The sequence below is a fragment of the Calonectris borealis genome, chromosome 8, assembly GCF_964195595.1.
Source record: "Calonectris borealis chromosome 8, bCalBor7.hap1.2, whole genome shotgun sequence".
NCBI classification, from domain to species: Eukaryota; Metazoa; Chordata; class Aves; order Procellariiformes; family Procellariidae; genus Calonectris; species Calonectris borealis.
Window position 1 is genome coordinate 14,367,585 of NC_134319.1, and position 67,903 is coordinate 14,435,487.

Below are 67,903 nucleotides of genomic sequence, written 5' to 3' on the forward strand. Positions count from 1 at the left end.
TGCTGCATCCAGCCCAATCCAGAATGGCAGGAGTTTATCCACCCAGCTGAGAATTCCCCTAGAGGGGAGAAAATCTTGTTCATACAGTTTCAGGGAATCACCTTCTACAGCACTCACTCTTCTTTTTTTTTTTTTTTTTTTTTTTTTTTTTATTCTCGTGTCTAAGTAGGGAAAGAAGAAGGGAAGGAACCGAGGTGTGCTGGCTAAGCAGCTGATGTGCTGTCTCATCCCCTAATACTTGCACACTGCTGGCTTAACTACGAACAGTTCCTCGGTGCTCCTCTTAAGAATCCATAGGGGCACTGGTGAAATCTGTCCAGAGATTTACTTCCCTGGCCCACCAAAGCACATTTTTTATGCTTAGTGAATACAAGTCAGGAGGGAATAAGTTACAAAGGCAAAAAAAATTCCTTTAACCATAAAGGCTTGGTTCTCCTTCTTTTTTCCCTCTATGAACATTCACAAAGTTTTTGTAAAAACACACATTAGGACTCTGTACATACCTTGTGTAGGTGTAAAAATAACACAGAAAAAAAGGATATAAAGGATCAGATGTCATAATCCTAAAGTACATCATTAGCTAGTTGCATCTGTAGACCTGCTCTTGGGCTAATACAACGTAATGAATTAGTCATATTGGCTGGATACAGCTCTGAAGTGACCATCTGCAGTGGGATGTGAAAAATGAACCTGAGAAACCAGCTATGAAAGGTGGTGACGCTCACACCTGGCTGACATGACTTCCCTTTACCTGTGGGAAGGGCTCCTGGAAGCTAGGGCTCTTGCAGCAGAGTTGAGGCTTTTGGTCACACTACTGCTTGTGTTTGATATATGCTTTGAGCAGGAAGAAAGACTAGCAGGGAAAAGATGATAGTCTGTGTTGACAGGAATGAATTAATTTGCCTCTTGCACCCACGTGGACGTTGGCTTCAGGAAGCAGTGTCTGTTCCCACTGCCACGGCATGTCCCTTGATGGCCGTGTCAGGGGACTGCCGGCATACTCGATACATTATACTGGTTAAGCTGAAACACCTTGAAAGCGTCCAGCTTTCTCTTAATGTGCTTGTATTTCTGTGCTCTCCCTTCCTATGTTTGAAGGGTCCCTGGCTAAGAAAGGGTGTAGAGATAGAGAGTCATTTCAATTCACATTGCGTCATCCCAAACACTTTTTCTGAAGATAATAGGCTCTAGTAGTAGATGAATAGTTCTGGTGGCATTAGCCCACTTCTGAGCAGTCCCTTTCCTGAAAGCCATCGTGTGTCATGGTGTCTGGGTGCTGACAGAAGGCTGGAACTCATGGGGGAAGGGTCACCAGACCCGCAGGAGAGGTGGTGGCTGAGAGCAAACTGGCATTGGCCAAACTGCACCTGCGTGGCACTATTGCTGGTGTGAGGGCATGGGGGAACAGCTAAAACTTACAATCTCCTCAAACAATGCCTTTGAAAATATTTTCCTAAGATTTTTACTTTGCTTCTGTCACAAAAAGCAAGACCGGAAAATAGTTTGAGAGCTCTTTAAGACAAATCCTTTTATGCCTTTCCTACAGATGCAGGTAATTGCAGAGAGATTTGGGATCTGTCTAAGTCAGATCCTGCCCATTAAAAAATATATCTCAGGGCTGGATTTGACATGCAGTGTTGACATCCTTCTTTCTATAGTAAGGCAGATGATATGTTTAGCAGACAGCTCCTTTGACAACTTCCCTTCTGAGGAGCTGAAGGAAAATGCTGAAAATTTCCTGTAGCTTGTGATATTTTATGTGCTTGCTGGGCTAATCTTTACAAAATCCTGATGCTGGGCGGTCACTTACTGCTACCAGAGGCAGATGCAACTCCAGAGACATCAGTGTAATTGCATCTCATTGCAGTTATGAAGCTGGACCTCCCTTTGAAGAAAAATATTGCCTTGCTTACATTAAGGGGAGAACAGACTTGCCAGCTTCTGAGCTTTGATACCAATTCTGCAGGTTTGTATGAATGCAGGATCTTTTCAAATCTATCATTTCTTTCCATTAGGCAAATCACCTGCACAAGCCTTTCAAGAAATTATAAAAAAAATATTATTTCCTCCTCGTAGTTTAAATTATATCTTGAGTTATTCCCTACGCATTGTGTGTGTTCTTTACTTTCTTCCTTTCACTTTGCTACACTAGAAGCTATCTTCTGTATCCTAACATTGAATAGCTAAATGCCCATATTATGTGATAATGGCTAACTCCAGAAACAGACCCTGACGCTATTATAAAGAGCTATTGAATGAGACTTGAACTGCCAATGTGCTCATTCAGAATGAGATCACAGCTAGGCAAGTGCCTTGTAGAGGGAGTCAGCCTAGATGTTTCATTGTATCACCTCCTCCTTTAATAGGAGATTCCCAGCACAGGATCTCAATAGTTTTCGGAAACCTTCCAACTGGTTACTGTGAATATATTTTTCGAAGTAATTCTTTTCCACAAGGTGAAATGTGTCTAGCTTGTTTTCACTTGTATTGGTTTGAATCATACCAAGATTTATACCAGATTTTTACTTGAATATTTGAGAAGAGTGTTTGCCTTGCATATTTATAAAATTTTTAGGGCCACATGTAGTGAAGTGGCAATGTGTTTTGGCACAGTTGCAACTGTGAATACTTTTCCTGTGTCTGATAGTGGTGTGTCTGGTAAAAGATACCATTACTGTATCTTTTCTGAAGGTACAGTTAGACAAAGAGGCTTCTTCTCACACAAGAAGCCATAATTAAAATTGATTATATATGAACGTAGAGATGTTTCTTTTGTTACATGGCTTGGTCACGTTTGCCCTCTAGTGGCAGCGAGTTTGCAAACGACAGACCCCCAGGAGCCAGGCAAGAAGGGCCCTCTGCAGAGAACATGGCTAATGGATTTTATTTAACTCTGTCGTTTGATTTATGGTTCGGTCTATTTATCAGCCTCTACTGTGAGCATGTAACTGTACAGGGAAGGCTTCTTCTCACCTAGAGGTCAGGGGGAGTGTGAGTAAGCCTGCTTTCCCACTGCTCATTGCCTCAAAGGCAAGGCCATGGAGGAGATCACCAAGCCTCTGATCTAGAAGATGAGCGCAGGAGCAGCTGGTAGGAGCGGCGGGGGCTGCAGTTGGGTTTCCTGGGGGTTTGCTGTAGGACTCTGTTCAGCTTGTTGAGACGCACTTGAATATGTAGCGCTTTCATTAGGACCCTGCTTTCTGCCTGACAAGGGAAAAATAAGCCCTACAAAGAGCATAATGAAGAATTCAGGCAAAGAGAAGTACATAAAGTAGGAAAGGTCCTTTCATATGAAGGAAATCTTTTGGGGAGGGAAGGGGGTAATGAAACCAGTAGCTGTGAAATTGCTGTGTGATAACCAAGTAAGCAACCTCTCTGTCTGTCATTCAGAAAAATTATTGCAGTTTTCAGACCTGGGTCATTGAAATAGTATGGCAGACCATGCCACGTATTTTATTTCTCATACAGTGTTTTAAAAGATCTACCAACATTTTTGCAGCAGAAGAAACTTTTTTTTTTCCTAGAGTGCATGTCGATGTGGAGGCAAACGGTGAGGTTCAATAATTTCAGTGCTGTTAGTGCAACTATTGGGGAAATGATTGAAATTCAAAGATGATGTAATGTGGAAATTATCAGGTACCTTCCTGAGGGGGCCGACCTGGGTGATCCCACTTCATCTGTATTCCAAACACCCACTGACTTGAGGCCGTTGGTTTTAAAAAAGTACTATTTTTTACATCTTGATTGCCTTAAAATGAAGTGCTTGTAGAACGGTGAAAGTGTAATGAGAGCCTTATTGGATGAAGGACTTCCCGAGCTAAAATATGAATTTTGGCAGCTTGGCTGAACAAATGCATTTACAGCTAGCAGTGGTGAAAATCTCACATTGTCTACAGCGCAGAGGTTATCGGAGGTTATGCAAATGTAAACTGTTGTGGCAGTGCCGTGCTTGTCTCTTGTGCTCGATATGGGGGGACTTGATGACTAGGACAATGGTGAAGGAGTGGACACAATTACAGAAAATATTTAGATTGCCATTATATATGGGGCAGTTCAGGCGTACAGTCCTGATCACCTAATCTCAAAACAAATCAGTTGCATATATAAATCACTGAAAAAAACCCTTTAAAATAAGACTTTTAAGGAAGGAATGTTGTCCAAAAGGGTGCTAATGATAAGGCAAGAGTTCAGGAGGAATAAAAACTTGTGCATTTCAACCTGCAGCAGGTGAGTGAAGGTGACATTCAAATGTTTGTACCATAAAGGATTTAGCCTTAGAATTGGTGGTAGAAGCTTTGAAAGAAATGAGAAATCCTTCTTAATTATATTTATATTGACATGATATAAATCAATACTATAGTCTGAGCTATGACTCTGCCTTGGCCAGGCCAGGATTCTCTCTGTAGGTGTTTGTTCATGTAAAGCTGCAGATTTGGTAGGACTGCGTAGCACACAGAGCACAGAGCTTTGCCTGTGCCGTTAACCTAAACCTTGACCTTTAGTTCAGCTAGTCTGTGCCTACCCAGCAAGAGAAAGCTGGAACAGGATGCCGAAGGATATACAAAAAATTAGTGCTTTGGGCTTCAGATCCTTTCGAAAATATAAATGAAATAGCTTCATCACACCACACCTGAAAAGCTCCTCCGTCCCCTGCAGGAGTGAAGCAAGCTAGGCAGAGAGCAGCCCATGCGCGCTGCAAAAAGGAATTGCGTCTCAGGGGAGTTCCGGGCTGTCACATTGCATCTCACTCTGCGCAGGAGGGAGATGTCGGCATCCCAGCATTTCTCATGAGTGGAGCAATCCATTTTGTCGATCCACCAGCTGGCCAGAAGGTGGGGGGAGTGCCAGGTTCCCTGTCTGCCTGGTGCTAACCAGCTGGCCCTGGGCATGCTCAGGAGCCTGCAGAGCCAAGCTGAAGGCAGGAGGCAGCGCCGGGGAGCTGGCTGGTTGCTGGACTCGGAGCTGGCAACCTCGCCCGGCCCAGGAAGCTGTGTAATCTGTACGGCTGCAGCTGGGGAGCTGAGCACTTGGCAAAGGGGGCAACCTGCCTGCCAGATTTATTTTGGTCTGTCAGGCAAGGTCACCAATTAATTCCTCTGGAGTATTGCAGTTTGGTTGCATCAGGATTTTCCAATGTGAAGCTGTAGCGTTGTAGAGACTGATGCGCAGCTTCACAGAGGAAAGTAAAAGACTTAGATACAATGTAGGCGCTTGTACTCAAGACTGAAATCCTTAATGCTCCCTTCTATACCTTTAAATAGCAAAGTCTATCGGTGCCTAATTTTCACAAGCTGTCAGCTCTCCAGTGCCCTAAAGAACAGCCTTGCCTCTGCTCAGAAGTGCTGGAAAAGCTGTGGGGCTCAGCCCCTTTTCACATGTAAGACATAAAAAGCCTCACACAAGATGTTCTTCCCTCTACACCCCTTAATCTCTATCAGTGAGCCCCACAAAGGCACAGCATCTGTGATTATGCTCATTCAATGATACAACTGTGGTTCCCAGCTATTTTCCTACAATGATTTAATGGGTTGAACAGTCACCTGAGATGTGAGACTTCTCCCCCTCCCCACCATCCCCCAGCTGTGTTTCAGAAGGGGCAATGTAGCTGACAGAACCTAGATGATTTCACGTATGGAAACCTGTTCCCAGGGAGCCCGGGGCCCTGGGAAATGGGATGTGTATGATGACCTCTTCAGCGTTTCCTATTGAATAGTCTAGGTAGCTATCAGCTGGAGGGGGAAGATAGTTTAGATCCCACCTAAAGTACTTAACTCTCCCTAATATATGGAATTTAGTACATCACTCTGGGGAGAAGATTGTACTCTGGCTTCAGACACATGAAAGTCAGGTCTTGCAATAGAGTGAATCGTAATATCAGAGGCAATGGAGGCACTATGGCTCATGGGGTAGAGATGTCCAAGTTGGGATGAAATGGAAGTGATATAGCCACATTTCACAAAGGTGAAACACCATTCAGATACCAAGTTATGTAGACAGGTTAGTGTCACGGTGAGATAAACATTTGACTGCCATTTCTAGCCCCAGCCTGAGCCTGCATCAATCTCTTACGCCCATAGTGAATCTAATCTGTATATCATACCTCAAGTTTCATGGTCATGAACAGAACTTGAATATTATGAGTTTTATTTTGACCACATAAGCAGGAATCTAAGTAGAATTCTAGCGTGTTAGCTTATTCAGCCCAAATTCTTGGCTTTATTTCTTTTGCTGTAATTATCTTTTTATCAGCTGGCAAGAAAACAAAGCACCAAAGCAGCTCTAGCTATGGTAAATTCTCAATTGCATGAGAGACAGATATGACCACTGTTAAAAAAGCACTTAAATATTATTTCATATAATGCCTATAAAGAATGTTGAGTTACTTCTACTTGCGAAGGTTAAGACGATACATGGAGGAAATAATGTAAAAAAATAATGAAAATAGGTTTGAGGGGAGCCAGTGACAACATTTCATGCATTTGTCACAACTTACTATATTTTGAAATTCATTTCATTACCCAGAAGAAGATTTTAAGAGTCATGAAAGTGCCCTGAAGCTTCAGAACGAAAAGAGACGGATCCATTTTCCCAGTGACCAAAAGCAGGAGGATTATTATTTCAGCACCCTAGTTTAGCACTATATTTGTTATAGTGACCCTTACAGACTTCATGCAGGACTTGCGGTTTGATCGTGCAAGTCTCCAATTAGTATTTTTCTCCAAAGCACTCACAATTTACCTAAAAGGCAAAATGCATCAATATGTTGATAGAGAACATGGCTATCCAGTAACAGGACTCAAGTTTACTTGGACTAACAGTGTGCACAACCTGATGAATCCCAGTTAGCTGCTACTGTACAGATTTTGATTTAATTTTGCCTCTGTTATGCAGATGGCAATTAGAGTACTCCAGGATAATCCATGGAGGTCTTGGATGTTCAAGGTCCTTCTGGGCCCTGAACTCCAACCTTGCCTAACATCAACCCACCTTTACAGCCACTACCGTCACACTTGTCCCTGGCCCTTAGCCTGTTTGTAATCATAGATGGGTGAAAGATGCTGCAGAAGGAAAGCACAGAGAGGAGAGAGAGCTCCAAAAGCTACAGCAGGCGGGTGTTTTAACATGGGGTGCAATGTGAATTTTGAAGCTGCCTGAATAGCTTCTAGGTGGGCCACGGTGCACAGCTGCAGGGCTGCCTGCTCCCCCCGGAGCTGGGTGAAGGTGTGCTGAGGTGCCCACATTTGACCTGCTGAGAGAAGCTGAACAGGCCAGTGGACACAGATAAATAGGGGAGGGAAACTGGGATGTCAGGAAGAAACAGGCTACAGATAATGAAGGGAAGTGCTGTGATCAGATCTATCTATATATAATTCCTGCTTTCCAAAAACCATCTGAAAGTAAACTTAATAATATTACAACATACAAGTGTTCACTGTGAATTACAGCTAAGTGAACTGCAAGGGGAAAAACAGGGAAAACCAGATATTTTTTGGTACATTAAAGCATTTTCAGGTACCAAAATAACAACCATCTCACACTGATTGAGGAAGAACTGTAAGTGCTGTTTTCAAACAGCTTTGGATTTTCTTAGTAAACTGTTCTCCCAGCTCTGCTTGCAATGTAATTACTGCCTATCCAGCAATAACAGAAATGAGAATGTCTTAGGCAATGTCTTTTTCCTCCAGAGACAATGTGAAATGTTGTTCAGAAAGGTACAGAATTGTAATGTACTTACAGGAAAAAAACCACATAGTAATCTAGTGTGGAGGTTAGAGGGAAAAAACCCACCCCAAACCTTGATTAGAATTTATATAAAACTGCCTGGAATGTATCTGACCTATAAATAAACCTGGAGGAAAAAGATTGAAGCCATTGTTAGTAAACAAAAAAGCCAGTAGATGGCATGAGAGACTTTGAAATTCAACATAAAGCTCAGATGGCCACTAATAGCTACTCTCTTCTGCAACCTTCTGTGCTGTCTCTGGTTTTAGCCCTAACTACTGTATTTGCTAGATTCCCGAAGTTTCTTATTCATCAGCTGCACTTAGATCCACACAGTACATTTATTTTTAGGGACAACTAAAGTTCGTTTAATAACTCATTCAAACATGCTGAGTAAAAGCCTAGCTCTGTTGAGTTTAACCATTGACTTTAGTGGGGTTAGAATTGTACACGTTATTTTTTTTTTTTAATGCTCATGCTGCGGAGCAGGCATTTCATTTCCAGGAGGGGTCTGATATTAACGGTTTTGTCCTTTCTTATCACGCTGCAGTTCCTTTCTCTGGAGCAGAATGACCACGCTTTCCTGAGAGTCACTGTGTCATTTAAAATTAGTGAATCAAAAAAGCCAGGTCTGGTGGACAAAAGGTTTGTTTTCTTTGTCCAGGATACAAAAGACTGTGTCTCCAATAGCCTTTTGCCTATCCCACTGTAATAGCAGGATCCAATTCTAGGCTTTTATGAATAATCCACTAAGGTTTAACCAAAGCTGACCGTGAACAAATTAAGTACATTGTTTTGATTTTTTCCAAATGTATAGTTATTTTACAGTTGGATGAATCTGAAAATGAAAACCTTCAACTTAGCAATAAAATATACACATGTGGTTAGGAGATCTAGTGGAAAAATTTACTTTTCATCTCTAGAATCACTGAAGAACTTTCAAAAGACATATGGGACTATAAATTCATAAGCATTTCTGACTCCATCAAGTAGGTAAGTAGTCATATCCTTCTGATGCAGAAAATGAGGCACAGAAATCCCCAGCCTCATGCAAAACTGCATGACAGAGCTGCAAAGGCAGGATTAGGACTCAAGCCTGGCCAATGCTTAGGCTTGTATCTTTTTTCTGACACTTATTTTTTTAAACAATACTGGAGTACTATAATTGCAAGGTCGTATTCTTTGATTACTACAGTAAAGTCCAGAGTTCATTAATTCATATCATGGAGAAACACTAGGAATGAAAAGTAGAGTGCATAAAAGCTCAGGCTGTGAAGTACACATTTTAATACTTGGTAGGCTATATAACTTTGGTTTGCTTTATAAGATAGGACAGGCATGATTTCCAAATGAGGTTTAAATCTGGACTGCAGTTATCCTCCCAGATGGGTTGGAAATGTCTACGTGGAACATTAGAAACTCCAGAAGGGCTTTTTCACACTTGTACTGCTAATACTCTTAATTCCTTTGGCAAAATGAGCTGGTTCTAAGTGTTTTGCTTTGCCGTGCCCACTGCCAACCTCAGGCTTTACTAACTTTCATTATATTTGGATTTTACAGCTGCAACGTCAGTGGAGTCTTTCAGTCAGTCAAAGGCATTCAGCTGTCTCAGCAAGAGGGCACTAACGAACAGGAACTGGACAGAAATGAAAGCTGCCCCTTCGAAATGGAAATAATAAGAGCTGTGTCTCACCCGTGCCCCGCACAGACCAGTGAACGGAGTGTGCCTGGGTTTGCTGGTGGCTGATTTCCCCTCTGGCTGAGCCTGCACCTGAGCCTGGGCTGCGTTACTGGTAGGGTGATGGTGAGTGAATTCCTTGGCCGTGCTCTGGCATCGTGGGGCATTTTCACCTTTCTTTCCTTGTGTCTGGGACAGTGCGTGAGCTGGGAGTTTCTTTAGGACTTTTGGGCTCAAGCTGTTGCACGCAGCATCCTGCTGTTGGGAGCTTTATTGCCCGTGAGCACCACAGCCAGTGGAAAGTGCTAACAGGGTAGCTTCTGCTAGGGGAAGGCATACGTGTGTAGTTTTAGCACGGGCAGGATACCTTTTTCCAGGCATGACGATTTAGCAGAAAGAGACGTGTAGCTGTTCTGGTGGCTCCCTTTAGTCGAGGCGCCGGAGGTGCCTTCTCGTTGGTGCAGGATATCAAGTGGGGCTTCAGCAGGGACAGGCCTGACCTGGTACGCTGATTGTTTTTTAACGCTGTACAGTATGTATTATGTATTATTATTATATATCATCATTGTAGAATAAACTAATTTAGGACTGCTGATCAGTCTCTGCCTTCAAGTTTTCTCCAATGACTTTATCAGTCTGTAAATGGTTTCTGGGAGAAGGCACCTGCCTTTATGAGCTGCTTGTATTTTTTGTAGTGTACATCCCAGCTTGGTCATTGTTAAGTAGTGTCATGCTTCTCTGTAGATGGCTGTGTTTTACTGCGAGCGGAATTATTTCTCTTACTAATGGCTCTTTGCTGTTGTAACAGGCAAATTTCTGTTCTAGTAGTTGAGCATGAAAGTTCATTTTTCTTCTCTCACTACATCTCTTCACTACTTTTGTCTTATCAGAAGTGGTTGGCTGGCAAAAGTTTCTCTTTTGTAAACAAGCAGATTAAAGAGAAAGGTGTTGGATTAAAGACAACAGTCTGATCCCATGAAAGTCAATGGCAAATCTCCCATAAGCCACAGTGAAAACAATACCGTGAAGAAAAGCGCTCTCCAGGTGTAATATTAGTGTGATTTTAAAGGAAAGTGGAATGCGATATTCTTCATCTCCCCTCTTGGCTGGGGCTACCTTTTTTGCAGTATAGCACTTCTGATGAGTTAGCAAAACACAGCTTTTTTACAGGGGATTTGTGAATACTTTATTACAAACAAAAACACAGTGCAAGAACTCATGTTACCGGTCTTAGTTTGAACATACTTGCACGAAAAAAAGCTGTTGGATAGCGCGCTGGCTATCTGCATATAGACCCCGTACACATGAAGGTTCTCAAATACAACATATAGTCTAAATTAAGGCTGGGGGAAGGGAAAGAGCCAGGTAACCCCCTTTTGCCCTCTGCCCTCAGGAGAGAGGCTTAGGGGCAGAGGCAAACATGCTTGCCACAGGGTACGCACCAGGCATCGGGGCTCAGCCCATGAGCCCTGGTTTGAACAAACTCATAATGGCTTACTTTCTTCTGGAAGTAATGAAGCGCATGCAGTACACTGAGAAAAACTGGGTCTTTTCTAATTTCAAGTTGGTTGCAAGCTGCAACTTGAGAGAGAGTAAGAGGAGTACTATACATTACTCATGTTTCTGCTCTTGAAAGAAAAGCACTGAGGAATGTTATTCTGTAATTGTTCAGCTATTTAGTCTTCAATCATCTTTCTGATAGCTCAGTTCTTAGTTAGAAAGAAAAGTGTTTTCTTTAATGACTGTTTCCTGACAGGATTTGGGTTCAGCAGTACCTTGCCCATGCTAAGGCTTCTCGGAATAGCATGCTGGCTGCTATTGCCTGTTATGGAAAACGTATCTCGGCTCACTACATGGCTGATTCATGTACAAGGTGAAGAGATATTGTGCTGTTGCTTGGTGTTTGAAGGTGCCACCTATTCCTGGTCCCCTGGGGTGGGAGGGAATTGCCTTTCTGCATAGGCCTAGTGAAAGCTAGGAGATTGACACTTCACTGGTTAAACACAGTCTAACTGTCCTGCTTGTACTTTATTTTAGCTTTATGATGCTATTGATCTTACATATTTTTCTATATATTACTTCTTTGGAGTATTGGAATGCTACCTAAGTATTATTGTTCCCTGAATTTTTTGAAGGCATCATTTTCATAGATATACAATAGGAGATGGTAAACCAAAAAAAAAGGTCCTATTCATACTTTTAGCTCATGAAGCAACAGCACATCCATTGAAATTTAAATGAAAATGGGGACTGTGTCACACACTATAGCTCTCTGGAAAGCTACAGTGGGAGTCTAGCAGTCCAATTCATTCCTTTGTAGAATGTACTAGGGCTAATGGTCTTGCTGGGAGTAAAATGTATTTTTTTGCAAAACGGTTCCAAGAACAGACTTTGCTCTTTACCAGAAAGCATAAAAGAAAACAAATGCTTACTGTGTCTTTAGTATGCTAAATATGAAATTCTTTGCACAATGGAATGTTAGCAGTAGCCGTAATCATGTTTTCCTTTCATCACCTAGTGAACATAATTTTAAGAGAGGACTGCTGTAATTACATTTCAAATAAAAGGAAGCAGAATTTCTGGATAATATTACAGTTGGTCTGATTGTTTTCTTGATAGGGAAAAATAAAGAGAGAGACCACATGAATACTTATTTAATGAACAACATATTTATTAAGCAGTGCAGACTGTACATAACGCATTTGACTTTGTATGCAATGCAGTAGGGTTTTTTTCTTCAAGCACATTTCTTAATATTTTACTACAGCTATTACGTTCCCTTCTTATCTGTCCAGCTATTCAATTATTTGTATAGTATGTCTATAGCACAAGACTAAAGTGTTTAGCTTAACTACAGTCGCCAGTGCAGGTACAATCAATGTCAGCATCCACAGACTCCACAACATCCTCAGATGCAGATTTCTTATCGCTGCTTCTCTGCCATTCCAGCAGGCTTACAGCAGTATCTGTCAGGAGAGTGAAGCCATTGTTAACTAGCATCAAGCAAATTAACACATTTCAAGGAAATACTGTTTTGATGGCTGCCAACTCCCTCATCAAGTAAAGAATGAAATCCTGCCCCCACAACTGACATGTAACTGACTCATTGACTTGGAGCAGGATTTTCATCCATGATATAATTACTATAATACTTCCCTAAAAACAAAATGAATAACATTTCATGAAGCACAAAGACAACAGGCAGGAGCCTGTAAAAGTGCTGGAGGTAGCCACCTTCAAAGTGAGACCACCACGTACCAATACACATCAGCAATCTCTTTTTATGTTAGAGCTGCATATCACTGCGTATTTCAGCTGACTATTTGTCGAAGTTCATTCTGAAGGATAAGCCCTTTGGAGAATTTTCAGAGGTTCATAAACTTCTAATTAAAGTTTCCCATATATTGTGAAGTCTGGCAGAGCATTGTCAGTTGCAGTATTAACCTTACCACACTGCTTTATCAACAGCAGCTTGAATAAGCCATATCCCTTAATGCTGAAATAATCTAAATGGAATAATGATATTCATCCTCCCAATAAATATTCTTAGCTAGTTGGAGGTTTATCATTGCATCTGGAAGAATATTAGGACATCCATTTAGATTAAGTTCATATAATGAGAATGGGTAAAGCTTTCATAATTTTGCCTCGATTTGTTTTTCCCTTAGTTGGACAATACGTTTATAACATGCCATCTCTCATCACAGGGAAATCTGGAGACCGCTGGATGGGTTCAGGTTGTATCAGTCACTTATCTCCTGAAGTGCCAACACTCTCCTTGTCTAAATTACTGTCCAACCTGAAGCAGAGGTTTTGCATAACAAACTGGGTAATAAATATTTCCCAGAAAGGTGCTGGAGGTGCTTTTTAAAAATATGTAATATTTTCAAGATGTGAAATGAGAAATGTTATGAAATGTCTGGGTTCTGTTTTTTATATACGTTAATTCTTGTTATGCCTCTTACTCTTGGGCACACTGTGGGTCTGATCACATTCATATCCATGTAGGAAATAGTTCCCTCGGCAAACTGGCTCATAGCTGAGTAACTACGATCCCTATGGGGAGGTCTTGTGGCATGTTTGAAATGTAAAACAATATGTGGACTTAAACTTGGAGTGATGTCTGCCTCAGTCAAGATCCTAAGACTACAGTCTCACTGATTTGAGGACAACAGGGGAAATTCTGCATTCTTGTACTTCATTTTATCCTTGCTCCACCAGTGACAGTGATGGTGTCCCTCTCTTTTAAAACAGCAGACTATCAGATCTGAGTTCTCGTGTATGCAAATAAATGTCCTCAGCTTGAGAAAGGTGGGGATTTTGTTTCTGCTGCTTCTCCAAGTCATCGAACAAAGAAAGAAAAAGAACAGTTTTTAAGGGCTGGCCTTGTATTCCTATTGATCCTTAGCCTGAGAAAAAGCAATCATCTCGCTAAAAAACCAAAAATGGCATCTTTTCCCTTCCTCCTCCTCCTCTTTCTCCCCTTCTTCCCCCTCCTCCTCCCCCTCCTTCTCTTCAGGATGGACAAATAAAAAAAGCCCTTGACTAGGAGTGCTGCTAGCAGACTTCCCAGTCTCCGGTTCAGTAAATGAACCAGAGAAGCCCGCGGTTGCTGTAAAAGCAGCACTGGCTGCGACAACTAACATATCTTTTTTTGGATTTTCCTCTTTTCTCACACATTTTTGTGAGAGAATGAGACAGCTTTATTATAGCCTAATATTCTGAGGCAGTGAGTGGCCTGGGGTGATGACATTTCAGAGACACAGACTTGGACACACAAAAGAAATCTGTGAAACATGGATATGACAAGATTTTGGAAGTTTTTTTGTTGAGGGTGGGTTTTTCTTTTCATAAAAGGATGCATCTATTCACATCTCAGGGAGCCGTTAGAAAACTATTAGCACTCTCTCTGTGCTACTTGTTGAATAGGCAGTTGTAGATGGTTGACTATTATAAAAAGATACCCATTGCTTTTATGGGCTGATTCAGCACATTAATAACAGGAGCAAAGTGCAAAGTTCTGCATAGATGTTGTTTAAAATCAGACAGAAAATACTCTGTTCCTCTCCAGTATTACTCAACACAGGAATCTATTGGCTTCAGTGAAACTACACTGGATTATCCCAGCTAACAATGGATTTGGCCAGCAATGGTTAACACAGAGAACAGACCACTTCAGTAGATACTCCCTAATGGTAGGTTTCCCTCTAAGGTATATATGTACCGTGTAATTCATGAAAAGATTTAGAAAGGAATGCACCAGAAATATCTGTATGTTCCAGGCTGGATTCTCCTCTCATGCTTGTATAACTTTAGCATGAACCTGTGTTTGACAGTGCATCGCGTCCGTGAAAAATTGGTGTAAGTGAAAGGAGAAAAAGGCCCAGTACTTTTAAAAATCTGGGGTATGAGTGTGTGTGTATAAAATACCTTCAAAACCAAACCATTTTTGGAACAATCTAGAGAACATTTCAGCAATGTGTTTTTTGCTGATGTATTGCACAGTGACATAGCATGGCAGCCTAATCACAGCAGTCATGTCACACTACTTGACTGACTTTCAATTGCCTTGCTTGCCCTGGTCTACACAAAATTGCAGGCTGTAATGTGCATAAAAGGACTCAGTGTTGCTTATCTCAACTTTATGGAGATCCTGAAAATGTGAAAAAAATTGTATCGATCTCTGCTGCCCCTTTTACCACCGCAAATGTTTTTCTCAGATGATGCTACCTGCCATCGTCTAAACTAGCTTTTAGCTGGCCAGTACTGTCAGTGGTTATAGCAAATACTAATGGAATTAAAAACAGCAGCTCAGAGAGGAGCCGCAGCAATACAGGTGTGTGTGTGGCTGTGCTGTGTTTAGTTCTTTCGAGTGCTCTGACAGAGCTCCTAGAGTATGTGACACAGAGAGAGAAAAATATCGTACCTTTTGTGAAACAGTGGAAGCCAACCTTAACTGAAGTTTTTTCGATTGGAGTACAGGCTTTCATACATTTCAGTACTGGGTCAACAGAGTAGCACGTAGATTCCTCTCCATCAATAGTAGGATTTCGATTCAGCTTCACATAACTGCGCTGCAGCTTGCACCCTAAGAGGAAAAGGAAGGGTAGTTAAAATTGTAGAAATAAATCCCAATCGATCCCTGCAATAATAAAGGTCCATATTTTCTCTTCAGCTTTTATTAAAACACAGGTGCCTGACAAACCATTTTCACAGTAGTGAGGTTATCGAGATAGGATGATAATAAGTTGGGGGATAGAAGAAAGAGTCTGAAAAGGGAGCTATTTTTAAAATCTAATTGCACAATATAACCCAAATGGAATCATGTATACCCAGTTTTTTAGAACTACATAATACACAGAAAATAACCTCTCATGTCTGAAAGCTATTAAGAACAGATACTGCAAGCACAATGGCTACTTCATTGCATTAGGAAAAATGTCAACTGTAGTGAATGGATAAAAAAAAAAGGCAGCATTTATGTAATAACATCAAGGATAATTTTTGTATTGGATGATTTTTATAATGCTGCAATTATCTCACTAGAAAGGTATAATGTAACTTAACAGGATCCCAGCTATGACTCCGTTTCCTGACACAGAGCTAAGTACAATTCTGCTGCCACTGAAGTCAAGGAGAAAACAACCATTAACTTCAACAAAGTTATCATCTCAGGTCCAAGGTAAATGGAGACCTACAGAACAAAACTGTATTGATGTTATGGGAGACCATCATTATTTTTCCAGCTACATGTGAGAGGAAGCTTTTTTATTTTAGGAGTATTTCTAAATATTTCCCTGAGATTGCACCCTCAGATGATGCAGAACAAAAATGAAATTTTGTGCCCTCTGAAAATTTACGTAAACTTAAGATCTGACACTGCATTCATAGCCTGCAACTTGTTTGATTAAATTAAGTCTGCAGACAACAGCTGAAACTGCTTTGATTCAGTGGTAAAAATCACACTTACTTCCGCCGGAGCAAGATTAGGCCTGATTTTGCCTCTCCAAAAAAAAGCTACTCAGTGTAAGAAATTGAACTGCACATGAGACAAAGACTTTTGCTGTAGTATATATTCTCTGTATTCACAGGCAGTGGTTTAAACAGTCAGTGGTTAATGACATTAAAATGGATATATATTGCTATTGTCTTTTCTAAGTAAAAGATATCTGCTGCTTTAAAAAAAAAAACATTCTAGCTATTGGCAGAGGAAAAGTGAAATCATATTCTCTCCAAGCATAAATTGTTTTCAGATCTACTCACCACCAGAGCAGGTTTCTTCTAGCAATACCCATGAATGAACAAAAGCAGAACAGCTGTGTGCCAGCTTATGATTTGGCATGAGGAGTTCATTGTGCTTTTCTCTGTCATTATTTCCACAAACTCCACAGGTCTTTCCTCTCATCCATGAAGCAACCGTAACCTATAAAATAGGACATCTTTGTAGAGAATACTGAAGTGTTGGTCTGTTACATTGCCAAGGTATTAAACAGAAAGAAAGTAGTAACCTTGAAAGTAAGCCCAATACCTTAAGGATCACACCATCAAAAGTCACATTCTTCAGTCCGTGTGTTGGAGCTTCCACAATAACTGTTGTTCCATTTTTATAAATTTTAACATTGTCTGTAAAAAGATAGTGAATCATAAGGTGATTTGCTTAATTTCAAATCAATGGAGAAACTGAGTAGCACAAAATACACCATAATGCATTTTCCTTCACAATGATAATTTTGCTGCTACAGTTGGTGTTTTTTTTTGTTTGTTTGTTTGTTTTTTTGTGGAGAGAGAAAGCAAAAATAGAAGAAGTTATCTCTTTATTTGTAAAAATATTCTACTGCTGTTCCTTATAATTGGAACAGACTTTTGTATCCAGTCTGCTAAGTCTCGAAATGATAATGGCATTGGTGGTGCTCCAGCTAAATATCTGAACCAAAGCATCTAACTGTGACTATAACAAGCACTTTTTTTCTAAACAATCACCAACCTAGACATACCATATATATAAGAAAAGGCTTAATTTACCTTTAAAGAAAAGACAGCATGGGGGCATAATGAGCAGGTTATCAGATAATGATGGCTGTGAAATTGAAGAGAAGCAACTAAACCAAAGAGTCTCAGATGAGGATTCCTTCTGGAAATCCCATATAGTTATGCTGGGGGAAAGTAAGAGTGTATATACTATAGGAAACAGGAATGCAAGTCAATACAAATCTTAAGAAAATAAAGTCTCTAGTCTTTCTTTGAATTAATCCCACTTGTGTTTTCTTTAAATTGAGATTTTTCTGTGGAATTTATAAAAACATCTTGAAGATATTTAGTTTCCAGGTTAGTCCTGGAAAAGTGTATCACAGCTTACCTTTTTCATACTCAGAAACTCCACTGTGTGATAGAACTGGTTCTTCATTGCATGCCACAAGGAGAGAGGAATTTGGGGCAGGACAGATTGTGATGTTTCTTTAGAAAAGGAAAAAAAAAAAAAGAAGAAACTAGTGGTTAATTTAAAATGTGACAAGTAAAGATATTTGTGACCAAAGCTAGGAGAGAACCAATTTGAATATCTGAATTTTGAATGAATGAATGAGCTGTTTTCTTTCCAAAGTGCAAAATTCATTGGGATGTTGGGTTTTGAGATTCAACCTTTAAAGAAAAGACAGCATGGGGGCATAATGAGCAGGTTATCAGATAATGATGGCTGTGAAATTGAAGAGAAGCAACTAAACCAAAGAGTCTCAGATGAGGATTCCTTCTGGAAATCCCATCTTTCCCCAAATATCTGACTGCAAACCAGTTTCACCTAGGAGCTAGACATCTCCCATCCCCATACTAACTCCCTGAAACTTTATACCTAATTCCCGAGCCCTCAGGAATTAACACTTACGCTGAGGTTGTATTTATGTGAACCTCTCTTGAGAAAGACTGAGAATCAACCTTTCTTGTAGTAATGATGAATTTCGGGTGTTCAGTACAGTCTTGGGCCACTATCAGGTTGCAGCTTTTATTGAAAGAATATGTACGGCTCATGTGATCGAATGTTTTGAAATTTCCCTCAGTGACTTCACATGTGGCTGCAAAACAAAACCAGAAAAGAAATGACAGATGTGACAATGGCATGTGTGCTGCTGCAAAGTATTGAAGGCCACCTCTGTGAGATTGAACTACCCAGCAAACAGGAAAGAAACTTCCACATCTCCTTGGCAGAAGCTTTCAATGCTGCCAGAGTCTGTAAGGACAGGATAGCACTATAGAATAACTGCCAGATATAGACTATACTAGTATTGATTTTGATTACATGCTAAACACAAAACTCAAGCTAACAGGGACTAACATGTATCAAATTCTTGAGAAACTAAAACTAGTAACCATGATAAAAAGTAGTTCACATTTCCCACAGAAGTGCTAGGCACCAACCGGCTAAGACTCACATGACTCCTTTTTGAAGAAAATAAACAGGGTAGAAAATACAAGATCTGTCTTGTACCCATCATCTGATGGCTCTCAATGCAGAGATGGCACCTTCTTAGAAGGGGCAAAAGACAACCTCTAGGACTTGCAGACAGGAGTGATTCCTGAACTCTGAATATTTACATCAGTTTGAAGTCTCTTCATTCACCTGCCAACAAACATGCTTCTAAGTGAAGGAATGAGCTGTTGAGAAAGCAGGTTTAGAGACACTATACTTCCCTATAAGACCACTACACAGAAAGGCAAGGCCCAGTCATGCCAGAGGACGGATCTGCAAACATTGCTTATTCATGAGACAAGCATGTAAATAATATTTACATTGATCTTCTTGTGCTATTTGTGAAGCTATTTCAGGAAATAAATTCCAGGCAGTGATATCTCGAGTCTCGTAAGTTGGAGATGGGCCTAAGGGCAGAGTGAATGGCATTCGGAGTGCCTGATAGTAAAGTGTTACCTGAAAAAGCAGAAATGAAAATACATTAAGATAAATCGAACCATATTGCTCAAGATATGACTGAAAACAAAAAAAAAGACCCTTATCTTAAAAAAAAATCTTGAAGATGCATTTATACAATTGCAGATGTGTTAGTCTCTCCAAGATGCACCCAACCCTTAAGCTTTTGTCAGGAATCATTGTCTTCTCTTCTAGTCACACTTCTTGACTTTTTGAGAAATTGTTAAGGACATTGGAAAGTAACTGACATAGATGAAGTTTAAGTGATAATTAAGTGACTCCTTTAAAAAATAAGGTAACAAGTTAAGTAACGGAGTAAGTCAATGGATGTGTCTGGAAAAGTGAACAGCATCCATTACAGGCTGAAAACTGGCATGATGAGCATTGGGGTAAGATCCCTCACTGTAGCTACAAATTACATTTACGAAGAGAATCAAATTAATGCCTAGTGTGCCTACTTCTTCATTATCATATATTAAAGATCCTGCAATACTGAAGCACAATGGAAGGTTAAAGACACACTAATTTCTCTGTGTATGAATAGCTGGCTGCTATTAATTTGCCAGAGATCCATAGGGGAAATTTTTCAAAGCGGTGCATTGGGATTTGGTGGACAAGGACCAATTAATCAGTGGGATTCTGCAGATCCAGCCTGTGCAAGCTGCTCTGAGAGTGTAACTAACTGCTCCAGTTTGGTTAGCGCAGAGTTGTATTTGTGGCTGTCATAACTTGCTCGGACCTGTCTCATCAAGCATGGTTACTGCAGATGTGGGACTTGCATGCCAACACAGATAGATGCTGTATATGGTTGTAACAGAGTGCAAGGTGTTCTCAAGGCCTCCCTTATCTGCTCTGAGACCCCTATACATCCCACAGAACTAGTCCCACTGGGTGAAACGAATAAAGGTGTGAGTGCAGAGCAGTCAAACTTGAGACAATTTGGGCCTAACTGCTGTTCTCAGCACGGAAATAAGATATTTGACTAGAGAGTCTGATTTTCAACTTATTGCTACATTGCACCAAAGCAGCACGAAATCAAGAGTACTCTTGTATGTATTTCAAGACCCATGTAATGTAGTCAGGTATATAGCAGCTTCTCTAAAAAGGAATGCTTTGCTTTTTTTTTCTTTACATTAAATATCAAAACGTTATTAGTTGAAAATCCATTCAAGGTAACGAAAAGGAAAATAAAAATTGGCACATACCCCAGGAGCTTTAATTACTGTATCAATTGTTCGTGGCGACGTTGCAGCTGCCCTTACTATAATTTCATGAGATGGATTTTTTTGATGTGCTTCTGAGAAGCCCAACATGAGTGCTGCACCAGGAACATATTGCATGAATCTAGAGATAAACAAGATGTGACAAACTCAGGTACATGAGCAAAAGCAGACATGAGAGGATGAGGATTACTGGCAGTTCTGAAAAGTCAGGGAAACAATGGAAGGACTGAAAAGTCAAAGAAATAATACTCTGGGTCAAATTAAATGGTTGATTTTATCCAGGGGAAACACCTTGTTTTTATTTCGCTCATTTTAACTGGGTATTTTTTGAGACTGAATAGAAGAACATTTCAAAACAAAAAGGCATTTTGAACTGAAATATCAAATCACTTCATATGAAAAAAGAAATTAAGCAAGTTTTTAAATATTTGGGGCATATCTTTTAATATGAAACGTATGGAGAAATTAGAACACAATACTTTTGTGCCATTGAACTTGTGTTTTCCATCCAAAAAAACCCCCAAACCTGTTTGGGTTGAAAAGTTTCATCCAATTTTTCAGTTTTTTTATAAAGCCAAACAGCATAAGAAAGGCAAAATAACAACTTAGGAAAGAGAGAATTACATACGCTGTGCTTGTCTTTTTTATCCAGGATGGAAGGTTTCCCCATTGCACCTTCAGCTGCACGGCCGGCTTCCTCGCCAGTTGGCCTGTGGTAGCCATGGCTGCTATCCTGTAGTCCCGGCACTCCTTGCCCCATCTCAGTCTGGCCTTTACAAACAGGAGACAGTCACCCAAATTTCAGAAAAAAATCACGGAACCACCCTTGACCATTTCAAAATGCAAATTTTTCTTCTTTCCTGAAACTTCACATTGATCCCTAATGTTTCCAAGTCTTTCTTTTGCTCTAAATAGGGTCACAGAGAAATTTTAACTACATCTGGAAAAATCTGAGGCATAGTAGAAAAAAAGTTTGCTAGGCTGTGCAGAACTACATGTACATGTTCCTGTCTCAAAGCAGCCCCTGAAACATCAGGTTTGTTGTAATTTCCAGAGATTTCCTTAGACTTGGTAACTTCACAATCAATATGTATTTTTTTTCTAGAAGACGACTGCACTATAATTTCTATTAACCTTCCCCAATACCTCTTGTCCTGAACCCCATCCCACTTTTTTCAATACTGAAATATCATGCTGAATTTGTTAACTCCAGCTGTGAAAAGCAGAGGTTTGTAAATAGTTACGCAAAGACCTCTTACATTAAAAGGCACATGGGAAGTGCAGCACAGGGAGATGCAAAAAAAGAAAGGGGAAGACTTGTTCCTTCATTTATGATGCTCTCTTGGACATCAACCCATTACCTAACTTTACTTTTTCCATCTTTTCATATAAATCCTAAGAAATACAACATTTCAAATGCATTTGAGTTATGAGTCTTCTGAAATGAATTATATAGAGAAAATCAGCCAGTTTCCCAGACAAGCAAACTCATAGGAGAGCAAATAATAAATAGGTAGTAATGAAGCAGTCAATTTTTCAAACATTTTTTATACTTCTACTGGTCATATTTTGGTGTATCTTGAAAGTCAATATCTTTTTTTGATTTTGAAGTGGCTGATTTTTTAAAATTTTTTATTTTTAATTCAAAAGAAGAGTGAAAGATAGGGACATTTTCTGAAATTTCACAAACTTTGTGCAAACTTTCAAATATGTATGTTTTTCCTTTTTGGTTCTCCTACTCAGCAGGTGCTCTGTGCTTATTTAAAAAACTCTGGGCTTTTTAGATGTCTCTCTGGGCGAAGCTGCCTGTGTGCTTACCTGTGCTTTCAGAGGCAGTATTACAGCGTCAGCACACACTTTCCAATTGGTTTCAGCCAGCTGAACCACAACTAGTTGCACATCAACTTTGGCAGCATCAGAACGAACATATGTTGTAGCTTGATAACCTTGATTTCTGTTGTCACTTCTTACTGCCTGTGCCACAATCGTAATGCCAGGTGGAATTACGTCTCCCAGGAAGTTGCGCTGAAAAACAACCCCCAACCATCTGTGCTTAAGTATTCCTGGGTATTCACTGGAGAGCCTACAGACCAGTTCATGTGCGCTGATAGCAGGAAGCAGCCCTCGCCCTCCATCAGTTTAGTTTATGGTACGTATTGCTATATCCCCAATATTTAAGAATAAATTTGGTTAGAATCTTGATTATTTAATTACCACTAGGAATTTTCAAAGACGTGATTGTTTTGATGCAGATCCAAGGCTCTTCCAAACTATCTTTATGCACTTAGTAAGATTTTGTGCGTTATTTTAATATTTCAGATAGCTGCCTACAATATGTACTATATATCTTCATAGCAGTATACACATTCAGAACATATTTTGCTATACTACAACTCCTTCAAGACAATTGATTATTTTGAAATCCTTCTTAGTAGCAGAGTTCCCATAGACATTGCCTGCAATTGCAGAGCTATTTGTTCTGTTATTATGTAGATACTTTTACTTCGTACAATTATAGAATACTAAGTGTGTAATAAAGATAAAGGTGATCTGTGCTTAATGGGACTTTACATTTACCAATCAGTAATGACCATGGAGAGTCTGATTTTAGTTATACTCTGCATGTACTCATGACCTCAGGTCTACATCTAAAAATAATTAGGCAGGTTTAAGCTAAAAAACCACTTTAAATAAAACCTATTTATTTCCTCCCCATTTTTACCTTAATGCAATTTATTTTGCATTTTGGGCTTTCATAGGAGAAAGAAAATTCTTTCCCCCCTAACTTACAATCCTATTCCCTTCAATTTGTATAAATTCCAAATACAGGCTTTCACATACTGCAAACACCTTTAGAAACGAAGGAAAATATACCCAAGAAACCAGCAAACAAAACCCTAAAACCAAGGGAATTTGGAAAAAATGTTTTCATGGGGGGGAGAATATCTCAACGGACTTTGACTTTCCATTTACAAACTTGACTCGCAGCGTACTTCCCAAGCCTAAGCCCCTCAGCTGGTCAGAGTGCCACCACTTCTACAGTTCCTGCTCAGCAGCCGGCAAAGCCCGGCTGCTCGGTTGTCCCACACCAGTAGGAGTACCTCGCACGTCAGGCTGGAGCCATGGCTGTGGTGAACACTGACTCCCCTGCTCATGTGGCTCCGCCTTGAGCTGTGGCCAGCGTTTCCTCCGTGGCGGTGGCTGCTGCTGCTGCTGCTGCTGCTGCTGCTGCTGTGCGGGTGACTGCTCCTGCTGCTGCTGCCGCTGCTGCTGCTGTTGCTGTGACTGCTTCCTGACTCAGAGGAAGATGACGATGAGCTGCTTGATATCTTCCGATCCGGATGCTATGAAACAAAAATAGGTTAAAAAGCTATGGCATGGCCTCTAGTTTTACGGTGTAGACATCAAAACCAGAGCTATCAACCTCCCTCTAGAGGGAACAGACAGACTTAGACATGTCTAGAATGTTATTTTTATTATCATAATGCAGACACGAAATATCTTGGGTAGCAATGTGCCTCAGATCCACCTGGACTTCTCTGCTGATAGGAAGGCCATGTAGACAGTGATTGCAAATGGCAACATCACATTGTCCAGGTCTAACGTTAGGGAAAATAAAACCTAACACTTAATAAGTGGTCAAACATATCCATATTTTTTTAGAAACAGAAAAAAGATTACCATTTAATTAAAAACACTGTAAATCATCTTCCTCTTTCATAAGGAGGATACATAATAACTTTACAGGTAACACCTGCAAAAACCACTACATTATCATCCTTCTATTAGGTACTTAAAATACCTCTGTGCCATAACGCATACTGAACCTGGTTTCTGATACAATCCACATACATGGTGATTTTACGATGATTGCCTAAAAACTGTGGACACAGCCATTCCTATGGGAAGATCCTGCTGTTTTATAATTCCCCCATGGTCTTTGTTAACTTAGCTTTGGCTGCATTGTACAGCATCTAGCCCAAAGGTGTCCTGACCGAAATTTGAGGATTGCAAGTGCTGCAACAACAGAAGGATGTAGTGTAATAGTCGGTATTTTAGCAATAAATATGCTTATTTTGGCCATTGTCAATGCTGATATTGGACAGTATGGAATGCTCAAGTGAAATGAACAAAAGAAAGTCCTTCAGTAATATGCTTGGTCATACCAGCTGTAGCCACCATGGGAATGTGCACTTGAATTAGGGACCTACCCAATGGATGTGAGCAGACCTGAAATGGAGCCGGTATACTTTTGGAAGGTGATATTCCTGCAAAATTCCAAAAGAAGTTATTACCTATAGCTCACTAAGGATCACCTCCTAGCAGAAGTCAAAGCATTAGAAAATTTTACCCATTCTGTAGAAACGTCGTAACTACTGTGACTGTTAAATTGGGACTTGACATGTTTCAGCTCAGCTTGTCTGTCATATTTGCTGTGGTGATGGGAAACACCAATGCTTTCACTGCTGCTGCTGGTGCCACTGCTGGTGCTTCTGCTGCTACTGCTGCTACTCTGTGTATTATGCTTCTGCTCACGGACACTTCTCTCTCCTTCAGCAGCACTGGCATGTGGAAATGATGTGGTCTTGGACTGCTTCTTAGCCTTATGCTTTATACCAGATGCTTTGCTACTGCTGCTGCTGCTGTTGCTGCTACCTGTGCTGCTACGGCTGCTGCCTTTGCTGCTACTGCTGCTACTACTACTGCTGCCCTTGCTGCTGCTACTGCTGCTGCTGCCCTTGCTGCTACTACTACTGCTACTGCTTTTGCTGCTACTGCTGCTGTTACTACTACTGCTTTTGCTACTACTACTGCTGCTTTTGCTGCTACTACTGCTGCTTTTGCTGCTACTGCTACCACTACTACTGCTACTGCTGCTACTACTACTACTGCTTTTGCTGCTGCTACTGCTACTGCTACTGCTGCTACCACTGCTGCTGCTGCTGCTACTGCCGCTGTCCCCAAAGGGGTAGAATTTCTTTCCTTTGGCTTTGGACCGTCTTGCTTTCAGATTTATCCGGGTGCCTCCCTGTGATGCTCTGTTGTCAGAGTCGCTGCTGGAGGGGCTGCCCGTTGTACTCTCAGCACTTCCACTGGTGCTGCTGGCACTGGATGATGAGCTTCTGGATTTTCTTTTCCCCTAGTCAATGGTACCATTGGAAAAACAAAATTATTTTTCTGTGTTCCTGCAGAAGGCTGTAAGTAAAATCAGATACAGAGAGCTATGAATCTCTCTGCTGCCTTAGAAGACAAAACGTGTGCCTGGTAGCATTCTTGCAATACATCACAATAAGGCAAATTTATGATAATGTGTTAAAGCCATACATAAGTATAACAATACCCCAAACCCTTTTGTGATAATGAACAGGTGTAGAAATTGTTGGTCATACAATTACATGTAACTAATGTTGGTAATGACAGTGCTGTAGCTGTGACTATCTCAGGGCATTGCGTAGGTAGGTGTCACCTTTTTGCTACAGTTGCAGTAGCTGGAAAGAACAGACTACCTTTTGGGCACACAACAGCTATTTTGTGTCTTACAAGAGATTTTCAGAAAAAGCTACAAAACCAGCCTGCTCTTTTTAATGTCCTTCACTTGCAGAAGAGATGAATGCAAAAAAAAAGACTTGCAGAGAGACTTGTGTACCCAAAAACCTGTCTTTATTTTCCAATTTTTGTATACTATCTAAACAAAGGAGGCTACTTAGTAAAAGAACCATAAATAACTAAGCTTTGTGTAATGTCTCCCACAAATCTAGGAGTAGATTTTTACAGCAGTACCTGGTCAGCAGTATCATCAAGGATTTTCTTCACTCTTTTAATCGCTTCTTTGCTGGAAGATACTTGTGCCTTTGGCTCTTCAAATGTTACTAAACGTACCATTTTTGTAGGAGCTTGGTCTCCTGCTTGAATTGTGACTTGTATTTTTTCAATAGGTGCTTCTGTGTAAACTGAAATTGCACAACAATTACTCTTACTGTTAGTATTAGCAACTGAATAATAAAATAAGCCAATTTTTGCTGTAATTTTTAGCCATTCTGCCACAAATGAAAATATAAATGTTCATTGATTATTTTTGGTATTGAGCAACTTTGTTAAAAAATTTCTGTAATAGCTAAAGCACATACCGGCAACAACTAAATTTTAAAATATTAGTATGATACTAGATTCTTTTCAAGTCAATAAACAGAATGATCAGCAGATTTAAGTCGAGTGAATTGGACTGCTTAACTAGATAACACTATGGAATAGCAAATTAGGCATCAGAGAGGAATTGAGGCTCAACTCTTGAATTGTAAAGAATGGCCCAATGGTTAGGCCATTAGTTTGATACTTAGGAGACCTAGATTCAGTGGCCTGCTGTGCTTTTACTTCTTATGACCATGGATTAAGACATTAAGGACTAGATCCTGGCAGGGTTAATCCATAATTCCCTTTAAAAGCCTGGGTTTTTAGAGTGTAGCTACAGGACACTGCATCAGATCTATTGCCCATGTCCAATTGCTCTGTGCTTGCATCCCAAATCCAATGATTCAGGATGCATCAGACACGCTCTGCAGGCACAGATCAGCTCTGCTTGACGCTGGCCATGCTGAGTGGCATTGCTGGGAGAGCTGGGAAATTGTTGCTCAGACGAGTCGGGGAGAAATGGATTCCTGCTACAAGCGTAGTCTTTGCCAATATTGGCAAGGCTGGTAGGTCTAATGGTAGTTTTAGTGGTACTTAAGATACAAAAGATGTATATGTACATATACAAATATATATGCATATATACACAGACCCCTACTCACCCACCTGTTACTTTCTTACATGGTTGTACTTACCTGGCTTGAAGCTCATTCTAAGGGCGTGCTCTCCAACTAGGTAATAAAGAGGCACATTTTTGATAAATGCTGCATGTACGCTTTTCCTCTCAATGCACACTTGAAACCCAAATGTACTTGCATTGGAGCACATAGACTGAACAAATGGCTTTTTTCGGGAAGAAGAGTGTCCAAAGGAAAAGGAATTTCCCAATGAAACATCTTCTGCAGACTGTCTGTCCTATTAGATAATACACATTTCAAGTTAAACTGCAATACTTGCATGTTATGAGTCCTGTTTTGGTAATAGTTACATGTATTCTGCAGGAGGAATTAACCAGTTTATTTGAGGTAGCAAGGCTGTGATATAGGACAACTTGGTTTTTCAATTGGACAAAATTATCAACTGAAAGGCTTGATTAGACTGTCTAGTGTAAAAAGAGCTTCAGGCTATAAGAATGGAAAATTATATCACAAATTAATTCTAAATATTTAATTTTGTTTTCCTGGAGTATTAGACATTGTTAACAGGTTCTTGATGAATCTGAGTGTGCTCTAGACTGACTAGAGTTCTTTCCTTTGATTTACGATTGGGTCAAACAACAGAACCTTCATCTATGTCCATGAAAATTCTGTCTCAGTTGAGGTCTGACATGAATGTGAGATTGTATCAACTAAATGGTCAAAGCATATCAGATGTTAGAAATTTCCACTCAAAACTATGTAATTTACATGTGCTAAGCAATGCTTGCAGAAGAACAAATTAAAATTAATTAAAATTAGAATCAAACCCATGAAATGAAAACTATGATTTCCTGGCGCAACAAAGCAAATGGCTAAAGACACATAATCATAAGCTTTCATTTCACATGTAATACAGGTCTGCAATTAATTTTTTACTCAGTTTATCATGTCTCACAAGATTCCAAACTTGTATGAACCCCACTGAAAAACTGGAATTTTAATGCTAGTATTTTCTTTCCAAAGGAAATTCTAATGATACTGGGAAATGCTCCAGATAGTGCCATTTTTCAATTTATGTTCATTTAAGAATAACTGTGGAGTGCTGAGTTTTCAGGAAGGGCAGCACAGAGGCACAAAGCAGAAGAACTTGGCTTGTTCCAGGATATTGGAAACTGCTCTCACTGACAATATGTTTGCCTGTTGACTTCTCCATAGGAAAGTGCTGTACTCATCCTCTGTTCATCTCTTATTTTATCTGAAAACCTTTCAGAGTTCAGGACAACAATGAAACCAGAACACGACAGTGTATTCCTCACCTCTGTCAGTCTTTCACTGAATGAATTGTCATGGTGATGCCTTCACAACGCTGCCCATCATAGAAAGCCTGTGCTGGCTTTTACAGAAAACTGTAGCTCAGGAAGTCATTTGACTTGACACACAAGCTGCCATCTATCCTTGAATCAGGATGCTTATAAGCATTAAATTTGGCTCTAGAAGTTGAGCAATGGAGTGTCTTGTGGAACGTTTGTGGCTTCCCAGGAATGTGATGCTTGCATAATGGTTGCAAAGTATTTTAAAGATTGTGGGCCTATCCTGTAGATGGCAGTGTAAAATTAATTACCAAAGAAAATGCTTTTGCTTTTGAAAAAGTGTTGCAAGTCTGATGTATTACACTCCAGATTTTAAAATAATGTTACTATAGGGCTATTTGTGTTATTAGATTGAAGCTGACTTATTTTGAACGAAGCAGCATTGGTCAGAGATTAATTGTACATTTTCCTATGGAGAAAAGAAATGGTCTCCCATTGATTAAAAGCCCAAAAAAGAATAGTCAGACACTACATCATTTACCCTGATGTTATCAGTCTCGCCTGATGCAGAATCTGAATCGAAGGACATCTTCATTATGTCAGGCACTGCTTCAGGTAGAAGAACTGGAGTCATCTTACTAGCAGCTAAATCCCCAATATTTCGTGTAACAGCAAATGTCTTAGACCTGCAGAATAAACATTAGAGGAAACCTGTATCGATAAAGCACTGCTGAGGAAAAGACCTGAATAATGCCTTGTAGCACGTACTCAGCAACAAGTATCATACCTTGCAAATTGCTTTATAGATATTTACAGCATCTTTCCTGTTAGTTGTATTTTCAAGGGCTGCTAAGAGTGCATAAAGACATGGACCAATCTCAGAGGCGGATAGCTCAGTTAGGCTTTTAGAATCACGTGTACAGGTTGAAAGCATTGCAGTTGATGGGATCTCCGTATGCTTAATACCTTGAAGAACAGCCCACTTAGAAGCCTGGCTGTGGATTACATAATTAAATTTTTAAGTCTCCTATTTTGGTCTTCTGGACTTTTAAATTTTTAAACTCATCTTCTCTGTGTTCACTGCTAAACTTAGTTCTCATTTCCTTTGACATTATATTTGGGAAAATACTGCCATAACTTCAAAAAACAACCTGGGAACCGGTGGCTACTGAATGCTGTTTCCTGTGCAACTTTTGTTAAAGCAGAATTAAAGAAAGGAACCTGAAATCATCAAAGTAAGTGTCTCCAGCTTGATCTAAATTCACTGGTACTCATGGCTTGGCCATGGCTTGGCAAGACATCACAGAGAGATGCATAGGAAGGTTAAGAGCCTATTTACGTAAATGTGTTCAGTACGTTGTTTCCAGTGTTGTAGACTCTAGGAGTATTAGTCAGGATCCAGTATGAGTGATATAAGGTGCAGCATGAGACTGAGATTCTCATGGCTAAATATCCTGACCCCCTGGCTCCATACCCCATGTTCTTCATGGAATTTGTTGCAGTGCTGTGATAACTATGAGTTTTGTTTTGGGTCAGAGAAACATCTTGAATACTGAACACTTTTGAGAGATGAAACCCTATTTCCCTCAGCTATTAACATTGTGCTAACTCTACCTCATCAGCTGTTTATCAGCGCTAACATCCAGCTCAAAATTCCCCATGTGCTGTTTCTCAAGTATGAAGTTCATCTGCTTGCCCTGGGGCTTTTGTGGTCTGCCAATGGAGTGGCCTTTGTGACAGTGAATGGAAAGATGGCCTGCAAAATGGTCTCTATTTTAATATGGCCCACACTGTACTAGCCTGAGCAATTCCAATCTAACCTATTTGAAAGATGAATTTGTATTCATATGATAGCCCTCTCTTCCTCTTGAAAGCTCCTACCGTGCTGTGTGCACTGTAAAGCACACAATTGCACTACATGTGGAACACCTCAATAAAACGTGTGTCACCTGTGGGCTTTGTTTTCTTTCCCATCTCTCTTTTTTTAGATGAGGACATGACAGCAACACTCCACGCTGGGTGATAGGAGAACCTTGAAGAATGGAATCTGAAATAAAATATTCTCCCTAACAAGCTGAGGGGATAAAAGAAAATACAAATCAACTTGCATTTCAGATGGCTCATCTAGGTAAAGGGACAAAAAGGGAAATGGCTTTTATTTTAATCCCATTCAATAATTCAAATGACCACTGAACTGCAGGCTGGGTCTCCAAGCAGAAAGTCCTGGGGTTTCTTTTCCAATTTTTTTTAGTATTTTTTATGCCAATAGTCTACTCCTGCCACCTAATGAAAGTGGAGGATCGATTCCTCCCTGTCGAGCACAGAGAGCCGACAAATGTAACTGCATCACAGGTGACACATGTCAATGTCTGCAGAATCACACGGCACAGTAAAAATAGGCTACAAGAGCCAGCTCTGGTGCTTTAACAAGAAAAACAGTCACAAAGAAGGCCTAAAGCTATGGTATGAAAGAATCTGTTCTCTCTGATCCCACACAAGGGAGGAAAAATAAAAGGGAGATTCTCCAATATGTATTAGTGTATTTTTTGGATGAGAGAAGAAGCTGTGCTATAGTATAAGTCAAATTCACTGCAGGGGTAAGGGACAAGCAATTCAGCTGTGTTGGGTCCACTGATGTTTCAGTGAGTGTGGCCTTACATACATCCCTAACGTGGGGACAGAAGAGCTCAATGTCTGTCTAAAACAAAGAAAATCAACGAAAACCTGTTTTCCCAGGTTTTAAAGCACAGCATGACATCATATCTCAATAAATGAGAAGCAAGAGACAATCCTCCAACCAGATCTTTAGCTCTCTTTCTGCTGTGGCGAAATGAAAATTTCTGCCTTTCCTACGCATCATCCTTCTGAGCTTGGTGCAAATGTGTTATAAAAACAGAGACTTGGAGCTCCAGTCATTTCCCTTCTCTGTCCCCAAACACACCGCGCTGCCTTGCGAGCTCACGGAGTACACTGGCTCTTCTGCATTTTCCGTTACATGTGCTGTATATATGTTGTATACAGAGTTGTAATTTCATAATTCATCTTACAAATAAGATGTCCATCTTATGTGAAGCATAAGATGTGAAGCAATTTCTGCTTATCCTACAGTTAAAACAAGCGAAAAAGCCCTATGATAGAAGCTCTATTCAAGATTATGTATATATTTCAGTAGCCTGTCATTATGAATATGTGATATATTTGCAAAGTGCATTCTCTGGCACCTCTCCATATTTATACTTTAATCATAGGGCTCTAATCTTTCCCTGAAATTTATTTGATTTTTACTTCTTCCTGTAAATTTTGTTTAAAAGTATGTTTAAGTAGCCATCTGTATATACCAAATATTATGCTAAAAGAGTCTTAAAAATAACTATTATTTTTAATTAAATTTAACTTTGATAAGATTGAATTGAAACACATGCTATATATTCTCTCCATGGTATGATTAATTATTTTGCTCTGATTTTTGCTATAAAGAAAGTTGAGTCTGTAATGTGCTGATTTGTCTTGGGAATTCAATCTCTCTATCACCAAAGTTTTCATTTTTTTTTTGCTTTAGAGTCTGCAATTGCTCACCTGAGTTTCTCTTTGGATCCTGAAAATTTAGATAAATCCCACAGCTGTGACAGGTTATAACCTGTATAGTGTGTAGGATATAACTGAACTTAATGCTATTGAAGACTGTTTGCTTCCTGCATCTGGGTGTGAGAGATGAAGGGGAAAATAATAACACATCCTGACTAGCTTTAACGACATGGTACTATAGAAAGTAACCCACAGACCATCAAGACAAAGTGCCCAATACTAAAATATTTTGAGCAGAGCTCACAAACAAATGAAAGAAACCATTTCTTTAAATGGGGAATTGAAAGCTAACAAGGGAAGGTGTCAGAATATCTCTCAAATATTGAATTCAATAGGTTCTTTATTCTTTGGTGGATCTATGCAAAAGGAAGAAAAAGTCTATGTTAAACTAAAATTTTTGACTCGTTTTATATAGAATATATATATATCCTTTCACTCCCTATCATGCCTGCTTGTTTCTCTTCATACCTTTAAGATTTTACTTTGCTTGGTCTTTGACCTCCTCAGTGGTGTGGTTCAATGTTATATTCTCTAGTTATTGCTTTGCCTTCACTTGTACTCTTTGCTGTTTCATTGTTCTGTGTGGTTTCTACTGACCATTTGTTTTGTAACAGCGAACAGGAATGCTTTTTGGAGAAAAATTGATGGTGCTAAAAGTTAGCTAGTGAGTATTAGCTTTCTCATATACTTGGCATTATAGAGCTATTTCCGACTGACTACTTCACTTTATAAATGATAATGCTGCAGGGTCTAGAGCAGGGCTTGGGCTGGAACTCATGAACTCCTCTGCTGTAATCCCCTGCCTCTGATACTGACTTGCTTTATGCTTTCTGGCAATGCATTTAACCCTTTTTGTGTCTGATTTGATTTTCCCATAAGTCAAAGGAGGAAAATATTTTTTATTTTGCTTTGCAGGGAGGATCCTTCTGCTAACATTTGTAGCTCTGCTTGAGACTCTAAACTCTATATCAGTGTCCAATATTCTCATTTCAGTTCAGCATCCTTACTGAGTTCATTAATATCCACCTCACCCTCGCCAACCTGAGAGCTAGTGAGAGCAGGTGCCTGCTGTCCCTGATGACCTTGGGAGCAGACTATCCTGTCTTCTCAAGAAACTGAGCGAAACTTTTGGGCTGGGGTGCCCCAGCAGCTTACGCACAGCTAAGTGATGCTCTAGGAACTGCCGAAACCCTCCCTCCTCTGCACGGAGAACCTGATTACAATCGCATTTGATGGAGTGGAGGAATCATCTTAGGGAGGAGGATGTGATGTTAAATGCCTACTAGGATGGTCTGTGACCATTGAAGGGCAAGGGCAAATAATGATTAGCCTAACTGGGGGCTAAACTGAGGAGACCTGCAGAGCTTCTCTGGGCCAGCAGCCATGAATGCTAATTGCAGCTGGATCAAGCAACTGAGCTCTTTTGTTACGGCTGTATTCCTAGAGCAGAAACTTATTAACATTTCTGCAGATTGTATAATAACTGATTTCTGTTGTCAGTGATGCTTTTTCCTTTGTGATGGATTTTCAGCTTGTCTTTCTCAGTATTTCTTTGTGTGTGCGTGTGTGTGAAGGTTTTCTAAGCTTTGGTCTACTGCTTTGATTCCTTGGACATACTTTTTCTGTTTCCTCCCTCTCTTTGTGCTTGTATTTCCATCTGTTTTCATTTGTTTGGCATCTGGCTACAACAGTTTTCCAGAGTGTATTGTAATTGCATGCACTGATAATAAATCAAGTAAACCTAACAGGCAAGAAAACCACATGGCAGCCACAAAGAAACAAGGTAAAAACACAAGAAACACCAAATCCTCTACGCTTCAAGGCATCAAATGCAAATATATATGGGTTATCTGTTATAACTGATAGGATTCAGCTGGCTTATATCTTACCTAGTGTCTCCAGTCCAAATATATGTATTGGGATAGAAATTTTATGCCATTTGTGTTTCAAAAAGCTTATGGGCCTCAACAACTGAGAAATGGTCCTAAAGAGGATTTTCAGGTGAAGTAATGCATATTTTCAAGCAAAGTTTTGGTACATGTCACTTCATTTAAAATAAATAAACTACACCAATCATTGCCAGTTACTCAAGCTGTCAGTCAAAGACAAGATCCCTAAGCAAATGTTCTGTTTTATTTGGAAAGACTCTGCATTGCTACATTGAAAGAAAAGTGCTATGTCTTACCTTACAGTAATTATGTTAGTCTCATCTTTACATGGTGGAATTTCAATTTTGATATTTTTTTCCTTCATATGGATGGTGGCAACAACATTCACAGGCACATGAGCATTCATTTTGGTGTGTGCTTCCAGCCCTGCCTGGATTATGTGTGTGTTGATCCCCATTACAAAGGTCATCTCCTTAGTCATGCTGAAAAGGTAGAATCAGGGTAAAATTACATTCAGACAGCAAACAGCTGTTGAATTTTTACAGCCTCTGTCACTTGGAAATATAATTCTTTTATTTTATACTGAATATTTACCTTAGACTCATTTTGGATCGCAGCCTAATGTTGGCATTTAGTAACTCAGTCAATCTGAAATCAGGCTTTGGAGAAGGTGTAATCTGTGTTTGAACTATTACAAAGAAAGCAAAAAAAGTGTTAAAAATCCCCCCCCAATCCTGACAAGCATGTTTGTATTGCTCAAGTTTTGAAATACATTACCATTTCCTGCCACTTTTGTGACAGAAGAGTAGTAGAAGCTGGTCTCCGTCGGGAACCCAGTGCAGGTGGGCACGATACGACGGATCTCAGAGGACAGTAAAGCCTTGGTCCACTGCCTCCCTACACCACTTTGAAGGCTACTGATCATTCTCCTTATCGAAGGGATTTTTTCATCAGGTCCGTACCATGCCTGCAATTAGAGTTCAACTTGTCTAAATAAGCAGAACTTGAATATCACGATCTGTGTCATTAACTGTGCCTCAAGGGAAAGTCTGCCAGCAACGGTTATAGCTAATCCTGATCAAAGCTTGACCTTACTTGCCTTGATTAATACTTGAATAATAAGACAAAACCCCTCTTGAATTAAAAAGCTAAAAAAAGCAAGAGAATGTGTAAAGAAACAGTATTTTAAAGTTTTTGATGGTTGGGTGGTGGTGTTTTCGAAATGATACCTGCAGTGCATTTTGGATGGCGTTTTTATCAAGTCCACCAAAAAACAGCTCTTGGCCAAACATTTTCAAGTAGCCCGACACAAAAGGTTTGTCACTGGAGAATGCCTTCCAGTCAGAGAGCTGCATGAAAAGAGGAAGAAACTCTGATTCTTCAGAACATTTGGGGAAGCAATACCTTAGAGATTTTCTTTTCCCCAACAATTTACCGTTTTCAGGATTTCCTTGAAGTCATAGTCAGTCTCCCAGTCCCCATCAGGAGAGTAACCTTTAGCAAACATCTCCTGCAGTCCTTCCACTGTTATTCCCACCTGTGGGAAGAAGTAAAGTGTAAATGCCAGTTGGATGATGGTCATAAGAAGGGATGAGAGGGCAAACTGCGGGTAGACCCAATTACCTCCAAGGGATCAGCCACCTTTCCAAGGAAATGTGTCCGCAGCTGGGACATTGCCATTGTCGGAATTAAGCTGCCCGCATTATTCAATACCAAATATTTAGCTGCCAGTCCACTCATAAGGAACTCTGAAGAGAAATAGGCGGTAAAACATAGCACAGTTAGCTTTTAAAGCCACAGTGTGCAGACTGTATCAATTTACTAATTGCATGATTTAACAGATACAGCATGAAAGGAGGTTGTAGCGAGGTGGGGGTTGGTCTCTTCTGCCAAGTAACTAGCAATAGGACAAGAGGAAATGGCTTCAAGTTGCACCAAGGGAGGTTTAGTTTGGACATTAGGAAAAATTTCTTTACTGAAAGAGTGGTCAGGCCTTGGAAGAGGCTGCCCAGGGAAGTGGTTGAGTCACCATCCCTGGAAGTATTTAAAAGACGTGTAGATGTGGTGCTTAGGGACATGGTTTAGAGGGCATGGTGGTGTTGGGCTGACAGTTGGACTCGATGATCTTAGAGGTCTTTTCCAACCTTAATGATTCTATGATTCTATGATTCTATGATATGAGAAAGGCCAGAAAACCCAGCTATAAAAATGATGTTATAAAAGAGTCAAACAGAATATTCTGCATTTTTGAACTATTAATGGGCAAAATTACAATTCCCCTGCTCATTGTGTGGCGGTTATGTTATTTTTCCAATTGCTTCTTCTATATAATTTCTATCCGGTCAGATTCTGTAACATCAGCTTATGAAATGCTTTTATGAGACATCATTTAGGGCAACTTGATGAAGGGGATCAGAAATGAAAACAGATTTGCCATCCTTTGCTAATAGTTTAGGGAAAGTGATATAGATGTCCTACAAGGACAGATGGTGAGGTGTAGATTTGTCTCTCAAATGACTCAGAGGCAATTTAATACATCTAGTTCCAAATGCTGTAACTCCTTACATGAAATGCACTAATTGTTAAGTAATTGTTAACTACTGAGTGAACTTCGAGCAAACATAATTTGTGTCTATTTATTTTCTCTACTTTAGATTTATTATCTAGAATGTTCTTAGATACAGATAATCAGTGCAGAGCACAGTCATGTATTCTTCCCGATCTTGGCAGAGGTCTACACAGTCCTGTTTTCTGAGTTAAAGTAATCCCAAGGCTTTTCTAAGTTTCCTTAGGTTTTAAGAGGAACAAGGCTGACATGATATGTCGTGCTTCTTTTCTTCCAGCCCTCCTCTCTCTTCTCTTCCTACACTAGTTGGAGGACAGGGAAGTATTTTAGGAGAGCCTATGCTAATCTTCTGCTATCCTCATGTTAGACATAGGCACCACATATTGATTAATTTCCAGCACCACCAGAAATCAGCTTTGGAAATCCAGTACAGCCAGGATAATTGCAGAGCCCTGGAAGATCCAGACCAATAATTTCAGTACCTATACAGAAATTATTGATGAATTGTAGGAAATACATTTTCAAACATTATGAGAGGGAATGAGTCTTTGACCTCTTTCCAGAAAAGGAGTGCCTAAATTCTCATAAATTATTTAGCCAAAAGTTAAAGAAAAGATTATGACTCAGTTCATAAATGTGGAACGTTATGAATACTCATGCCCATATTACTTCTCTAGTGCCACTCTCTGTGTTTCAGATAACATCTCACTTATGAGTCAACACTTTCCCATTCTCTTCTGAATCCGTCCATGCAGACAGGGGTCTAGATGGTCCTTTACCCTTGTTTACTCCTCATGCTAAGTTGTTTCGTATCAGATTGCTGGAACTAACTTTGATTTCTAATTTCTCAGGACAGATTCCAACTTTTCATATATTTGAGAAACAGTCTGTTGGAAAAGCAATCCACTTAGTCTACTAAATCCGTACGAACTGGCATTTCACTACATCACTTTCACTGTTTTGCTGTATGAAGCTCCTGTTCTACCCAAAGTACTAGGCACTATCTACCTACAACACATGTGGTCCAGTAACAGCTCCTACAATCAAAATACAGGTATGTATGCCACCCCACTGATGGCAGAGGAATCAGTGGAGAACCTTCAACAGACAGCAAGGAGAGATGAGAAAAGTTCACATTTTAATGCTGATCCTATAGAAAATAAAAAGCAAAGTGATGCCACACTGGGACATTACTAATAAGCTGACTTGAGACTTGGAAATGTGAAGACTAGTTTTTCTCTGAATGAGCTTAGCCAGAACAGTCCCAGGTGTTATATGGACTGGACACTAGAACAAGGCATGGTACTTTTAGTGAATTTGTTAAGGCTCTTTTTTTTTTGTGTTCTAACCCACAAAAACTTAGTTTAAAAAACCCATGGTACTTACTAATACTTAATAAGAAGTGTTGCTCATAAATGATTATGTAGAATTCATTGACTTGAAGAGAACAGGGATATTTTCCATACTTTAGGCATTACACAGCGCTAATGCTCCAGGAAAGTATTTACTAAAGAAAAATCCTACTGACACAGTCAGATGATGCACTGTGGCCACTTCACTGTGAGAGTGTGATGGCACTGGCATATACCTGACTAAATGTCTCGCCCCAAGGAAGAAGGAAAGAAAAATCAATGATCAGTCTTTGGTACCTATGAACATTAGTACACATATTTAATTATACAAATCTGTGCATATTGAAAGTCAGATTCTGTCAGTCCTCATTGAGCAGAACCTGGGTCATCCCTTTGATTTCAGTAGCAGAGTGTAGAGCATGAAGCACTATTTGTGGTGGCCATGTGTGACAGATTCCAGATTACAGATGGATTCAGCTGACATTATTGCCTGTCATTAAAAATTCAGCATCTAGCACCACAAAGATCTGTGATGCTGAGGGCACATTTTTGTTTTTAGCAAGGAAATAGGTACTGCATTACAGCCGTCACTATGGTAACTCCTCCAGAACGGACTCACTGAAACACATTTCACCTGTGGCTAGTGGTGACAAATCAAATCAGAAAGCTGGAGGATGGATCCTCCTCCCACACCAGTGTAATAGAGGATTGACTTCATTTAGCTAACTGAGTTGTCCAAGTCTAAGATTAGCATGTGTGAGAAAAGGACCTTGTTCCTTATCCTTCAGGATGCGAGGTTTAAATATTACATATGCACGGTAACAAAATTTCTGACACTGGTCTTCACCAAGAAGTAACAGCAATTCACTGATGTGCTGTGTTTCCAGGCTACAGCCAGAACAAAGTAATCCATTTCACATAGCCCTCTGCCAGCTACCCTCATGCGTACTGCACCCTTCTTTCTCACTGTGCGAAAATTCAGATAGCTTCACTTTAAAAGCAAAAATAAGAGGAGAAAATGAATACCAAAACTAGAAACACATATCTGCGTATTACTGGAAAATTTATCTATCCCTGAATGCATTTTAAATGGTACAAAAGTTCACACAGTGCATGTTAGTGACTGTATTTCTTTGGGCACTCTCTGTCTCCATCTCTGAGGCAGCAAGCATCTGTATCGTATATTACTGTGGTTGTTGTGGTATGTATTATATTTATTTTTATTATAGAGCAGATTAAATGGTCATGTAAAAACCATGAAACAGGGGCAGGACAACAATAAAATCTACAAAAGTCTTTCAAAATATTCCCCCGCTCCAAAAAGAGGACAAAAGTACTTGTACACTTAGCACTGTGGATTTCAGATGTTTCAGAGTCTCTTTTTCTATTGATTACTTTGAAAATAATGTTCACATGTACCAGTGAATAACAAAAGCATTAAAAACATCCAAGTCCTCCTAGATAAACAGCATGTGTAAGGAGACTGTGTTTGTAGATATAATCTCTGTAGTCTCCCAGCTACATATGCCAAATCACTGAGGCTGTCATGGTCATTTACATAAGGGAGTTGCTTAAAAAATCTCTACTGAGAAAAATAACATACATGGCAACTAGAAATAGCTACAATTTGGCCCAGCAAGAGCTGTCTTCTAATCTGGTCCTCCCTGCTCTGACTACATTTTTTATGTGCAACTCCCATTGAGGTAACTGGTCAGCCTCCAGACCCCACGCATGGATCTGCTCATTCCAGTAAAGAATCCTGCTAGGAAGGTGCAACAAAAATCTTTAGACAATAAGCCTGAGTTAGCTGGTCATGGGTGCAATGATTTGTCACCTCTGAGTGTTTTCAGAGTTTGCTGGCTCACTGGGCACTACTGTTGGGGTGAAGAGTATTTAGCATCACATTTGAATTCAGCAAGAGTCGTAGGTGTTCAGCACCAGCAGAAATTAATCCACTTCAGCAGTAATTTAGGTCCCTTCTGTTTGTTTGGTGCTGAACAATGGTATGAAATTGTTAAGCACCACTGAGACTACGGCATTTGATACAGGAGCATGTGCCTCACCGGCTAATGAAAATGGAGGGTTAGAACCCCACAAGCCCTCTGGTAATTTCATGCTGGCAGTGTACAATGCAAAACACACAGGGACCTAAACACTCACCAAATAGAGAGCCTGAGATTATTTTTCTTTTTTTCACTGAACATAGAAGAATATGGAGGAACAACATGCAGCTCACCAGCTGGCTAGGAGAATTGGGTTCTCATACTGTATGATTTTTTTCACACATCGACCTGTATATATTTCTCTACAAAATCTTCTGAATCTTACCTTTAAACATACTGAAGCGGAAAACCTTGCTGAACTGATATCCAGATCTGTCAAATTTGGGACTTAATACTCTGATAGCCATTCTGCAGGCAGAAGCCCTGAAAAAATTCAGTGAGCACATTAACACCTCAATTAGTTTGCAACAAGTTTTTCATCTAGGGAAGGGATCCAGGTTTTCCTTACATCGCTTGAAGATCTGGAGCTGTGCTTCTACCCAGGGCCCTCAGGTGAGAATAGATGAAACTTGCCACTTGCATGCTAGGTTCCTTCAGCACAGCATCAACTAATGTCATCAGTATTGGAAGACCTGGCTTGGTTTCAAGCAAAACCACTGCAGCTAACATTCGGATGCGAGGATGAATTTTGTGATTCAGGAAAATCTCAAGAGTAATAGCCTGGACCTGAAAATAGTACATACATTCAAATTTACAGTATGTTTGAACATTTTGCTGATTACTATTCACCACCGGTGAATGAGGGCTGGAAGGGGCATTATAGTAATGTAGTCTGACTTCCTACGCAATCAAAGCCAAGGAACTTCACTGGATAACTTCTACAACAAAGATATTATCCCTTTTTGAGCTATAGCAAAATATATCTGTAGCATAACCACTCTAGGTAAAAGAGATTTCATGGATTCATCACATACCTGAGAAGTGGTTTCAGTGATCATTTATCCCTACCCATAAAGGGATGTCTTATTTCTAATCATTTGATTTCCTGGAGCCCTTTCTGCTAGAATAAAAACCAGTTTACTATCAGAAATCTCTGTGTCATGTAGGCAGTTTAAAGCTGAAAGTTTATGCAACAAATATAATTTCCACAGTACTACTTGTGACCAATGTGTTTGACCCCGGCAATATTCAGTATCAAGACTCATTTTGTACTGGAACTTTTCCAGTTTCCATGAGCTGCACTGAAGCCTTTGACCCTAACTTCAAAATGGATGTAGATGGTGTAACACCGTTCTGGCAGCCCCTCTGCGCAGTCCCGTCGTGCCTGGGACAGCTCATGTCCACGCTCTCTAATGAAAAGTCGGATCCAGAAAACTTCAACAAACTCTGGAAATACCCTGATTGCTTTTATTAATTTGCGTATATTAATTACCAAATACCAAGGTAAAAGTGGTGACAAGGATGCAGTAGCCTCTTTCTAAATGTAATTACCTTTTCAAATTAAACAAAAAGACAGACCATGTATTAAGTTTGTTTAATGCAAATAGGGGTGTGTAACTAGCTGCAAATCAAGCATTAAACTGGTTTTTGAACAATGAAAAATCCGGCCACAGACATTAACTTGCTCCAGATCAATTTTCTCCAAAGAAAATGCACAGAAAATGGGTGTCTGCTTCACATGTGGAAAGCCGGGCCAAAGGGCAATCAGGGACACAGCATTGTTGTCAAACACCAAAATGGCTTTTTTCTTCCCCACCAAATAACCTAACTCCTACCCTTGCTATTGTCTCCTCCCCCTCTGCTTTTCCCCATCTAGTCCTGCACTCTAGTAAATTGTTTCTTTATTCTTTTGCTTAAAAGCATACCCTGGCACACTATTGTCTGTGGATCAATATGTGCACTCAGACTGGGAGTCATATGCAAAAAATGAGTATAATGGAAAAACTGATACAGATTAGTAGGAGAATAGTTAATGAAAGCTTTTATTTTACTTTTTTATATTAAGAATAGTCTTATATAAACAAAAAAATTTCAATATCAGAAAAAAAATCTTGAAAATGTAAGGTTTCCTTTTAGAAGCAGATGGCTTTAAGGTGAAAATGATTGTAAAGTGATGTCTGTGGTGGATGAGAGTATGCCTATGTAACTGTTGTATGGGATATCTAATCATTATCTTGTTCAGGGACAAAAGTCACATTTATTAAATGTTCTGTTTATGACTTAAACCCACACAATGTCTGTAAATTTGTAATTAGGATGCAAACCTCTAGTATCTATTTACAATAAGATCTGGTCTTGAATTACAATTAGATGTGACACTCAGTATTAAATGTCAATTCTCTGAAAACCTTGTTTTGTGGTTCCCTCACATACCAAAATTGAAGTAGCAGTAAACACATTTTGGTCAATAATTTAGCTTTCTGTCTAATGTCCTTGGAAAATAAATGTTTGCAATGGAAACAGTGATTTGTCTTCAACAACAGGGTAATGAATGTATTCTTTTAATGGGATTGTTGCAGTCTGAAATACTAGATGTTAATGTCAAAAGGAATAAGACATGCCAACTAAGGAATGGTTAAGTATTTTAAAAAAAAAACATATTACAGCTATATTTGAAAAAAAGGTGTGCTTTCCACTCATTGTTGTGTTGGGTTATCATAAGTGCAAAGCAGGCAGCTTTGTTTCCTTACCATTTTGGGGTCTTTCATGCCTATGTTTTTCAGGGCCATCACAGCAGTCGCATGGACCTTCAGTGGCAGATCTGAGGCACTGGTTGCATATCCTGGCAAAAATTTCTTGATGTGCTTGATGCTGGCTGGATGTCCTACATTCCCAAGGGCTTTCAAAGCCAGGGAAATTTCTTCTGTGTTAGACTTGCTCAATGCCTCTCCTGCAAAGCCATGAAGTAGCTGAAAAAAGAAAACAAATCTTCTGTTGAGTTCAATTCCGCTCTTATATCCCATCCCATATCCCATATCCCCAGCCTATTCTGAGGTTTGACTTTGATAATTTCAGTTTGTTCAATTCACTTATTTTAAATATTTTCAAATTCTTTTTGTCCTCATGAATAGGACATTTTATTCATAGAACAAGCATAGCCAAGAAAGCTGCAATGAACAGCTTCTTCATCACTATGCCTTAAAGTTATCAAGTAAGATTTTTAAAGGAAAAAGTAATGGCTAGGAGCTAGTTCCCACTGCCTTTCAGGGTGAGTTGAGAACCCTGCAATAATGCTGTTTGAATATCTCTGTCTAATGGTTGAAGACAGGTGCAAAAATACAGATACAGTTAAATACTTCAGACACTTAAATAAGATTCCTGAAGATATGGCTAGAGGTGGTGCCCTTAACTTCAGCTGACAGCCACTTTTTATTGTGGATTAATAGCTGGCAATGTGATCATCAGGCCATTTTACAGCCTTCGTCGTAAGCAGCTGGATCACACATTTACGTGGCAAGATTAGAAATAGTTGTCTGAAGGCTGAATATGAGAAAAGGACTAAATCCTAACAGAAAACTGTTTTCAATGCTAAAAAATGGCTCTAGAAAAGAAACCCTGAGATGTTATAGAATAATTTCAATACAGTTCCCGTGCTTTAAAATATCACATTTGAGATCCATTGATGGTGCAGAAACAGTCCATTTGATATTACTAATTGAATGAATGGCCATTTGAAATGCATTGAATAAGCCTCTACAATCATTTGCTTTGGGAAGGAATTTCCATCCCCTGGCACTGGGCTTAGATTTAATTAGCTCGATAGCACTGGTGGCAGTCGTAACACAGGAGATGCACATAGGAACGTTGGCCATGCCTGTGTACTACAGGAAAAAAATCATGGCAGGCACACAATGTATTGGGAACACCCTGCTCTTACTGGGGATGGTGGACTGACCAGTGTCGAAGACCGAAAGCACCTTTTCTCTTTCCCTCTCTATGATTGGCTGGGTGGCCGACCTCTGTAAACCATGACATGCATCTCTAGAATGGGGAAATGCTATTTACTGCCTATTTAAATTGTTTTCAGGCCTGCTGATTAAAAGCAGTGCGGAACAGGGAGGGTATTACTTATTAAAAGCTTATAGTCTATGTGGATAACTGGGCTCTGCTTCTGGCTGAGAAATGGCTGGGCTACATGACTTTGGGCAAAAACCTGGGCTTTTGTGTCACTTAGTTTATTTATAAGTATATCTAAGTACCTATACTTAAAGTGTTTCAGAGTAGTGCCATGGGACTTCATTAATAATTGGCAATAAAGCACTCAGAGATACTCAGATAGAAAGTGCTATGAATTATATGCTTCTTCCCCTCACTCTCTTTCGTGTGTTAATCTAAAGATAAAAATGCTGTATTTAACCAACTGGGGTTCCTTTCCCCAAAGGAAACACTGTAGTGAAGTGAAATACAGGTTTCTGAATAATGAGGAAAGAACTCAAGGCTTAATTTTTCTTTTAAACGATAAATAACAGTGTGATTACCTGGAGACATTCAGAGCAGGAGTCTGATGAAAAGCACTGTTTGTGGCACAGTGACGCGTAGCTGAGATGGCAAACCTTTCCAAGTACAGTACTTGCGCGCGGGCAGTGTTTTTTCACGATGAGCTGGGGAGAAAGCAGTTGTTCGTTACCACCATTAATGAACAGCAACAACATTAAAAAATATGTTTCTGCCGAATGCAAGGCAAAACCAGGCTTTTGATATTTTTGTATCGATGGATTTATAGTTAATCAGTGGATATTACTCTATTTGAAAATACAATTGCAAAGTAATTCCAAGTAACATCTGGAAGGCAGATCTGTTGCTTTTATAGTGTTTTAGATTTAAATTTGGCATAGGCTGTAATCCAAAGGGAGGAAATCACCCAGTTATGGAATGGAAAAACACTTTATTCAAGAAACATTCATCGCTGTTTTATAATTGCCTCAGCTATATGTACAAAAAACTTGAGATACATTGTGAATGGACCTCAGTACTTTAGGCAGACAGGAATATTTCGTATAAACGTAGGAGCTGACAGGAGGCACCAGCCCGCTGCTTCCTTGAGTGGGAAGCAGAACATTACCGCACAGTAACAGCTAGGCTGTCACGGCTTTTACAGAGGGCAAAACTCTAGTCTGCCTAGGGCAGGCAGAGATAAGTTCCTGCATCTGAAGGTAGAATTAGACCCTGCAGAAGAGGAACAAATTATAAAAATCATTAGACTTTCTCCTACATGGGGTCTACATTGGCACAATTCCCTTGATTTCAATAGATCTGCTCTGATTTATACCCATCCTGCTAGGTCAATCAGGACGAATATAGGATATGACAAATATGTATTTCTTACTCCCTAGTCTTTGTAGACACTCAGTTAGAGATCTAATCTGGTGTAACTATAAAGCATATTTTGACAAAGGGAGACTAGAAACCATTGTTTGCAGCAATAACCTCTGTCACTGAGTGGTATTTTACTCTTTCTTTCCTTTTTCATTCTAGATTCATTTTTGCCCTTTTGATTTGCATTCTCCTCCCCTTAAGACAGTCAGAAAATAAACTCCTTTCAACCTCACTAGAGGATATAAAACCTTTATATTTTCAAAGCCTTTGCAATCTTGTCAAAGGAATAAATACAACAGATGTTAAAATCAGTAAAGAGAGATTTGAGAGTGTTTAGAGAATCCTACCGTTGCTTCCTCCATCAGGTCCCGAGTTGGTGTGCTTGAGTGCAGAGCCACAAGCACCATCTGAGCTGCTTCCCAGTTGGTGAGTTCTTGCCTTTCCATTTTATGCCTCAAGAACCTGAGTGCATGGTGACTGGCAACTGCAGGAATTATATCCAAAATGTAGCGCCTGTAATGGGAAAGGCAAGGACCATTTTCCAGATCTGCATTTGAACATAGTTATTCCAGACGGTCTCCAACAGAGTTTATCAGCAGAAGAATCACCACTTGTATTGCTTGTACCTGTACGCTGGCCGACTGGAGAACTGCTTCCACACTGACTCGTAATTCTCCTCATTTGCTGCGCGGAAGAGGTGCATAAGCTTGAGGGCTTTTGCTGGTGCATCGCTGGGAAGCTGTTCAGACATGGTTTCTACGAGGTCTTGCAGGCTTTCCTCTATCTGCAGGAAGTTTAAAATGCATGAAGCTCACACACATTTTTTTCCACATAAACAGGTTCCAACCTCCAACAAAGAGTCTGTCCAGTGGCTGAACTTTACCTGGCTTTCCACATTTTTTATTCTGAATAAGTGGACAGGAAGCTGAAGCAATTCACTGCCAAACTGGTACTGAAGTGACCCACGATTCTGGAATTCTTTTGGTGGGACCTCTGCCATGTGCTTTTGCACGTCAGTCAAAGCAAGTTTCTGCCTGGAATGGAGGAACCCAGGGACATAACATCACAAGATTAAGAGTACAAGCTAAAAAGAGAATAGTGTTTCTGACTCCCTGCATTGCAATGCGACTTGTTTCAAAAGGGTTTTGTTATTGCGGGGCAAAGGTATTTACAAATAGATGCGTTCGGACATGATGCTCAGAACTGTACTCTGAGAAGGTGTGCACTTACACAGCAGGGCTCAGATGAGAGCCAGCCTTTGCCTTCCTTTGGGAATAACATAGCTTGAGAATTTAAGGAAGAAGTGGGAGGTGAGAAGCTGTGGCCTGAAGAAGATCACAGGAACTGTGTGTTGTGTCTTAAGGAGTAAATTAAGGATTAGAGAAAAATAATGATGGGAAACTTTTTTAGAAATTATCACTTAATTTAAACCTTTTAAGAAGTTCATAAAAGCTCTTACGTGTCTGTGCCTCCTGGAAACTTCAAAAAGAATTGAAAATTGTTAGATACAGTAAGAAATACTACAATCCCTTTACTTGCATTATTACAATTCCCTCCCCATTTTGCCTGGCAAACTGAATGTCCTGGGAACTGCAGAAGATAAAAGATTCTCATGAAGTTTCAAATTGGATTTCCCCCAAAAAAAGGACCAGATAAATTCAGGATTAGTCTGTGGAAAAGTACTCAAGTTTTTGGAAACTTTTCAAGGAGCACCAAAGCTTCATCCTTTGTTATTAAGAATAATTGCAATGAGAGACTGTCTTTTTTTTCTCTCTTTGCTACATTTCAGCTAAAGGGATGCATCCTACCCCACCAATTATGTTTAAAATAGGTTGTTTAGGACACTATAATAAAGTTAGGCATTTGTACTGAACAACTGAAAATATTCCAAAAGCAATATTGTTGTACTATACAGTATCTCAAAATCTCTGTAGAAAATTGGTGTGTTTATTTTGGAATCTCTACAATGATCTGTATCATTTCTATCCACTACTTCCATATGGATTGCAGAGAACTGCTGCAGAAAATAGCATATAACTGCTTTGCAGACAAGCCCCTGGAATTTGAATAGAAATCGCTACAGAATCAGCAGAGATTTTTTCTCTCTTGAAATTTTATACAATATTATTGAAAGGGCATTTGGGTCAGAAAGTATAACGTCAGGTACACTTGGACAGATTTAACTCTCCCTTCCAGGACATGATGAATCTATTATGTCTTCATCTTCACCATTTTGGGAAGAGATATATCTGCCTAGAATAGATGGGAAAATGTTATACTCCAAAGAGAAGAGCGAATGAATACTAAAGATAGGATTAAAACGGTGAAACAAGAGTAAAACCTCTCTTTGCTTTGAAAGGTGCTGCAAGAGCCTTATGCTGAACAGGTCTGCAAACTCAGCTCCAAATATTTTAAGTCCTTGATGTTAGATTTTTCTTTTTCTTTCATTGTTTTTTTTTTGTTTGGTGTTTTTTTTTTTTTTTTTACACAGAAAGTGCGTAGTAGAAATAACTTCTGAAGAGTTGGGTGACATATCCACATCTTCCCAGCTATCTTATATTTGGTCCTGTCTGCTGGACAATGCAAAAGATCTAGAGAAAATGGGGAAAAGTAAAGGCACTACCCTTTCTGGGGGCTCAATACCTGAGGGAGAACAGTAAGGAAGACAGTCTATGTAGGCTTGCAGAAGGAGAGTTTAAATCAGCAAAAGTTCATTGGCTCTAGACTAATGCTTACTCACAACAACCTATAATTTGATAAAAGCACTACAGCTGTATCTATCCTCACCTTGATTGCATGAGATAGTAAAGCTACTTTCACTGTTGGTTTTTTTTTTTTGGTTAGCTAAACTGAACATGTTCATTGTAATATTGAAGTTAATCAGTGATTTATTGACATGAACCTTCTGATGTTGCAGTTTCCAAAACTGTATATTATACCAATAGATTCTTGCAGAAGCTAACGGAGCAATGCAAGATTACAGCAGCTGGAATGCGATTGAGGTATATTTTCTGTACAGTGACCTTTATGTAAAAAGCCTCCCTCTTCAGTAGGGCACCCCTGTCTACAGAGTCCATCACTAAAGCATGTAACAAAATTTTTTTTCAATAGATGTTTTTGAAGCAGATGAAAATATTTTCAAACACTGAAATTTTGGGGACTTGAGCTAAAAATGAGCAGGGGTTTGTTTAATTTCTTAGACAACTATATTCTCATTTTGCCCCAATATTCTTTAAGAAATATGCAAAATTTGCTGTGGAAAAGAAAATACATTTTATATGCTTTGTGCCTAATCTTTTTGCAACAAAACCCAATTTCCTATCAAGAAACTGTTTTGATAGGAGATTTGCAAGCAGCCCACTGTACTTAGGAAGTATATCGGAAACCAAAGTCCTATCTAGGTTTCTTGTGAACTAGTCTCCAGGGTCTCTTACTGCATTATTATTTTCCAGGGAACTCTCTTTCAGTGAGTAACTGTCTTTCAAAGTATTTTACTGCAAATATATTAGTTCACAATTTTTCAGATGGAATTACATTTGTTTTGGTTTTTATGACATAAATCAAATATCCCTGAGAAATAAAATAATCAAACCCTGCCAAGTTTAGCTAACAAAATTTGGATAGTGATGTGCATGTTTCAGATTTACAACTAACAGTGAAGGTTGTTTTTATGAACTGTTTGGGATTTTATATAATTAAATATTGGCAAACAATAGGCTGTGGAAGTAAAGGATTTATTTCAGTTATGGAGTTTGACCAGATTACTGAGATGCTGAGTTAGTTGCTGAATTAAAGGCATATGTACAGTACCTTGCTTCTACTATAGCATTTCCTCCTGTTATCTCGTTGAAGGGTGCAAACTGGTGGATTTCCTCAACATCAGCTTGTGTAATTACAGCTTCATTTCGTGTATATTTAATTTTGTAATTGTAAGTAGCAGTTGCCTGGGAATTCTTGTTTCTCTTTATAATATAAAAAAGCAAAGAAACAAAGAAAATAGAAAGTCATTGAACTTCTAAAATCTGTGACTAGAAGCTATTACATCACCCATTTCAACCTACTTATTTTCCAGGTCTGTTTCGTTCATTGTCCATATGAGCGCTTTATATGAATTCTGCGTGCACGCTTCCACGGGAGAGGTCAGGCATGCTGCCTGGCTCCGTTACTTTTACTGCTAAGAAGTGTTAGCTGTTTTTTCCCTTTCCCAAATATAAGTAATTGGTTATTCCCTTGAGAAGGAGACACATTTTCTGAGGAGAACAGCACTATGAGCCACACGGTTTCTTATTTCAAAGACAGGATTATAATAAGATGCAGCAGCACCTATCTTGAATAGCAGAAACTGGACATTGTGACTATCTTTTTTACTCAACAGAGTAGGTGAATTAACTCATGCTGATAATTAATGTTTTCCAAGCCAGCTAGTTTAAGCTAGTTGAAGTGTGTCTGCAGTACACGACAGTCTGCAGCACAGACCTCTGCTGCTCTGTGGATCTGATTTTCATACAGAAAGAAAATGTTGATAACTAGATATAGAAGATCTGACTCTTCTCTCATTTTAAGTGTAACAAAGCAAGAGATAATATGGATGCTAAATGGCTCCCTGTATATGAATATAAAATATGTGTACCTAATACCACCCTAATTTACCTGCTGGCAGGTCCGGCATGGATGAGTGTATGCTGAACCTGTGACCATTTGAACTTTCTCTTCACAACTGCTCAGGTCCTTGGATTTGGTCACATAGACTAAGTTTGCTCTCTTGTTTTCCTGGATTGCATACGTTGTGTTGCAAATACCTCCGATCCCAGCCTGGCAAAAATGAGAATGTGATCAGAGACATTCACTCCTATGCAAAGCTTCATCAATTCCCCACATGGGCTTTCCTGTTTAACTCTGTATTTTCAAAATTCCTGATAGAAATGAATGCTTTTTTATTTATGGTACTCTTCAGAAGCAAAATTGGAATGATGGTTACTTTCATCTCTTTTTCACATGTACAGGTTTCCAGTAAGCCAAATCAGAGTTTCACTAAAATTCTCAAGAGTTTCATTGCGACAAGGTTTGGAGTGTCAGAAAAGGTGAGTAACAATTTCCAGTTAGAGTTGTTGATTATGAAATATGATTTAAGGAATATTAATAAAAAGTGTCAAAATACTTTGATCAGTAAGAATAAAATCTCAACAGCAAAGTATTTTAAGGTTGGAGATGACATTCTGCCCTTAAAATTTGCTTTTATAGACAGCTTATAAATGCTTATGGAACAGGCCTTGCAATATCAGATGATCTGTCACAATACGAACAGCAATAATTAAAAAGAATTTCAGGATAGCAGAGTTTTGATTGTGGGTTTTCTTGAGTTTGCAGTTTTAGCTCAGATCTTCAATAATATTTCAAGCATATATATTTATACGAGCTCTTAAATCTCCTCAGTCAGTAAGAAGATTTTTGGAGAGGAAAATATTTGATTGCATTTTAGGAGGAAGGGTTATTTTCATGATTTTTTTATTGTTATTGATAGCATAGCCACTCCAGAGAGCAGCTCTGGGCTATGTCAGAACAGCAAAATGGTCATGTGGCGGTTGGAGGCAAGACATGCCCACTTCATCTTTAGCTTGACAGTATTCCTGAAGACACTGTGGCTTCGGTAAGGGCTAGAAATAAGAATTGCCCAAGCTTTCTGAAAGACTTGTACTCTGCAAATAGAAGTGTGGGGCTCCTCTGCAGGCTGCAGCATATGGGAGAGACATCTAGACTTTAAATGGGAATGTCCAGCCCACCGGGCTCCATGGGATGAAGTAGCTTCCTGCCTAGCTGGACTTTCTAGCTGTGTGCAGTTCACAGCTAGCTCAGATAACCCTTACCCTCCACTCTGCAGGATGTGATGTAGACTTTCCCAGGTTAGTCCTTTAAACCTCTCTGCAGCTCAGATTTTGGGACTAGTAACGCTTATCTTCCTTTACAGAGTGACTTGAGATTGTCAAGCAAGAGTGCCAACGTTCATTAATCAGTTGCTGTCTGAGAAACGCAAAGAAAACTTGGAAATGATTCTAGGAGGTGAAGTCACATATATTGCTCAGCAGCGAGAGTAGGACATATTGCTAACTGAATTAGAAAGAAAGAAGATGTAAAACGGGATATGAGAAAATAACACTGCAGAATATGCGACACCACCACTCGGGTTTTTATGTGCAACAAGCAGCGTGAAAATATTAAATCATGTAGTTCCTTTCCCAGAAACAACTCTACTTACATAAAAATAAATTTTTAAAAAATCAAAGTTACCTCGGTCTGCATTTTCAATAAAAATAACATGAAAGTATAATAATTTCAAGGTTTTTGCTGATCTCTGAATCAAATGTAGTCTAATCAATGTAAATATGGTTTCACAAAAACTAAACACATTGCAATTTCTGTGGTGAATAGTAATATCAGATGATTTACCTTGACTAAGATATTAAAACCTGAAAAACAGTGGAAATTCCAATAGAACATCAACTGCAACTGTCAAAGCTATTACAGTAATGTCATGGCATATGTACTGTTTTCCTCCTAAAAGAGGAGCTAGAAGAGATTAAAGTATATATGATTGGTAAAAAAGTCAAATTACTGTTATTTTATCTTTAATCTTGTGCTGTATGTTTAAGCTTGTTTTAATACAGTATTCAAATTTTTGTAGGCTTCAACTTTCATAGGAATTTACTTTCTCTCGAATCACAAGCCAGATTTTCTTAGGGTCTAATGCTGCAAATGCATTTTCTGAAATACTTTGATCAGTCAGATTAAAAGTCTGGACTATTCTGTTGTCCTGTTTAGCTACAGCTCCATCAAATGTTGTCCCATAAGAACAACTTAATCATGATTTCCCAAGCTTAGGTGTTTCTTGTTGGTGAAGTTTATGTCAAGGATGAATTCAGAAAATGCAGTAGAAGAATCTGAAGAGAAGGCTTATTTATTTACAAGGAGACCACAATGGCCAAATCAAAAAGCTCACCTCCTGTAAGCTGTATGAATGCTGCATCTTCTTTATACTTAGCTCCAGCACATTCAGAATCCCTCTGTAGATGTTTAGACCATCATCCGAGACAGAATCAGGAGCCATAAGGTTTCCAACATGGCCATTGCTATACTCAAACTTGATGGGATTACTAAGCTGCCCGGTTAGTACCTGGGTCAGTTTGAGCGATCGAGAGAATGAGCTTGTAGGCCAGACACCATTGTACTCTGCTGCTTCGATTGAGTGAATCTAGAACAAAGGGGGAATATAAGTCCTCTTGGATTTTTTCAGTTAACTTTTTTCAATGCACATAAGCATCTAGAACTTTACTCACGTCAAAAATACACTTTTAAATAACGCAAAGCTTCTTCAAAGGGAAAACTTAAAAGCTGTCATTTAACATAGCTAGTATTGATATACATATTTCCATATATAAAAGCAAAGAGAGTAATGCAAATGACTGTGATATTTCCACAGTCACTGCACTCTGTTCTGTTTCATAGATAATCCATATTGCCAAAGGTTGACTTGTATGAAGAAATGAGCCAGAGAAGAGCTGCATGAAGCAGGTTGCTACCCAAAAGTAGTATCTGCAGGAAATTGCAGGAGAAAGTTAATGTTGCATAAAGCATCATTAACTCCTGTTGTGAACTCTGTCGTCTCCCTCGCTGGGGTCACAGAGCACAGACAGCAGTCAGAAACTAATAACAACATGGCTGCTGGGCCAGCCAGATAGTCATAATTAGTTTGGGCAGTCGAGAGCAGCTTATAAAAATTGTCCTTCCCTACACGTTTTGCTGCGGAGCGGAAGGCTCAGGCACTGCCCCCACCCCCGCGCTGCACTTCACGCTCAGCCTCAACCTGGGGCACAGCCAAGCGAGTAGAAAGTTGTGCTAAACTATGCATAACTCGAATGATTTCTACCCCAGGGGAATGGGGCACGTTTAGCTTGGTTTCTCAGAGGACCCTTCCCTTATATATATTTTGACAACTTAAAGAGACTTTTCTCTGACACCTCAGGCTGGCGATGTGATGCAAGACGCGGATTAATTTCTCAAAAAGCCACACAAACGAAATCCTCATACAGCAAATCGCTGGAGATTGCACTTTCATATTTATTTTTGTTATTGTTGGTGGAGATCACTGCCAACCCCAGTAACTGAAGCTTACAGAGGAGGCTGTTATGGAGCAAATCCCTCATGCTGCCTCTTGGACATGCTCCTGGCACATTGCACAGGGGCAGGTTTGGGACTGCTCTGCAGGATCAGGGCGAAGTAGTTTTCCCCAGCCCTCGGGGCCCAGCTAGGACTTACGCTGTCTGCTAGGTTTTGAACACAGCTGGCAATTCTTACTTGTGGGTTTGCGATGAAAAAATTGTCAGCTGGAAACCACCCAGGGAACATGGCTTTTTGCTTGGGCTGAATGCGAACTAGGAGGCTACAAATGAAAGATTAATTCCCTGAACCATCCCTCTGAACTGTCTAATTTAAATATAACAGCAGCAAAATAAACTTTTCCCAGAGCAGAAGGGAATAAATGCATCGTTACCTTTCACTTAGAACTTGCCCCAAAGTCTTGTGATTTTTTTTTCTTTTCTCTTCTTTTTCTTGCCTGAAATTCTTTCTGTATTTATTTTTGAAACAGAAACTTTTTTCCAAATGCACGAGGGCAGCTGAAGTGGAGTTGGAAGATTTTAGGGAACAGGAGTCAATTTTCGGTGGAGACTCGCCCTGATGCACCAAGAGCTGTTTCGGCAGGAATGTGGGAAGATGCGGGGCGAAGACAAAGCCTGCTTCTGCCTCTCCCTGCTAGGGAGGCCTTCTACTCACCAGTACAGACGTGTGGCTCTTATTTCCTTGCTTTTTTGCAAAAAAATCCAGCCATTTGCAAAGGTCATGGAAAAGCAATGTTTCCTGTCTAAATCTATTATAATTTGAACTTATAAAAATACCTAGTAACAGAAGGCTAATTCAGGCTCGAAGGCTACAGCATTTACAAGCATTTATCAGACAGTCACCAGTCTTTTTAATCTGCAGTTTTCAATTTGCCAAATAAAAGCTTTTAAAAAGATCATTTTTCTTTCACATGTACACAAGACTAAGTGGGGTTTGTGTAAAGCAATTGAGGAGTGCTTTTCAATACATTCATTAGAGGCATGTATAGGCTTCTGTTAAAGGCAAAAGTGTTTTTCACATAATCAGAACTCTTAGTAATTACTCAGCATGCAGTAAAAATATATAATTGAGGACGGCAAAGAATGTCATTTGGGACTCTGCCGAAAAAGAAGCCACCAGATGACATTAATTATGCTAAATATTGAATCACATCCAGCTATTGTCACATGTTTTATTGACTTTCGTTTGCTGGTTACGAAATCAGTTGATTAAATAATCCTAGGTTGTACAGTTTGGAACAATCGGATTGATCCAGTAATAAATTATTGTGCATTTCAAATTACATTCTGTTGTCTCCCTGACCACAAAGCAGAAGAAATCCTTCAAGCCCAAGGTTGGCTTGAGCTGAGAATTACCTGGCAAAGTGCAAATAGAATTTAGGGCACTGCATAAAAAATAATAGTGTTAGTTACATTCTCCCTGAGTAAGCACAACACATGATGAAACTTAATTACTTCCCAAAAGCTTAAAAAAGAAGTCAAATATGAAGAGAATTTTACCTTTCAAATTGAATACATTTTCTTACCCTAATAAGACAAAGTTTTGGCCCAATACCACTAATTTCCACTTTACTTTTTATTCTTATTCCAGCTCTTGCAAGTCCTTTCTCTGGAAGTCCACTGAGAAGCATACTTTCATAATTAAATGTATAAACCTTGTTTTCACTGAAATCGGGTTCTGCAAAGAAATGATTCCCATAAAACATTATAGAGACTGTACAGAACATACTAAAGTACTTGTGTTAGAATGTATGGAACAAAAAAGATGAATTTGTTCATTTTTGTATTGCACCTGAACAAAATTAGCTGTTGTAAAATTATATTAAACATTGATATACTTTTCAGATTCTATTTTGAATTTCACTCATTGTAATTATATTAGCTGATAGGAAAATTACTTACGGTAATTAAGATGCTGGCTCCCTGAAAGAGAAGGAAAAAAAAAAAGAGTAATGAAATGACAAAGCAAAAAAAAAAATCCCAAAATGTTAATGTATTTTAGTATGAAAGGCTATATCTCATCTTGTACATATGGCATAACTCTTTCTAATTAACTTTACTTCTAGTTCAGCACATAGCCAAAAGCCTTTTTCCCCTAAACAACAAAAAAACTGTCATAAAATAATTTTTTTCTATAAAATGTTAAAGTTCATGTTTGTAAGTGAACTATATTTAGATTCTGAAACCTTTTCCTAAATCTATTATTTTAAATTCATCAAAGCAGATAAATTACTTACCCACCAGGGTTAAAACCAGGGCTAATATTAAGCCCCTCATGATGGGGATAAAGTAAAGGTGAACATGCTGGGTTCTCTTTTATAAAGGTATGTGCTGTCACATGTTTCTTTTGGCATGTTGGTTTGACAAATAAGCGTATTTTAGAATGCATATTGATCAATCAAAAAATAAACATTTCTGAGGTCATGAATGCTGACAATTTCAAATCACCTCATGATTTCAACTAACTTACTTTCTATGTGAAATAGAGATTTCATTTTCAAAATATCTCGCTTGTTATTTTTTCCCTAATTTCTCCACATTGTAGAGATATAGTAAAACAATAATCAAAATTTAAAATTAATTAAAAATAGTACCTCATTCATAACTGAGATAATTTAGCTTTTCTCCAATCACATCTTCAATCTCCTGATAATTTGCTCTTGCTAAGGGTCACAGCTTTGGAGACATGCCTTGCCCTCTCACATCAAAACTCTACTTTTAGAGGAGAATTTGTGATTGATTTCATAGATTTAGGATTGAGATACCTTAGAGCTCATAGACATGCAATGAGAAACTGTCTTTCCATGTAATCTACCATGGCTGTCTTTCCAAGCATATCTTGTTAGCCGCACCTGGGAAGACAAATCTTGTCAGTATGACCTTCACATTAGCTTCTGCCTAATGGTCAAAGTTTGTACTATGAAAACAGGAGGGAAATTAATTTCTTTGTTTATGAGAAGAATCTAATAAAAAACGAGTTACATTTCCAGAAGGACCTCAGTGAGTCCTGAGCATCGGCTCCTTCTCAGCGGGTTCTCACGGGGCTTGGGCTGCTGCCACTCCTGGGAAAATATATCCAGAATTTCCCATTTGTAGTAATAACATTTACACCAATCCTTAGCAAAACTAAGTCAGGAGGGAGTTTGCTCCCTAACCTCAGTTATACATATTTTTTGCAAGCGTTTAACATTTACTTTGAATTTAAGCTTGTCTTTTGGTCAAATGGTAAATTAAATATCACGTAAAAAACCAGCTGGGTACACGGGTTGCTGAGGGGGCAGGACGGAGAGCTCAGGAATGTACACCTGGTATTTCCCTGAGGCGGTGAGAGGTGCAACATACTTGCAAGTAATGCAGGCAGCCGGGCAGCCAGACTCTGCCCTCCAGGAGGGGAGCAAGGTTTTCTCGGCTGTTGCTCTTCATCAGGGAGGAGATGGGTGACACCTGAGCACGGGTCCTAGGCCTCCACCATCGGCCCTGAGTATATTTACTGCAGGCCCCATCAGACCATCCCTTTACACGGTTACTTCATTTACTTGGAGTGATGCCACTGACCGAGGAATAATGAAGTTTACCGTGGCGGTGGCAGTGCCCCTCAGCTGGAGTCAGGGGTGCAGCCGCGCGGCGCGCGCCCGGCGGCGGCTCGGCCCCTCTGCTCTGCCGCGGCTCCCTGCAGGCTGCTGCCTGGACAAGCAGGGGAAAGCCGGACGTCAAATGAGGGCTGTCTCCTTCGGGCACCTTCGCACCAGCACCTCCATTAATCTCAAGAATTTTAATGTCGCAGCTTGCTTTCCTAAAAAGAAAGATACACAACTGGATGGGTAGTCAGATCTTCCTTGAAATGAAATGTGTCTCTAGTAAACTATTTACAAATATATGATAGACATGTGAACAAGAGATTAATAATTGGGGTGTTGGTCCACTGTGGATTCAGATGGCGAAAAATTAGGTGCACATGGATTTTCCCTCATGTTTTCTTCTGGGGTGCTAACTAATGTGTGAGATATGACAAGATGCACCACGTTTGCGGGCCCTGTGAAATTCAGTGGTGTACCTTGGCTGGCACATATGCACTGTCAAATGTAGTTAGAAATGCCTTATAGAGAGTCACATTTTTTGCAGCCAGAATGGAAGTAAACGCACAGCAGCAGTGTAATACCACAAGCGGTATCACGCGAAACTCTCCTGCTTTCGTCTCCCTGTTTTTATGGCACTGCTCATCAGTGCCACAGCTTGATCTCTGCCGTAATATTGTGCTGTCATGCTCAACTAGCCACACTTCCACAGAACAGAATATATAAGAGTGTATATATCTTGTATACAGAACTATATAAGCAAGACTATTAATTTAAACATTGTTATCAACAGCATATTGAACTAATGTCTGAGGGACGCATACATATTAAAATGGAGTTATAACATTTTTCAAGTTTAATAAAAGGCTTTATAATTAAGGTGTAACATGAATAGATTTGTGCTAACTGGGTAGTGAAAATACTGTATTTCTTTTTTTAATGGGGAACATTGAGTCTAAGCTTGCAATCAGAATGTAGACAGCTGATTGCTAGACAGTTAGCTAAAGCAATTAAGATTGTGCAGGCTGCCGTGTTCTCTTCATCTGCAGCATGTTCTCTCTCTTTTTAATAGCTCCTCTCTACCCAGGCTTGTTTTCTTGTGGGCGAGGAGAAAGTGATCTCAGAATTGTTGTACCCATTATTACTTTAAAGGGACAACCTAATAAATTCACTAAGTGGAGAGGAGACACAGCTAGAGTTTGAGGGTCACAGCACTGGGCTCTAATACTTCCTCCAAAGCAGACATGTCCTTCCAGCTAGCTCTGAGGGAATAAACAGACAATCTATCACTTTAAGGAAATGAATAAAAGGAGGAAAGGTGAGCACCACACTTTAAAACCAATACAATTTTTCTTAAACATTCAACATGTCATGTTAGTGAGCAAGAAAATACATGAAAAATAAATAAAAGGGAATTAAACAGACCCTCCACAAACAACTTCCAAGCGCCTAATTTGGTTGCAGAGGAAGGAACTTTAATGTGTGCATGGGCTTTATATACAACCAGTATCTTTTCATTTTTGTCTTTTTTTTTTGGCCATATACAATGAAGAAAAGGAATTTTTAAAAAGCGATGGGAAGTATCTTGGGATTTTTTTTTTTTTAAGGAAAAAAATATATTGTGTTGAGTGTTACAGAGAGCATGACAGTTGTATAAGAGGTGCAATAAGATGAGGTAGACTGCTTTGAATTTACAGGGCGCTTGCACCATAAATGAAACATGAATACAGCCTAATTAACCTGATTAGAGCTATTGCTTCTACACTACAATTGTCTTTACATAACACATTCTGCTTGAGTAACAGAGTCTTATTATCTATTGTCATACTGCCGCCGATAGCTCTGCACTCTCCTTGTTCTGTATTCATATTGCTGAATTATGGTGCAGTGATGCCATTTCCATCCTGCTAATATATAGCCTAACAACAAAGCAGGGATTAGCAAAACAGCTCCCAAGCAACCATAGCAGGTTAAAATAGATATAATCAGTTGGCTTAGCCAAGTGATTTTTAGCCTTCAGTTTTCTTCATTTCTAAAGATGAAGAAACCTGACTTAAAAAATTAAAAAAAAATTCACACCTATTTCATATTTAACATTCACTGCTTGAATTTTTTTCCCAAAATATTCAGCATTTGCTATTGTAGCATAGCCTCCAAGATAATGTTTGATATTCTCTCCAGAGACCCTGGACATTGTCTAATGAATAAGAATGTGTTCTGGGTTGGGCTAAATTGCCGTATGCTGATTCTAGTACATTCACAAAGGGATTTTGTTACATTAGCTTGCTTTAAAAGGTGCTTTTTGTTTTTTTGACTTCCATTCCTTTTACTAGAAAGAAACCAACAGGCCCAATTCCCTGCTGTTATCCCAGTTTGATGCTGGCACACCACCAATGGAGTGATAACTGTGGGAATGGATACAAGGTTTGCAAAAGGAAAGAGGTAGAAATGCTATTTATATTTTGTCTAGCTTTTGGAGTATACATGGTTTGAAAGATGCTATTGGTCTAGATATATAGTTATTTATAATTTTGGAAACTTGTTAATGTATGTTGTTAAGCCAAAGCCATGTCTTTGTGCATTTCAGTGAAATAGTCAGTGGGACTGTTCCTGATGCCTAGCATGGATTTGCTGTCATTTCCAGAGAAAAGAATGAAATTAAGAAAAAGAGAGGAAGAGTGTGGAATCAAACTCTGACATTCTCAATGTAAAAACAGATCATTTTGATACAACTTAGCTTTACTAAGATGTTCAAAGGGTTTTATTTTCATTCAAATATGGAAAACACATTCTGAAGCCTAACAGTCCACCATCGTTGCTATTGCCATTGGCTCATCAGCCAGCATACTGATTAAGTGGCTTCAGGATTTTTCCCCCTTTCAGTATACACTATTTCCCAAGTCATTCAGTGGGGTTAAATGTTAGACAACTTGCCATCTGAGGCTTGAGTCACGTCATATTTGAGGACTGGTGTTTGCTATGTAGTTCTATTGCACTAGAAGATAACTTCTCCAAGTTTATCTTAACCCTAACTCAGACTTCACGGTCACAGAGTGATTAGCTGCTGTGGCGTTGCTATTGATGGGAAATCAGGGAGCCTTGAAATTTAGCCTTGTCATGTCTCCACCTCAGTCACTTTGGGGATGAAATGGTGACTGCACATATAGGACACTGGAGAGCTCTGTGCGCTGCATTAAATGTTGTTCTACTATAGGCTGAGGTACTGCTTGTAATTGCATGCTTGGTTAGAGCTATCGTGGCTAGTAACTTATCCAGAGGAAAAATACCTGTGTAATGTTTATTCCAATGTACTCTGACGGTATAAAATGTGGGCACTGCTGCAGGGAAGTGAGGAGATCCCAGGCCATCCCATGTGCCTTAGGGTGGGTGGCAGGAAGAGGGAGCATATTTGTTTTAGCAGACTCGGCATCAACAACCCTTTTGCAGGAGGCGTTGTGAGCACATAAACAAGTTGCCACTTCAGAAAAAGGCCCATTGTCCTCTGTAATCCTGTGTGAGGACACTTTTCTATTCTTGGAGGAACAAGGCCAGAGTCATTGGTGGGACAATCTTAGAAAGAAGAAGATTCTCAATTCTTTCTTTTTCTTTGCTTCAGGCCAAATACATTAGGGCTGCAAAACTTCAGACTCTCCTAAGAAATGAATTGGGCTTATTATTTTTTCTTAAAGTGTGGATTTTTACAAATATATAATGAATTCTCAAAACTGCTACTTATTTTGTGGTTCCACCCAAAATGTGCAAGATTCTTTATGAATGAAGGGGAAAGCATTGACTTTTTTCCCCAGAAGCCAGTATTCTCAGGTATAATGATGATTATTTTTCTGTTTTATAGACCTTCACCTTAGTGTCTTATTCACTTATACCACAGAACCACTGCAAGAACATGATGGATCTGGATCATCACTTTCTAGTGTCAGAGTATCAGATAAGTTTATGGTATCAGGAGGAAGCTCAATATGAACTTACTCTCAGTGCAGAATATATGAGGTGTGTGATACCTTAGTTTCATAGCACTGGGTCACTGTGACATTAGGTCATGGGTCAGATAAGATACGCAGTGTATTATTCCCAAGGAAGGAGCAGATAATACTCTGCCAGTTCAAACAACAAGCATTGACTTTACCCTCAAAAAAAAAAAAAAAAAAGTAAAATCACCTACTGGTATTTAATCAATGTCTTTGACTTCCAAAGATTAAAAGGTCTAATCATATAAAAATAAGAACACAGTTTTGTTTTTAAGTTACTGTGAAAGTTAGTTCAGTAATAAATTGAGCACCATATGTTTCATTACTTTGAAAGAAAGTTGCTACATGATTATTCCCACTACAGCATGTATTAATCATAATCCTATTTTCTGTATAAGACAATTAGAGTTTAAAATATTAAATGGAGCACTTGATAAGCATATCTGCTTATCAAGGAATGTAGACTCACTACAATGCTGTTTCCACATTGCCCATGAACATCAGAGGGCAAACTAACTCTTGAACACACCTTTGGCTAAGACTATGAAGAATTAATTTCTTCCCCCTAATACAAAGAATGAAGGCTGAACAAATTCTTACAGCTGAGAGATGTGGGATCTGGATGCAGATCCAGGCCTGCAATTTTCAGCCCACTAGTGTCTTATGCTCTTACACAACTGCATTTTCTCCCATCTTGCAGGAAATTTCTTACTCATTTGACTGGGAACAGTTCTAACTTCTTGTGATAAAGACTGTCTTTTGCTGCAGGAAGAATTTAACATGGCCAGAACACTACAAATGCTATTCTCCAGCACGGTGCGCGCAGCCTTAATGTTTAACTGCTCAAATTCTATTTTCAAGGCTTTTTAGTATGAATATAGGCAAAAGTTAAAGGCAGACTCTGGCTCACTACACTCTCAACTCCGCACTGAAGTTAATGGTATCTGTTCACGGAGTTTAACTGGAGCTGTATCTAGTATATACTGACACTAATTCGCTCTTTGAGTAATCACAGTAGCTTCAGTGCAGACACTCAAGGAATAAAATAGTTCTCAATATGAATAGGGCTTGAAAATCTGCTCTATCATAGGTACCTCTCAGAACATTTTAAAAAGTTCTTTAACCCTTTATTTCAGAAACCATCCAGTTTCTTAGCTGTTCATTTATTTATTTTTTTACAGTATAGCTAAACTAATTTCCTTTTGCTCATCTCTGGAGAAAACACTAGATTTTCATTTTCTTGGTGTTCAAAGGTAAATGACTGGGTAAGCAACTTCTGAATTTAATTTCCAAGGAATTCCTGTACTGATTAACAAACAATGTTGGTCTCAAAACTGAAATTGGACATAACTATTCATTTTTTTTAATTCTTCAGGGAAGGCAATGGAATGACGCCAGAGAGATTCCATGGACATTTGCTACAGTTTTGTCTTGTTGGCTTTCATTTCTCCTCTGACAATTAAGTTGTGATTCATTCACAGGCTGAATTTCTTCTGGGATAAACTGATTGGGTCAGTTTACCCCAGCTGTGTATCTGACCCAATATTTTAAATTTTTTCTCATAGGAAGATGTTGGCTGATGCTACATTCTTATTTTTCTAGAGGCTTTCTAACAATCAAATTCCTTTGAACTGATTATTAGTGCCTGAACCCTATAATTGAGTGCTTATGCTGCAAAACACAAAGAAACGTAAGTATTATCTAGTACATAATTCAAACATTCCTATTAATTTTGCCAGAATTTCTGGACACTGTGACACTTAAAATAAAAAATGGAAGAAGTAAAACTGAATGGAAATTTGGCATCCTCTTCATTTAAAGACTGATTTAAGACCTTTCCTACAGCCAATAAAAGTATTTGGATTCACACATCTGTGAGTTTTCTGAGGTGAACATCAACTTTACCACTCCATTCTGTACTTGTGCACTTACAAATACATGCAGCATATAACCCTATAAGGTATAATAAATGTATGCATTTAAACACTTAGATTTATTTTAACTCCTAACTAGTTATACAAACATCTTATCTCACTTGTGTTCTTGGTCTAGTCACCACTGGCAACTACTCTTCAGCGCAGGTGCCTGTGGCTGCCATCTCACACACAGTTTCAGCAGAATTGCCTATTAACACAGCCAAGACTCTTAACACAGGATTTTTTTGTGTTTATAAAGCTCAAGTCTCTTTCTCAGTGTAACTATTACTCGTAAGTATTAAGGATTTTTTGAAATCTGTCCATGTTTAGGCTCTCCAGAGAGCTCCTGGGCTTTCTGTTGCAGCAGTGTGCTCAAGCCATTCTTCTAATGGCACAGATGGCAGTGCCATTGTTGAACTTGGGAGTCAAAAGATGTTATCATTTTAGGTAGAATTGTCAATACTAAATAATTCAATGTCTTTCTGGAAGGTAGCAGCCCTATAATCTTTCAGTTCTCCTCACCAACCCATCTACAAAGAAATGTTGCTAGGAGAAGCTATGGAGGAGTGTGGGAACAGCTTGTCTTCCAGGCATAAATATAACTACTGGTAACAAGGGGAAATTAAAATATGAGACATACAGCTGTAAAAGAAAGTATGCTTACATGAAAGCACATCAGCAGCTCCATCTGTAAATTTCCACTCACCCAACATGTTGGGAAATGTACAGAAAAAGATAAAAGGGAGTGACAGCAGTGCATGTACCAAGACTTAGGCAATGTCTGAAGAGAGGGTAACAAATGCTCTGTCTTAATGAAGCATGGAAAAGAAACCAATCTCACAGTAGAGTTTGAAAAGCCAGGCCAGTCACCTGGGAAACAAGAAAAAAGGAAAAACAAGCAAATAGGCTATCAGCTCAAGCCTCACAAAGCATTCAAGAAATAAAACTACTATAGACTTGGAAGTTAGTGGGTAATAAGCTTTAGAATTATAGAACTGTCTACACTGCACGTGAAACCACAGGTATGTGAGCCAACCTTAGCACTGAAGAAGATAATTACTGAAGCAGCAGGTTCAAAGTGTATTGAAATGAAGACCATTAAAGGTATTTCTAGAGACATTTCTCCGATTCCAAGGAGCAGTTTAGCAATGGGCTTGAAACAGTCTGCCTTTTCACCCTGAAGTTACAGCAAAAGGGAGTTTGTTGCCATTTAATGGGTAAATTGCCTCTTCCTCTCAGGAAGAGTGAGACCTGTGGACAGATCTTCAAAATGGACCTGGTCTGAGCCCATGGACCTCCAATTGTGAGAAATAAGACACCAAGGACTATGGCCAAAGGCAAAACGAGGCAGTGTGCTTCTTCAGAAACAGTGGGAAGAATAGTCGCTGAAGTTGGCCTGAGCTGCCTGCAATGAAAGGTGGTGCAAGGCGTGAGGAGAAGACTTTTGGGAGCTGTATGAAAGGGCAGGTTCAGGGAAGCAGCCAGGTTTTTCACCAGGGTATTCCCTGAGAGATAAGGGGAGCGTGCTTTGCTAAAGAGCATGAGGCACACAAGAAGCCGACAACAGCTTCAGATTGATCTGGAGAGAGGGAAGAGACGCTGGACTTCCCAGGGAGGCAGCCATTCGATTTCTCGTCATAGCACTTTGCCCTCACTGTCACTCATTTTGCTCTGGAGCCTTATAAGATCTTCGACCCAAACCAGGTGTTTTTGTCCCACTAATGATACTTAATTGGAAACCTATTTTTTTAATAGAGACACTCTTAGGTCTCGTCAATAGGCAGATTGAAATAACATGAGGGGAAAAGGGATTTAAACTGAAACACACATTTTATTACCTCAGCATTAAGTAGTTTATTTTTGGCTCTCTGTCTTGGGGAAAAATGATTTGGATTTGCCGTTGTAAACAAAAGAAGATAGAGAGGTTTTAAACAATTTAAATAAATACACACCAAAAACTACTCTGGAAACAAATGAGAATAATTTGAGGCTACACAATAAAAAAGATAAATATATATAGCAAATTCTACTTTTCCATCTTGAAGCCCATTTAAAATTCTTCAGATGAGAAGGCTGGAAAAAGATGTCTACTTCAGTCTCTTAGCTGAAGCCAGAAGCAAGTGTACAACGCAGGAAAAAAGGAACCAAAAATAAACTTTTTTTTCTCTTTGATCCCTCCTTGGATCCTTCACAAAAAGATAAGAGAGATTCAGGTATTTTCTTTTTCTTAGTCTTGCACTTCTGGAAGACCCCTGAATTTCATATATTCTGTTTTTCCCAGTTGGCTTTTTCTTCTTATCTAGAATTCTAACATCTCTCACCATTTTCAGCCTGTCTCTTGCTTTGTGGCACTATAGACACAGCAACTCTGTCCCAAACTCAAATTTGAATTAGTGCAACAATACCCCTCAGGTGGTTCCTTGATCTCTTAAACAGCCCATGCTGCAGTTCTTTAAACCTCTCACTAATCTCCATTGCTTCACAGGGAATTAAACTGTACTAACTACGAAGAAGACTGAATAAAACCGGAGAGAGACGAGTACTCCTCTTAGCTGTCCAGAGAACGGAAAGGGAGCTCCATTCAAACCATCCTTTAGGTGCTGCTGCTTCCTCGTGCGGTGCCCTGACTGTGCCACTGTGTCAGCAAGTTTGACAGCAAGTCTGACATTGACCTTGCCTCTTCCCTTCCCTCCTTTATGCACTCACACAAAGATGTGGGAGGCACTGTCTTCCCAAGCTGCTCACGAAACTGGTCTTGTGTTTACCATAGGCATTGCTAATAAACAAATAACCAAAAAAAGCCCTGCAAAAACCCAACCAAACCAGCCCAAAAGACCAAAGCAGAGTTATTTGTATAAAATGTCCTCTGCCTTCCTTGTGTGTATGCTATGCTGTTTACCATGTATGTTAATGGCTGCCATAGGGACTCTAAAAGGGAAAAAACCCAGCTTCGCCTCAGCATTACAGGACAAGGGATAAAGAGAAAGGGAGAAAGAGCAAATATGTAAGAAGATAGTCCAAGGTCCTGATTTACTTGCAGCACCTTACTTTGCTGGCAGTAATCCATGTGCTGTGGTGGGAGGAAGGCGGTCCAAGCAGGGATGTGAGGGGAGAGAAAAGAATGCTGACTTATGAGTTCCACTCGTACAAATAAATGTTACTGTTTGCTTGTGAAATACAAGAACACTTGAGGTATATCTGCTTGAAGGAGGTTAAGAGGGATGCCATCTCTCTCCACATTTCTGTTTCTTACTCTATTTCATTAGGTAAGAACTCTGCAGCAACAATTTATCTTAACCTCATTAACAGTCTCTGACAACTCCTTTCTCTCCTGCTTTGCTTCCCCCAAATTCTCATGATCAAGAAAGACACAGTTCACAGTTTTCTCTTCCCTGATTTTATACAGGTTTTTTTTTTTTTTTATGAAAGCCTGCTGTATGTAATGAACGATTGCTGCCAGGAGCACACTGCAAAGTGTCTATGTGATGATTATGTGAGAGGTTCATAGTCTTTCACGTTCCATAGTATAGAAGTGAGCCTTTGGGGCACCTCAAAAAGTTTTAAAACACTTGATTTCATTCAAGGAAGAATCAAAGAGTTTCACTAGAAGAAATTGTCTTTACACACATAAAAAATGAAGGTTTCTAAAGGGATCTTTTAGTTAGATGACAGAAAACCTGCATTTTGTAATACCGCAGGGGTTCTTTTAATAAGTCACTGAAAAGTTCCATTTGACAAGTTAAACCTTGAATTTTTTTCATACTTATTATAGCCAAGGAGGTGCTAACCTAATACAATGGGCAAAGGAGTGTTATCACAATACAATAGACCAGACAGAGTTAGTACAATACTGGGCAATAAGGGATCTCACTATAATGAGTGAGAGAAGCAGTGTCTGCAACATAAGAAGCATGCTTCAGAAAAGAGAAAAGAAATGTGTTTGGTTTGTTACTGGTCATTTTATAGCTGCAATTGTAACCCAATGCAATGACCTCAAGATGCTTAAGAGTAATCTTCAAAAAGTGCAATGATCATTTCAAAGTGTTCACAGGCCAAAAGAGACCATTAAGGTACCTAAACTAGGGGCCTCAGTAACACAAGCTATAAATTTTTGCACAACGTTGCCTCTATCTAACCTGATAATTTGGAGTTACATCAACGGTGTTAGGCTGGGACTTAGTTTGGCCCTCTGTATTGCTCCCATCGAAGTACCGTGAGGAATATGGAAGTATTTAAAGAGTATTAGATGAAAGAGTTACTCCTGGCTTCCATTTAATTATATTTGACAAAAAGTTGCATAAATTAAGTCTGAAATCGCTTCTTTTTCTGTACTTTTTTTTGGTATCTGTTTCCATTACCTTTATTATATTCTTGGCCCTCAAGTCACTTTCTTCCATTTGTACTCACTTCCCAGCTCATGCTTAAATTTCCAGGCACACTAGCTCCGGCATCAGGATAGTCCTGTAGAAAATATGAAGGGTGTTTTGCTAGAAGAACATTCCCATCCACCACATCATTCTAAAGCACAACGTGGGCAAAGGATGCTCAGAAGAAATCCATACAATGTGCTATATGTAAATCTCTGCAGGTATTTAGCAAACTACACTCCGCAAATTTGTGTGACCTACTTTTTCAGATTGTTTAGCACCTAATAGTATCCTAGCTGCCAATCAACTGGCAACTGCAAATATAATATATGCCCTTGATCTGGGAAGAATAGAACGGTCTATGGATAACTTGAATAAAACTTGGGCAAGGTGTAGGAGAAAATGACATGGGTATGAATTTGAATTTACAGCACAGCTATTTGAATGCTTGGCTGGGGAAAAAGTGCTGCTCATTCACTTGGTAAGTGGCCAGAATGAAATATGTGGGGTAGAATGGTGACATTAAGCATGATTGTAACACAGAGATACAATTTGGATCAC

At 39.4% G+C, this 67,903-nt stretch overlaps 1 protein-coding gene across 1 annotated transcript; it reads right to left on the reverse strand.

Annotated features, from left to right (window-relative positions):
• Positions 1-12,197: 12,197 nt before the first annotated feature.
• LOC142085262 (vitellogenin-1-like) lies at positions 12,198-55,775 on the reverse strand. The gene is made up of 35 exons (XM_075157053.1): positions 55,736-55,775; positions 55,401-55,421; positions 55,025-55,176; positions 52,322-52,573; positions 49,978-50,139; positions 49,138-49,289; positions 46,211-46,361; positions 45,954-46,111; positions 45,675-45,840; positions 44,490-44,612; positions 42,702-42,920; positions 40,520-40,737; positions 40,337-40,434; positions 35,714-35,838; positions 35,526-35,627; positions 35,320-35,439; positions 34,868-35,057; positions 34,685-34,778; positions 34,387-34,572; positions 29,158-29,302; positions 27,364-27,583; positions 26,321-26,490; positions 24,891-25,679; positions 24,751-24,807; positions 23,641-23,883; positions 22,358-22,564; positions 21,168-21,310; positions 20,522-20,660; positions 19,181-19,316; positions 18,279-18,465; positions 17,757-17,854; positions 16,929-17,023; positions 16,664-16,823; positions 15,327-15,488; positions 12,198-12,366 (listed from the first exon to the last, which is right to left on the reverse strand). Exons 1-35 carry the CDS (start codon positions 55,773-55,775, stop codon positions 12,248-12,250), a joined length of 5,799 nt encoding a protein of 1,932 aa, XP_075013154.1. The 3' UTR covers positions 12,198-12,247.
• Between the last annotated feature and the right edge of the window lie 12,128 nt (positions 55,776-67,903).

Excerpts from the sequence above, each read along its gene's own strand:
- LOC142085262 (XM_075157053.1), bottom strand. The coding sequence starts at position 55,775 with ATGAGGGGCTTAATATTAGCCCTGGTTTTAACCCTGGTGG. Across the intron at positions 35,058-35,319 it reads CCATCCAAAATGCACTGCAG|GCATGGTACGGACCTGATGA; the intron begins GTATCATTTCGA and ends CTCTAATTGCAG. Across the intron at positions 27,584-29,157 it reads GCGAGACTGATAACATCAGG|GACAGACAGTCTGCAGAAGA; the intron begins GTAAATGATGTA and ends ATTATCTAATAG.